The sequence below is a fragment of the Ursus maritimus genome, unplaced genomic scaffold (assembly GCF_017311325.1).
Source record: "Ursus maritimus isolate PB19 unplaced genomic scaffold, ASM1731132v1 scaffold_32, whole genome shotgun sequence".
Lineage (NCBI taxonomy): Eukaryota > Metazoa > Chordata > Mammalia > Carnivora > Ursidae > Ursus > Ursus maritimus.
Window position 1 is genome coordinate 23,767,206 of NW_024425786.1, and position 72,089 is coordinate 23,839,294.

The 72,089-nt window shown below is 43.5% G+C and overlaps 1 protein-coding gene across 2 annotated transcripts; it reads right to left on the bottom strand.

The window, feature by feature from the left end:
• Window positions 1-28,057: 28,057 nt before the first annotated feature.
• PTP4A2 (protein tyrosine phosphatase 4A2) lies at window positions 28,058-55,782 on the bottom strand. 2 transcript variants are annotated; one of them, XM_040619171.1, is made up of 6 exons: window positions 55,683-55,782; window positions 41,133-41,826; window positions 38,914-39,006; window positions 33,851-33,981; window positions 31,433-31,507; window positions 28,058-30,610 (listed from the first exon to the last, which is right to left on the bottom strand). In XM_040619171.1, the coding sequence occupies exons 2-6, from the start codon at window positions 41,226-41,228 to the stop codon at window positions 30,502-30,504; spliced, it is 504 nt and encodes a 167-aa protein (XP_040475105.1). In that variant the 5' UTR covers window positions 41,229-41,826; window positions 55,683-55,782; the 3' UTR covers window positions 28,058-30,501. The 2 variants fall into 2 exon arrangements, with proteins under 2 accessions (XP_040475105.1, XP_008692701.1); XM_008694479.2 differs by lacking the exon at window positions 55,683-55,782 and adding an exon at window positions 54,794-54,909.
• Window positions 55,783-72,089: the final 16,307 nt, after the last annotated feature.

A 72,089-nucleotide genomic window follows, 5' to 3' on the forward strand; every position in this document is an offset into this window, starting at 1 on the left:
CTTCTATCTATTTAGTGTCTACTGTGTGCCAGTCATCATTCTCTATTCCATACACAACCATCTTGTTAAATTCTCATAAGAACTCTGGGTGGGGGTGGGAGCCCAGGGTCACCTAGCTGGTTAGTCTAGCCCTAGAGCCCAAACTCAACCACGATTCTACACTGCCTTCCATTGACAGAGTTTGCTTCCCAGAGACCTTGGTACCGGGCTTAACAAGGGCAGTCCTAGCAGATCTTAGTCTCCTCAGGTATAACGGGGAAAATGCAGCCTACACATTGGGTGGTTACATCCAGCCACAGGGACAACTGTTGGATAAAGAAGGAAATATCTCTGGTTTTCTTTAGGAAGACCCTGTGCCCCAAACTCAAGGATAGTGCAGATAGTGCAGAAAAGGAAAAGAATAGACCAACCTTGCTCATTCATAGTGATACAAAACTCCTGAATAAAATTGTGGCAGAATGAGAAACGTGATATTTCTTGTACAACTGGGTTTATAGACTGAGTTCATACTCTTTAAAAAATATGAACAGAGAGAACCTAATAGTGTATTAGGACAGAAATATGCCATGAACAAGTGGTATTTATTACAGGAATGTTAAAATAGTTCAATACTAATAAACCTATTAATATAATTTATTGTAGAAAATAGACAATAATAATTATTTAAAAGAAAAATATACCATGACCAAGTGGTAGTCTGTACAGAATAAAAAGATAGATCAATATGAGAAAATCTATTAATATAATTTATCTTATTAATAAGTAGAAAAAGAAAGCCATACAATATTATTAAAAGATAATGGGATTGCATTTCATCAATTTAATATCTATAACTACGTTTTACAAATCTTAATAAAATAAAAGTGGTCTTTTCTTATGATTATTGTTTTCAAAGATCTCTAACTTTAAGCATCATGCTTCACATTGAAACTCTAGAAATAGGGGCGCCTGGGTGGTACAGTTGTTAAGCGTCTGCCTTCGGCTCAGGGCATGATCCCAGCGTTCTGGGATCGAGCCCCACATCAGGCTCCTCTGCTAGGAGCCTGCTTCTTCCTCTCCCACTCCCCCTGCTTGTGTTCCCTCTCTCGCTGGATGTCTCTTTCTGTCAAATTAATAAATAAAATCTTTTTTAAAAATTAAAAAAATAAATTAAAAAAAAGAAACTCTACAAGTAGTTCCGTTAGATAAAGAATAATCAAGGATCCTTAGCACCGTGCTTACTTAACAGTTCTGAACGTTCTAGTTGATTTAATTAAGGAAACACATTAAAAGGTGTAAATATTAGAGAGAAGGAGGCAAAATAATCATTATTTAAAACCAGTATGATTATATATCTGGAAATCTCCCCAAAATCCATTAACAATATTAAGTGAGTCCAAGAATGTGGCCCATTACAAAATCAATACACAAAAATCAATAGCGTTCCCATCAAACAGTAAAAAGCAGAGAAGTCTTGTTTGGATGCTGTGCTTGCTTAGAAAAATATGTGGTTTTTGGGGTTTGAGTGTTTTGTTTTTTTTTTTAAGTAGGCTCCACACCCTGCATGGAGCCCTATATGGGACTTGAACTCATGACCCTGAGATCAAGACCTGAGCTGAGATCAAAAGTTGGAACTTCACAGATGGAGCCACCCAGACTCCCTGAAGATACGTTCTTGCTTAACCGGCTTGGAGGAGCTGGCGGATACGACAGCGAAGTGTTTCAGTTAGGAACTGATCCAAGCAGCAGGTAAGACAGCTAACGAGACTTCACGGAGTCAGGATACTTTATTTTGGCTGCGGTGTCCTTATGGTGGCTCCTTGTGTCTCCCACCCCGCCATTCTGCTACTCCCGTGCCACAGTCACAGTAAGGAAGAAGGGGGAATGCACATCGAAAACACAGCGAGCAGCGTCTTCCGCGTGGGGGGTAAAGTCACCAAGCCACACTTTGGCGTCACCACTACGGAGCCTTGATTAGAAAGGGGGAAAACATGCTTACGAGCTTTGAAAGTCAGCTGATTAGAGAAAAAACAGAGGCAAGCTTTGGAGAAACCCTATATCTTCAAGGTTCCCCTCCACGTCTGCGTCTACTAGGGGGGCAGCCCTTAACTTCACCCCTGGCTCCCAGAGAGTATAGGATATGGCACCTTGCAGGGACATTGGCCTTCTCAGGATGGGCGGTGGCAGGGGGCAGCGTTCTCCAAGAGCCCTCCCAGTGGGAGTTAATGCCATCTGGAAACAGTAGTTTACTTATTAGTTTGGGGACCCCTGTACTGGCAAACTGGCTCTAATTTTTTTTTTTTATTTAAAAAGCCATTCTGATGTGCAGCATTCTCTGATTTCCATGGTATAAATACTCCCGGTGTGGCCAATTTCAAGCTACCTCGGTACAGCAACCAGCTCACCGAATTCCTGAATGTTTAACAAGCCGCTCTTAGGAGCCCGCCCACGCTAACTCGGGGCTGCCACTCCGAGGAGCCCTTCTTTGGGGACTCCCAGAAATAACTGGAGGGTCCCTTGGAGGAGAGACTGAGTGAGGACTCGCCAACGTGTGGATGGGGTGTTAAGTCATTACAAGTTGAGAATGGAAAGGCAACCAGGCAATTAAACCCAACTTCGTAGTAACAAGCTGATGAGGTTAGATACTTCGGCTGCATTTGCGTTAAAATCTTTTAATGCGCATCTCATTGTAAAAGTGACCACAGTGCAGATCTAGCCATCCGGCAGGTGTTTATGGAGAACCTCCTCCTTGCCAGGGATGGTTTGAGACACTAGGGATGAATACAGTGAATAAAATAAAGTCCTTGTCCTCATGGAGTTTACACTGCAGTACATAGGAAATGGTGTCAGGTAGTTAACAGCTGGTATGAAGACCGCTGAAACAGAGAAGGGAGTAGAGTGATAGGACTTTATTTGAGAGAAGGCATTGGGGGAAGCCCTTGCTGATTAATTAACGTTTGAGCAGAGGTGGGAGTGAAGTGAGGGAGGGAGCCGGGCTCCGTCTAGGGGGAGCACTGCTGCAGAAGCGAGAGGAAAGTCCCTGAGAGGGAGCCGCAGGATCCCAGAAGAGCTTCCGGAGCTCAGTGAACAGGGGCAGTGTGGCTTGGAATGAAGTTAGAGACGTAGGTAGAAGCCACATCGAGTATACTAGGTTTAGAGTTTGCATGTTATTCTAAATGTGATGAGCAGACATTGGAGCGTTCTGAGCAGGGAAATAACAGTATCTCCTTTGCATTATAAAAGGATATTGTGTCAACGTCATGTGGGTGGTAAGAGAGGAAGCAGAGGGCCCAATTAGGAAGCTATTGCTACACTTGGGTGGGGGGGGGAGATGATGGTGGTTTGAGCTAAATTAGTAGAAGTGGAGGAAGTAAGAAGTGGTTAGATTGAAATAGAGTTTACAAGACTTAACAAAGAACAGGATATGAGATGAAGGAAAAAGACGATGAATCTCAGAAAACTCCAGTATTTCCGTACTTCCTGTCCGAATTTGGGGACTGCTAGGGAACAGCAGGTCTGGGGTAGGAAGAACTAAGAGTTCAGTGAATGATGATAGGTCTTTCTTTTGTCTTCATTCTTGAAGGATATATTTGATGGATGAGTTCTGAACTATTTTTTTCATCATATTAGACATGCAGAAGAAAAACAACCATAAAGGTGACATTTTCAGACAGAGAAAAACTGAAACGGTGTGCCACTAGCAGATCTAAACACTCTAAAGACATTCTGAGTATTTTATCTCAGGCAGATAGAAAATGATCCCGAGAAGAAAATCTAAATGAATATTGAATGTAAATAGTAACAGCAATAATAATGTTAATAATAATAGTAGTACCTTGAAGTTTCAAACCTAAATATCTCAGTCAAAAGGCAAAGACTGCCAGAGTGAACAATAAAAGTCCAATTATATATGTATTGTCTCCAGGAGATACATTTAAACTATAAATATATAAAAAAAGATTGAGAGTAAGAAGGTAGAAAAAGCATGTTATGCAAATACTAAACAAAAGAAAGCCGACATAGCTAGGCTAGTTACAGAATACAATACACTTTAAAGCAGAAAACATTTCACAATGGGGCATGGGAGTCATTTCATAATGGTAAAAATTTCAGTTAAGACGATAAAACAATGCTAAATTCATATGTACCTAATAACATGCTTTTGAAAGGTATAAAGCCACAAAATGGCAGAAGGAAAAACAGACACGTCAACCTATCATTGCAGGAGATTTCAACATATCCTTTTCAGTGATTGTTAGGACAAGCAGACAAAAAACAGTAAGAACGGAGAAGATTTAATGATTAACAAGCCTGACCTAGCAGACATTTGTAGAACACGGTATCCAACGAACTGTAGAATTCACGTTCTTTTTTAGGACACGTGGAGCATTTACAGAAATGACCCGTATCCTGGGCCATTAAGCAAGTCTGAACAAATGTCAAAGTTTTGAAATCATATCGAATATGTTTTCAGAGCACAGTGAATTTATGTTAGAAATTAATAAAGAAACGGTAACCAGATGCCCTATGTATTTGGAAATTAAGAATTATGCTTCTAAATAATTCATGTTATTCGTTGACTTACATAAAACCATAATGAAAATGTCTTCTGAGGGTTAGAAAGAAAAATAAGATTGTGAAATATATATGCAACAATGGCATACAAGTTGGAGGCTAGTTATTGGAGTTAAGGTGTTTTAAGGTTGTTGCAAAGTTCAGGGGAAGAAAAGGCATTGATTAATTTTAGACTTTGATAAGTCAGCAAGGTGAAATCACAAGGGTAACTACGAAAAGAATAGGAACAGAAAGTATTTCTTTTTTTTTTTTAAGATTTTATTTACTTAGAGAGACAGAATGAGAGAGGGGTGAGGGACAGAAGGAGAAGCAGACTCCCCACTGAGCAGGGAGCCCAATGCGAGCTCGATCCCAGGACTCCGAGATCATGACCTGAGTTGAAGGCAGACGCTTAACCGACTGAGCCACCCAGGTGCTTCGGAACAGAAAGTATTTCTTCCAAACTGGTAGAAGGGGGGAAAAAAACAAGACAAAACAATAGACCTCTCCTAATTGGTAGAAGAAGTGAACACAACTATTAATAATGATACATAAGATTTGAATACATGGGGACATCCTCGTGGATGGTGAAAATGCTGTTTATTTCTAGCTGTATCTGGGGACTGGGCGGGAAGGTGAGGTGGTGTGGGAAGACTTAGTTCCCAGCAGAAGCCCGGCCCTGGGAATACTGGTATCAAGATGTAGCAGACACTGTTGACTCCCCCAACCTCACCTCTCAGACTGATCGTCTCAGTCTGCTCCAGTGAGCTTCCACTTTCTGCATCTCATTACCTGAAGGCTTTTCCCAAAGTTGCAAAAGACCTCTCTGCCCTGAGAGTGACTGACAGGGGAGGTATATAAATACCCCAGCTCCCTCACCCCCTGCTGAAATCACCCTGTGACATTCTCCAGAGTTTTCCCACGGACTTGAGCTCTGGTTGCCCAGAGTAGTAGCTGGTGAGAACATACCCTTTCCTGGGTCATTTCCCCACCCCACCCCCTTCTGGTGTTTCCGGCACTTCCTGAAAACCTGTGTTCACTTAAATCCATGTCTCAAGGTCTGCTTCTGGGGGAAGCAGGTCCTGCGTTAGAAAGAGGCTACTGGAAAATGGCTATTGGAAGCAAGAGCCATCCCTTAGTGGCTGCTGTTCCCAAGGAAGCCGTGGACCTGGACCCACGGGAGGACCCTCTCTGTTTGACAGGAAAGCACAAGACTTAGGGCTGGGCTGGACCGCCTGGAGGCCTCCGCTGGTGAGAAGACCCGGAGAGCCCAGTGTGCTCTTTTGGGGCAGCAAGGACAACAGACAGCTCTGCTTCTCAAGGGCACAGGCTTTAGGCTCCACTCACCGACAGAGGCGGCCCAGATCTAAAACTTTCTGGACAGTCCCCAGGGAAGACTGGGTGTCTTGTTGGCAAGTACATAGACTTTCTCAAGGGGAAATGGATCCAGGACTTTTGGGGCTCCATTTATGTTTCAAAAGCGCTGGATGAGGGACCTTCCAGGCTCCTGGCCCACAAACCCTTTCATCCTGCGGCTGCAATAAAGGGAATTTCAGGAACCCTATTTCAGTAGTTAGGACACAGCACGACTGAGAGGAAAGAGGGTGAGCTGTAGAAGGGGCAGAGCTCCATTCAAATCCCGGTGTGAATGAGGCAGACAGATGGCTTAACCTCTGTGAACTGCAGTTTGCTCACCCAAGAGACAGGGATTATAACTGTATTACCTTACAGGACTCTTGTGACAATTAAGTTAAATAATGCTTATAACGGGGGGCGCCTGGGTGGCACAGCGGTTAAGCGTCTGCCTTCGGCTCAGGGCGTGATCCCGGAGTTCTGGGATCGAGCCCCACATCGGGCTCCTCTGCTATGAGCCTGCTTCTTCCTCTCCCACTCCCCCTGCTTGTGTTCCCTCTCTCGCTGGCTGTCTCTATCTCTGTTGAATAAATAAATAAATAAGTCTTTAAAAAAAATAATGCTTGTAACGTGCTTGGCGAGTATCTCTGGGACATAGAAAGTAATCAATAAATTGTACCATAATTATTGTATTTGCCACAGCTTGCTTATTTTTTTTTTTTTAAGATTTTGTGTATTTATTTGACAGACAGAGAGAGGACAAGCAGGGGGAGAGGGAGAAGCAGGCTCCCGCTGAGCAGGACGCTGGGATCAAGACCTGAGCCCAAGGCAGATGCTTAACTGACTGACTGAGCCACCCAGGCGCCCCTCCGAAAGCTTGTTTATAATAACAAAAGAGAATGGAAACAACCAGATGTCTATTGCAGGGGGGCGGGGGGGGGGTGGATATTGGTTAAATAAAGATGTTACATCCAGACATACAGTGGGATTCTGGGCAGCTATTAAACATTATGATGCAAATCTGTACTTGTTAATGTGGAAAACTGTTCCTGTACATGGTCCCCCACTTTACCATTATGGGAAAGAGATACGCATTCAGTAGAAACTATATTTCACAATTTTAGATTCTGATCTTTTCCTGGGCTAGCGATACGCGGTCCTGTACTTCCTTGTGACGCTGGCAGCCACAGCTCCCAGTCAGCCGCCACCATCAGGAGGGTAAACAAGCAGGACCTTTACAACCGTTCTGCACCCTACAACCACCCTGCTTTTCGCTTTCAGCACACCGTTCAATCAATGACAGGAGAGAGTCCACGCTTCATTATAAAATGGGCTTTGGGTCAGATGACTTTGCCCGACCGTAGGCTACACCTGTGTTCTGAGCATGCGTCAGTTAGACTGAGCTCAGCGATGATTCTGTAGGTCAGGTGTGTTCAGTGTTTTCAGCTTAACGATATTTTCAACTTACAGTGGGATTTGGGGGATGTATCCCCATCTTTTTAAAAAAATATTTTATTTTTAAGTCATCTTTACATTCCACATGGGGCTCAAACGCACAACCCCGAGATCAAGAGTCACGTGCTCCACCAACTGAGTCAGCCGGGCGCCCTGGGGTTGTAACCGCATCTTAAATCAAGAAAGATCTGTATTTATCATTTCATAGAGCAAAAAAGCAGGTTACATCTCGGCATATATACATTGATCTGATTTTATGTGTAAGCCCACTTTGGAGAACTGTATATAGACGTCTGTGGAATTCTATGCGTAAGTGCTTAGAAAGATGTTTGGAATGAGATACGGGAAACCATTAACACTGGTTATCGCTGCAGGTGAGGACATGAGTAGAGGGTTTTTTTCTTTCTGCTTATCTGTATTTCATTATTATTATTATATATTATAATGATCAAGGTGAGAGGGGCAGAGGGAGAGGGAGAGAATCTTAAGCAGGCATCACACCCCACACGGAGCCTGACATGGGGCTTGATCCCACGACCCTGAGATCACGACCCGAGCCAAAATCAAGAGTCAGACTCTTAACCCACTGAGCCACCCAGGTGCCCCTGCTTATCTGTATTTTAATCTTTTAAATAATTACTGCATGTGATATATGTAACAAAAATAATAATAAAGGAAAAGATAAAACTGTGTGGTCCAGAAGAAGAAATCCAAGTGAGGTGGGCTCGACACAAAGCAGAGCGAAAAAGGGATGAGGGTTTTGGGTTTTTTCCAAATGAAAGGGAAGCCTGATAAAGCTTTTTTTTACTGTGATAAAATATACATAAAATTTACCATTTTAGCCATTTTAGAAGTACACTTCAGTGACATTAAGCATCTTCACATTGTTGTGCCATCGACACTGTCACCCGTGTCCAGAACTCTGTCATTTTCTCAAACTGAAACTGTCCCCACTAAATACTAACTCCCTGTTCCCTTGTCCCTCCAGCCCCCGCAGCCCCCAGTCCACTTTCTGTCTCCATGAATTTGACCGCTCTGGGTCCTCCTAGAAGTAGACGTGTACATTCTTTGTCCTTTCATGTCTGGCTTATTTCACATAGCATAACGGGTCACAATTCCCTGCTTTTTCAAGGCTGGATAATATTCCATTGCATGTCCATGCACTTTGCTTATCCATCTATCTGTTGGTGGACACAGGGGTTGTTTCCACCTTTTGGCTACTGGGACTACTGCTGCTATGGACAGCCGTGCTTTACAAGATTTCATTTTATTTATATATTGGGTGGGAGACGGAGGGAGAGGGAGAGGATTTTTTTTTTTAAGATTTTTTATTTATTTATTTGACAGAGATAGAGACAGCCAGCGAGAGAGGGAACACAAGCAGGGGAGTGGGAGAGGAAGAAGCAGGCTTACAGCAGAAGAGCCTGATGTGGGGCTCGATCCCAGAAAGCCGGGATCACGCCCTGAGCGGAAGGCAGACGCCTAACCGCTGTGCCACCCAGGCGCCCCAAGGGAGAGGATCTTAAGCAGGCTCCACACCCAGTGCAGAGCCGACGCGGGGCTCGAGCCCACGACCCTGCGATCATGACCTGAGCTGAGATCAAGAGTCGGATGCTTAACCAACTGAGCCACCCAGGCGCCCCTGTCTTACCGGATTCTAAATAAAAGTCACCATCCATCGGTCTCTGTCTGGCTTCTCTCCAATTGCTGATTAGGTTGAGATTCGGCTAACGTTCAGCAGGCAGCTGCTGAGCTCCCAGAACTAGGCTAAGTGCTTGCAATCCACCCCGTTATGTAAATCCTTAAAACAGCTCTGTGAGTGAAGTCAGCCAGTTATTCCCATTTTATAGAAAAGGATACTCAGGCTGAGAGAGGTCAAAGTCGCTTGTCCAAGGCCACTGTATCAGGATGGGCAAGGTTATGCTAGGAGGAATAAATGCCCTCAAAATCTCAGAGACAATTTTTCTTCTTTGACAAATATTTATTTCTCACTCATGGTACACGTCATCATAGGTCAGCTTGTCTTTCCTCCACGTGACCGTCAGGCCAGACTGACAGAACAGCCCGTCTCAGGGCCACTGCTGGATTCATTACAGAAAGAAAAGAAAAAGATGGCAGCCCACAAGCTAACCCTTAGCGTGGCTCAGCTGAGAAGTGGCATGGCCATTTACACCCACATTTCACTCACCAAATCAACTAATAATTATATATATAATATATAAATATGGTATATGTATTGTACATATATATAATTGTATATACATTACTTTATTGAATATACATTATTTATAGATATATAGTGCATGCCTCCATATAAAGAATTTGCCTGACTTTATTTTATATATATATACACAATATATGATACATATGTTATATATTAAGCATAATATATCATACATACATATTATGTAGATATAATATATGTGTGTATATACAGTGTTAGCAGACAAGATCAGAGGAAGGTCAAGAAGGCTGTTTTTCTGAGGATCTAATTGTGGATATTTCAATTTTATGGATATGTAGTTATTTAGAAAAAGCGATTTTCCGATCTGCATTGACAGGGACGTGTCCTCGCAGAGCTTCCGCGGTGGGAAAGAGAGACGAGGAAAGAGTGGTTTCCATAAAGGGTCCTGGACCCCCAAGAACCTGAGAGTGGTTAAGAGCTTTTCCCCAAATTGCCCAGCGACTAAGCAGTTAAGGGCACTTAAACAGTGTTAAGAGCAATAGCTTTCGCTTGGAATTCAAAATCCTGGTTCCATCAGCTTGGCTGTGTGACACTCCCGCCCCCGCCCCCCCCCCTTGCAGGCCTCCAGGCACATTACTAACTCTCCCTCTCAGCCTCGGTTTTGTGCTCTGTAAAATGGGTTCTTGAAGACTCACTGAGATAATGCTTGGAAAATCCTGAGCTCCGTGTCTGGCACACATGGAGTCTCTGATATTTAACAAGACACTTGACCCGGGGCTTCGGAACCCAAGCTTGTGGCTCTTCCCAGGCCCTCGCCCTGCCTCTAACTAGGGACAAGGCCTCCTTCCTCAGCCACCAGGGTGTTCCCTGCGGTGCGGTAGGGACCTCCTGTCCCTTCAAAGGTAATGACTGAGAGGAAGCCCTTGTCTCCGGAGAGAGAGGGAGCTGGGATGCAGGGCGAGGAGTCGACACATGACACACCCTTCTGAACCATTCGAGAAGGCCATTTACTTGTTCAGGAATTCCTTCCAGGTATAAAAATATGGGAATGAAATTATTTTAATGATTTGAATTCATGAACTATTCAGTTGTCCTTCAGTGGAAAGCTCTGTTCCCTGTGCAGAGCCTGGGTAGTCCGAGGACCACTCGTGCGAGAATTCTGGGCTCCCCCCACCGCCGGCTCCAATGAACCAGAATTTCTGGGGCGGTGGAGGAGGAGGGAGCCTGCTTAGCCTCACTTTTAATTAGCTCCCCTGATAATTCTTAAAGACACCATTGCTTCAGAACCACCGTGTGATGAATCCTTCGGCGTATCAAGTGCTTAGAAATGGTACCTTCCCTTCCGTCTGCCTTCGCTGAGATTATAGGACAGTGCGGAGGGCCGAGACACTCCACCTGCAATTCTGTCGTTACTACTGTGCAGACTAGCATTATTCGCCCTGTCATCCCATTGTCCTACCAATACCAGCGGTCCCTGCTGCCACAACCGGTTGAGTAAGTGTAATGGAATATTATGTAAATATTAAAAAAGAATAAGCAGGCTCTTTCCACTGTCCTGTGGCATAAACCCTGAGATATGTAAAGAGGAAAAAATCAAAGTGGACCAGCGTGTGGTTAGCCCACTAGCACTTGTGTAAAAAGTGCTATGCACACACACGAGATATATTCACATATGTGCTGTATATGCAAATCTTTGTATAGGCAGATCTCTGGGAGAACATACAAGGCACCGGGGGTGGAGAATTAGGGTAGCCTCTGGGGACAGGAACTCGGTGGCTGGGGACATAGGTAAGAGAAAGGCTTTTTTAAAAAAGATTTTATTTATTTATTTGACAGAGAGAGAGAAAGAGCACAAGCTGGGAAAGCAGCAGGCAGAGGGAGAAGTAGGCTCCCCACTGAGCAGGGAGCCCGATGCGGGGCTCCATCCCAGGACCCTGGGATCATGACCTGAGCCAAAGACAGACGCTTAACCAACTGAACCACCCAGGCGCCCAGAGAAAGACTTTTCACAGTACTGTATACCCACCATCGCTCTTGAATTTTGAGCCATCTGAATGCATTCCTTTTTCAGAAATAAATTAAATTCAAATGCAAACTCATGCTGCCCAGGTGACACTGTCTTTAAGTTCCGAATGTTTAAGACTCGTCCTCAGCTCATCCTGTGGCTCCTTGTTCCTCCCACGTCTTTTCCTTCGAGGCTCTGCTTCCCTGGGGTCAATCACCGCCGCGGTCTATCCACAGACAGATGTGGATCGCACTGTTAGGTCAGACAACTCTGTCGGCACTTAACATTCCAGGCCAGGGGCTGCAAGAGCGCACTTGGAAAGATTCCCCGATGTCAGATTTTGGCAAGGAGCAAGAGGTCAGCGTTCTTATGTAAGGCAACACTGCTCCCCAAGGCGCCGTGCCCGGGAAGCTAAGGTGTTCATTCGGCCTCCTGCGAGAGAGCAGGGCCTGCACAGGACCAGGGGCAGCTCAGACGGAGGCCAGAGGGAGGGGCCTGAGTTCCAGTCCTGCTGAGGGACGTTGACCGATCCTAAATCTATTGGCTCAAGCAAAAAAAGGAATATATTCTTTTTTTTTAAAGATTTTTTTTTTTTATTATTTGACACAGAGAGAGACAGCAAGAGAGGGAACACAAGCAGGGGGAGTGGGAGAAGCAGGCTTCCCCATGAGCAGGGAGCCCGACGCGGGACCCGATCCCAGGAACCTGGCTGGGATCATGACCTGAGCCGAAGGCAGACGCTTAACGGCTGAGCCACCCAGGCGCCCCAAAAAGAAATGAAATAAATTCTTAAGAATAACATAAGGGTAACCTATGATCCAGCGATTCCACTTCTAAGTACTTACCCAAGAGAGAAGGACATATACATGAAAAGGAAAGATACGAAGACAGTCCAGGAATGCTCACAGCAGCTTTATTTGCAATAATCCTGAACGGGAAACAACCCAAACGCCCATCAAGAGATGGACAGATACACCAATCATGGCACATCCTTCCCACAGAATACGACTCAGCAGTAAAAAAGAATGAACGATTGACACTTGCCGCAACATGGATGAATTTAAAATAATTACACTGAGGGAAAAAAAGCCAGACAGAAAAGCACACACATTGCATAATTTCATTTATATAAACCTCTAGAAAACGCAGGCTAATCTACAGTGACAGAAAGCAGGTGAGTGGTTGCTCGGATTAGGAGCCTGGGGGGCTGGGAAGGATTCCAAAGAGGAAACTTCTGGGGATAAATGGGGATTGTGGTGAGGGTTCACAGGGGCACACATACTCAAAACTTACGAAATCACACGCTTGAATTATGTGCCGTTCACTGCCTATCAAATATTCCTCAACAGAGCTCTTTTTAAAAAAAGAATCTCAGGGGGCACCTGGGTGGCGCAGTCGTTGGGCGTCTGCCTTCGGCTCAGGGCGTGATCCTGGCGTTGTGGGATCGAGCCCCACATCGGGCTCCTCGGCTGGGAGCCTGCTTCTTCCTCTCCCACTCCCCCTGCTTGTGTTCCCTCTCTCGCTGGCTGTCTCTCTCTGTCAAATAAATAAATAAAATCTTAAAAAAAAAAAAGAAAAAGAAAAAAAGAATCTCAGGGTATCATGTGTAACTCCAGAAACAGGTTATGCTTTTTGGGTTGAAGGAAATGTCCTATATCTTGATTGTGGCGGTAGTTACATGACTGTATATTTGGTTTTTTGATTTATTCTGTTTTGAATTTTATTTTTAGGCAATCTCCATGCCCAACGTGGGGACTGAGCGTACAACCCCGAGATAAGGGTCGCACGCTCTGCTGACCGAGCCAGCCAGGCGCCCCTGTTAAAGCTCGTTGACTTGCATACTTAAAAATCAGGGTTTCGTTGCATAGACACTTTATCCCCCATGAAACTGATTTTTAACCAACAGGACGTACACGTGAGCACGTACACACACGCACGCACACAGAACAGGTCAGCAGCTGGACCCCGGGAACATCTGGCGCCCCCCCCCCCGCCCCCGCTGCAAAGCCGCTCATTCTCCATCTTTGTCTTTTGTCTCTGGTTGTCCATGTGCCCGCATTATTCTCCTCTCTCTTTCTCTGATCGTCTCACCCATCTATTCCATTCCAGTTCTCTGGCCTAAAAGGTAGAGCCTTCAGCTGCCAATACTTTCTGAGCTTTCTCTGTTAAGGCCCAGGCATCGGAAAAAGGAAGGAACTTCTCTCTGAGTCAAGCTACAAAATTCATGGGGAAGGATTCAAGGTTGTGTGTGGGCTTTAATTCACTGCTTCAGAAAACATGGAGCAGCTCTTGCAGGCATCGGGCCACGTCCCAGGGTCCCGTGGAGAATGACCCTAATGAAGTCTCCGCTCTGGTGGGGCTTATCGTCTAGTAAGGAGACAAGCAGACAACACTCCCACTTCCAATTACGAGAAGCATTTTAAAGAACACAAATGAGAGGAAGGGCACAGATTGTGATGGCGCATGGCATAACTTCAGAGAAGGTGACCGAGGATGGTCTCTAAGGAGGTGACATTGGAATAGACATGAAGGATAAGAAGTCAAGTCTCCAAAGATCCGGCTGAAGAGAGGTTAGGTCCAGGTAGAAGGCACAGCAGGTGTAAAGCCCGGAGACAGGTGTGTGAGTCACTGTGGCCGGAGCTTAGTTAGGAGAAAGAAAGGGATGAGGGCGGGTCTCGGAGGGTCTGGCAGGGCCGGGAGAGGAATTCACGTCTCATTCCCGGTGTCTTGGAAAGCCTCTGGAGCAGCTAAAGCAGAGGACTGCCTTGATGTGACTTTTTTTCAAAAGCTCTTTTGGCTGCTAGGAGAACAGGCTGTCATGGGGCAAGGGAGGAAGCAGGGGACCAGTGGCCGCCTGTGCTGAGGGTACAGCCCACAGGACTGGTGACAGCTTGGGTGTTGGGGCAGAGGGAGGGAGAGGGGAGAAAGATGGTGTGTAGGCAAAGACAGGAATAAAGTGCCTAAATGTGGCCAGGGCGGAGTCCTGCTCTCTGACAAGGCCCTTCCCACAGTGGTCACGTGGCTGAAGATGGGGACGGGGCGAACGAGCAGTCAAAGGAATATGTGCCTATTTTAAATCCCCTCTCTGCGTCCCAGGAGCGAGGTCTGGAAGAGGAGACGGTTGGAATAGCTTCAGTGGTTCTCAGTGGGGGTGGAAACACCCACTACAGAATACTGACATTTAGAGGAGGGGGCTGGGGTTTCTACACCGCCAGAAATATGTAGGACATCCCACACAGTAACGAACGGTCCCATGTCCCACTTTCAAATGCCCCAGTGCACATTTATGAAGATGAAAAACCTGTAAAGTGATCTGAGCCTGGCATCTAACTCCATCTGACATACAAGTATGGTCTTAAAAAATATTTCCCAGGAATGCAACTTACGGGAAAATCAAAAGATTTAATCTGTTTAATGATTTGCCTAAGGGGCGCCTGGCTGGCTCAGTCAGTAGGGCTTGCGACGCCTGATGTCAGAGTCATGAGTTCGAGCCCATGCTGGGTGTAGAGATGTAACTTAAAAAAAAAAATGGGGCGCCTGGGTGGTGCCCAGTCGTCTCTTGGTTTCGGCCTAGGTCGTGATCTCAGGGTCCTGAGATCGAGTCTCACATCGGGCTCCGTGCTCAGCAAGGAGTCTGCTCAAGATTCTCTCTCCCTCCCCCTCTGCCCCTCCCACTCATGTTCTCCTTCTCTCTCTCAAATAAATAAATAAATCTTAAAAAAAAAAAAAAGGGAGAGATCTGCCCAAGAATTAGTTTTGGAAGCACATGTCACCAATGGCAAGGCCCAGAGTTTTTGAAGTACAACACGTCCCTATCGGGACGTATTTACAGCCGCAGCATTCAGGGTAATTCTACGCATAGGGGCAAACCTCTAACAATCTCAGTCTCTCCTAGGGTAATCATGCCTCAGTATTTACAAATTTAAAATGCATTTTATAAATTACTTTCCTTTTTTTTCCTTTTTTTTAAGATTTTATTTATTTATTCGACAGAGATAGAGACAGCCAGCGAGAGAGAGAACACAAGCAGGAGGAGTGGGAGAGGAAGAAGCAGGCTCATAGCGGAGGAGCCTGATGTGGGGCTCGATCCCATAACGCCGGGATCATGCCCCGAGCCGAAGGCAGACGCTCAACCGCTATGCCACCCAGGCGCCCCTATAAATTACTTTCCTTTTATTTCTCTCCTTTTTTACGGTTGAGATTGCAATCCTGAACACATTCTATATATAAACTCATTTCATTTTCAACACAAGCCTATGAGATCGCTACCGTCGTTGTCCCCATTGTATAGATGAAGAGACTGAGGCAGAGTCAGATCTCAGTTCACACAACCAAGAAGCAGCAGAGCCGGGATTCAAACCGAGGCGGTTTATTCCAAATTTTATATCATCTAAAGCACAAGCACTACATCGTACAGACTTAGGGCAGGTTTTCTGTGAATTTTAGTTCAGGGCAGCGAGGTCATTACTAAGTACTGGTCGGCGAAGAATGCAGCCCAGGGGCCTAGGGGCCTTCTGGGCGCCTCCCAGCTCGAAAATCTGTTGGCTCTGGCTGCGGAAGTTCTCACTCAACCGCACCTTATGCTTCGAAGCACGAGGAACTTTCTGAAGAGGAACACTGTTACCTCAGATTCGTGAAGCTGGCCGGTGGCAGGGCAGGGAGTGACCCCTTCTCAAGAGGAGTTGGGTGGTACACCCCATCCTTTGACTCCGGCTTCGCTTCAGGGAATCTTTCCTTGGGACATATTTTCTAACGTGGGAAACGACACATCACCTAAAATTTGCCATTTTAACCATTCTGAAGTGTGCGATACAGCAGCATTGAGCACATTCTCGGTGTTGTGCAACGAGGACCACTCTCTTGTTCCAGAACATTTCATCACCCCAAAGGGAAGCCTGTATCCATTCCACAGCCACTTCCCCAGTCCCCTCTGCCCCGGCCTCGGGCAGCCCGGATCTGCTTTCCGTCTCTCTGAATGCGTCTATTCTGGGTATTTCGTGTAAGTGGAATCATACGAGACGTGACCTTCTGGGTCTGGATTTTTCACTCCGAATAATGTTCCCAGGGTTCATCTGTATTGACGCAGGCATCAGGACCGCATTCCTTTTACAAAAATTTTTTTATGGAGGTAAAATTCACGTAACATAAAATTAAACATCTGAACGTGTACGGTCCCGTGTCATTTAGTACATTCACGATGTTGGGCGACGACTACACTGCCTCGTTCCAAAACATTGCATCACCCCAAATAACACCCGTACCCACTGAGCAGCTAATGCCCATTCTCCCCCCCCCCAGTCCCTGCACCCGTCAACGTGCCTTCTGATCTAAGGAGTTATTTATTCTGGGTATTTCACGTGAATGGAATCATATACACTGTGACCTTTTGAGTCTGGCTCCTTCCACTTCACACGACGTGTTCGAGGTGTGTCCACACCGCAGCTTAGATCAGTACTTCATACCTTCCTGCGGTCGAGCAATATCTCATTGTGTGCGTAGACCACGTTGCGTTCGTCCATTCATCCACCGATGCACCTTGGGGTCACTTCCACCTTGCGGTTCTTGTGAATAGTGCCGCTACGGGCGTTCATGGACACGTTTCTGTTTGAACACCTGCTTTCAACTCCTGGGGGCATAGACCTCAGAGCGGGATTTCTGCGTCATGCGGTAACTCTTATGTGTAAGTTGCTGAGGAACCCCCACCCTGCTCCACCGTTTTACGTTCCCAACAGCCGTGTTCCAATGTCTCCATCTCCGCGTCCCTCCAACAATTTTTTAAAAAATTATTGTGGCTATCCTGGTGGCTATGAGGTGGTGTCTCACTGTGGTTTTGATCTGCGTTTTCCTGATGCCTGGCGACATGGAGCATCTTTTCATGGGCTTATGGGCCATTTGTTTATTTTTGTCAGAGAAATGTCTATTCAAGTCTTTGGTCCATTTTTAAAATTGGGTTGTTTGTCTTTTTGTTGTTGAGCTGTGCCCAAGGAAATCATTTTAAATTTGAAAAAGATATCTAAACATAAAAATATTCAGCACAGTATTATTTGCAATAGGGAGAAGATTGAAAGTGACGTTAATGTCTAATAATCGGGGATACAAAGACAATCCCCGTTCCCAAGGGGCACTCTGTCCTGTCAGCAAGACACACGAAAAACAATAAATTCAGTGATTCCTATATTCAGGGTGTGCGCAGGGCGTCAAAGGAACTCGGGAGCGGGGTGGGGAGGGTGTCAGGGAAGGTCTCCCCAGACAGGCGAAGAAATGCGAGGGTAGGTGTGTGCGAGGCGGAGAGCTGGCACCCACCCAGAGCCATGAAAGAGAATGCGACAACTGGAGAGCCACAAACGGTTTCTTGGGTTGTGGTACAAGTTTCAGGGCAGCGGGGCAGGTTAGAAGCTAGAGCAGGAAGAATCGTTTGTGCTAAACCTTCGCCTGAAAACTCAAGGCGCTTCCAAAGGAGGTGAATTGCAAACATCAACTTTACGTTTTGGAAAGGTCACTCTGACAGCCTCCTGGAGGATGGGCGACGGTGGGGCCAGGCTAGGGGCTGGTCAGGAAGTGTCACAAGACAGAATGAACTAAGACAGTGGGTACAGGGAGAGAGGAGGTAAGAAGGTTGGGGATCAGATATAATTCCTAGATCATAGTTCCTGCCTGATGTGGGTTGGATTGTCCCCCCCAACACAGATATGTTGAAATCCTAGCTCCCACTACCCCAGAATGTGACCTGATTTGGAAACAGGGTCATTGCAGATGTAATCGTTAAGATGAGGTCATCCTGTAGTAGGGTGGACCCCTAACCCAATAGGACCCGTGTCCTGATAAGAAGACAGATTGTGAAGACAGAGACATGTAGGGAGAAGGCCATGTGATGACGAAGGCCCAGACTGGGGAAGTGCAGCTGTAAGCCAAGGAATACCAGATTGCCAGCAAACCACCAGAAGTTAGGAAGGGGCGAAGAGAGATTCTCCTATAGGTTTCAGAGGGAATGTGGCCCTCCTGACACCGGGCAGGAGGGACAGTGGGAGAGGGAGAGAGAGAATCTTAAGCAGACTTCCCACTGAGTGTGAGCCCGACGCGGGGCTCAATCTCACAACTGAGATCATGACCTGAGCTGAAACCAAGAGTCAGACTCTTAACCAACTGCGCCACCCAGGCTCCCCTCTGTCAGGCTGAGTTCTAAGTGCTCTACTCAGAGCAACCCATTCCATCCTCTCAGCAGCCTGTGAGGAAGATTCTATCATTATTCTCACTTCATATTTAAGGAAACAGAAACACAGAATGGTCAAGCACATCTTCCAAGGTGACAAAGCTAGGTAAATGGCAGACCAAGATTTGACGTCTGGCAGGCTGACTGCAAGCTCTCGTGCTCTTGCCCAATATGCTACGCAGCCATTCTGGATAAATATTTGCTGTAAGTTTCAATGGATGGATGGATGGATGAATGAATGAATGAATCGGGATATGGTACCAGCGTGAAGAGTGGGAGCAGCGAAGAAGAGAGGGATGGAGGATGAACCCTGGCATCTGGCTCAGACGACTTAGTAAAGAAAGGCATCTGCATCCGTAGAGGCAGGTAGAAAAGGGGCAAAGTCAAATTTGAGGGGTGGAGGTGGAAAGCTGAAGAAGGAATGCATATAATCTTGAAATGCTGAGTTTGAGTTGCTGTGAGACAAGCAAGTGAGACGTCCAGTAGACTGCTGGACAAATGGATCCAGAGCACCAGAGAGACATGTGGTTAGGAATCACAGACTGGGGGGCCCTCTGGGTGCTTAATGTCGGGGAATCGAATGAGATCACTGAAGCAAGAGGTGTGGGAAAAGACAAGCAGACCACCCACAGCAGAGCCCAGGGGCCAGCACGGGAAAAGGAGACTTCACCTCTTAGCACAGCGTCTGTCATAGAAAGGGCAGAAGTCAGCTTGTGGTGGGCTGACAGTTGAATGGAAAGTGAACCAGAGGGTAAGCAGATGAGCTGCAGGTGAGGGAGTAGGAGACATGGCTTTGGGGGCTGGCGTCCGAGAGCAGGTGCAGAGATGACCACAGTGCCGTGCTGGGGTAGATCATACCAACTGACTGGTAAATTTTAGGAATTTGGAGCTGGTTGTTAAATAGAGCCATTATTTAAAATTAAGTTGTAAAAGCTTACAATCAAATAAACTATATTTAAAGACAAAGTTCATAAGCTTTTCAAACTCATCTCTTCCTAATTATTTACTACATCTCACTATTATCTGTGCTATTCTTTGTTGTTTCTGTATGGCGGAAGTCCTACGACGGTGTGCCACTGGACCTCTCCTCCCAGCTCTAAGTTTAGTGACGGCTACTGATAGCTTGAAATCGGCCATGGTGGGGGGTGTATTTATACCATGGAAACTGGCGAGGGCTGCAGATCAGAATTCGATTTTTTGTTGATTGTCTACACTTAAAGTAATAGAGAAATGTTAGTAATGCCTATTAAACTTAAAAGTGTATAGTGTCTATAGCCATTACATTGTAAATGGTGCCAAACATTGAGGAAATAGTCTTCCAATATTCAAAAACTATTACCCAATTCTGCAAAGAAGTCACTCACATCATTAATGGATAAGTGACGTTTTAACGTAAGTCTTCGTTTTTTTACTTTTGAATCTTAAACATAGAGGAAAATTTCAAGCCAACATTTATGTTGGGTTCGTCAAGTGCAACCATAGACCGGCTAGGATATAAGAGTTTGGCAAACAGCAACAAAAGCTTTCCGTGAGAACCAATTGGGGGGCGCCTGCGTGCCTCAGTGGGTTAAAAGTCTGACTCTTGGTTTCAGCTCAGGTCATGATCTCAGGGTCGTGAGATCCAGCCCCGCACCAGGCTCTGCACTTAGGGCAGTTTACTTCTCTCCCTCTCCCTCTGTTCCTCCCTGAGTGCTGTCTCTCTCTCTCTCTCTCAAACAAAATTTAAAAAAAAATCTAGAGAGAGAGAGAGGAGCACCCGGGTGGCTCAGTCGGTTAAATGTCTGCCTTCAGCTCGGGTCATGATCCTGGTGTCCTGGGATCGAGCCCCATGTTGGGCGAAGAGTCTGCTTCTCACGCTCCCTCTGCCCCTCCCCCACCCACCTCATGCGCTCTCTCTCTCTCCCAAATAAATAAAATCTTTAAAGAAGAGAGAATCAGTTGGCTACATGGAATTTACAATAAGGAGTAATACATATTTTATTATTTTTAAATTGAGTGTTATGCATTCTATCAGTAAAATTTATAGTGAATTATTATGTGTGTGGGTACATGTGGTTACACATACACACACACACACACACACCATTCAACCTCCTGACTCCTGAGGCAGAACAGTCTCACTCCTGGGAATGGATCACTGGAGTTAAGTTAGCAAAGGCCTTCAATGCTGAGGAGCTGGAAGATGCAATGACTAGGGGTGGCCTTCAAGGCCCAAAGAACTCCATGCACTGAGTGATGGGGACGGCTAACAGAAGACAGCAGCAATGAGGGGGAGTGGCTGTAACAGCCTGATGGTAACTGTCTCAAGCTGGTGTTTCCCAAGGGTGGGAGAGCAATGGTCTGGACGCGGCCATGGATTGCTGAGCCCTCGTCCCCCACTGGCCTTTGTAGTACACGGGTCATGGGAGAATGAGTAGCCTCTGTTTTGGGGGTCCCAGAGAAAGCAGTGTCCTCCGGGGACAACTTGGTTTCAGTTGATAACAACAGCTTCCTCTTACTGAGTGCAAGGGGGGCATAGTGCGGTGACATGACCAGGGTTTCTGAGTTCGATGTTTCAGGTTAGAATTCTGGCTCTGCCACTTCCTGGACACATGATACTGGGCAAGCTACGTACCCTCTGAGCTTTCATTTCCTAATCCATAAAATGGAGATAATACGACCTAACACTCAAAACATAATACACCCAAAACACTAAGCACAGTGCCTGGCATGTGGTGAAGTTTCGATAAATTGTAAATATTACCACGGCTATGTGACGGAGAAAAACAGAATACATAATTATAATTATACATGGGGGGAGCAGAGGAGGTGAAAGGAATACATCATAATGTTAACAACACTTTTCCCTGGATGGCAGGACCAAAACTTCTACAAAAACCCTATTTTTATGTTCATTCTGAAAAAATATTTTTTAAACCAAGGAAGGGGAATAGGAAGGAAAATCTTCATTTATTTTTTTAAATAGATTTTATTTATTTATTTGACAGAGAGAGAGCACAAGCAGGGCGAGCAGCAGGCAGAGGGAGAAGCAGGCTCCCCACTGAGCAGGGAGCCCGATGTGGGGCTCAATCCCAGGACCCTGGAATCATGACCTGAGCTGAAGGCAGATGCTTAACCAATGTGAACCACCCGGGCGCCCCAGAAAATCTTCACTTTAAAAAAAAAAACAAAAAACAGTGTTGTCTCAGGGCATGAGAAAAAATTTTTAAGTCTTCTGTGGTTAAGTACACAGGCCTATCACCCAAGCAAATGACTGCAAAGGGCAGAAAAGGCATTTGCAGAGTTTAGCATTTCCAAGTCATCCTTCTTCACCAGTAAAAAAATGGATTAAGTTCAAAGGCAGTCTCCTCTTCTCTATTTTCTGTCTCATCCTGTGATTTTTACATTTCAGGAGGACTTATAATGAATAAAAGTACTATAAATTAATCTAAACAGGATTCAAATCTTTAATTTATGTCTTCATTAAAATTTTACCTGTTATCAATCTTAAGGTTCCAGGTGTTAATGGCAATTCTAAATGAAAGTCAATATAATCATTTGCATAAAAGCATTAGAAGATGATTAACTGGTATTTTCATACAGCTGTGATCCATTCTGCACTTCTAGAGCTGAAAAACAATGTTTCCCCTAAAAACATTTACCTACGCTAATCCTCCAGAAGCAGGAGAACACCTTCCAGCTTTTCACGTGCTCAGCTCCATTTACAGCGTGTTCATTACTGGAGTCCCATCTCGTATCTCCTGATTTTAAAAGACATTACAATTGTGCACCCGTGAAAATTAGGCTGATTTCCACACCATTCCTTAAATATTTATGTGCTCCATTCCAACAGGAAGCTAGAGATTAAATCTACCCATGTTAACAAATTCCCATTTGTGTGTTTTAGCATGATTTGGGGAATTTATTCCAATTTCGAGGGGATATATTCCAATTTCAAGGGGCCTAAACTTGAGGTACCTTAAAAAAATAAGTCACAGGGCTTAGGCAGAAAAGTGTTTCCGGAAAAGTGCTTTATCTATGCTGAATAAAAGCTGTGGCACTGGCAGCTCAGATCCAGTTACGATCGCTAAAGCATGTCCAGGCTGGTTACCCAATGCCTCTGCAGGAATTTAGGCCACGCATTAATGCACTGAAGATAAAATCAATTTGAAATTTTCTTAAATCAAATACCAATCCTGGAGTAAACTCTATGTGCAGGAGAACCAGCCAACGGTAATAGGAAGCCAATTATAAACCATAAAGCACTCTGCTCAAATGTCCTGGTCTGTTCCTGGTAGGGCCCATTACACACAGTTTGTACAAGTTAAACCCACTGACTAGACAGAACCGCTTGCTAGACACACACATACATAGCCCCCCCCACCCCGCCACACACATACCCATAAAAATGCAGCCCAATTAACAGGGATTCATCGAGTGCAAAAACCCACAGCAACATCCTGAATATAAACATCTTCCCATTCTGCTTGGCTGTAGAGCCAGACATTTTAGGAATCAGGCCCGAATTCATACACTAGCCTGGCCAACTCCTTGCTATTACTTCCTTTCTCAGTTTCCTCGTCTACAAAATGAGGTTAGCAATGAGCGAAGGCTATAGAGATTACATGAGACAACTTGTGTGAGATTCTGAGCACAGCTGCACTTGGCAGATGTTGGCTAACCCCTTGTTCCTCCATCTTCCTCACCGCCCTGACCCCAAAACAGCAAAGGCACGGATGGCACTGAACTCTTCCAGCATGGCTGGCAAGGCTGCGAGCAGTGAGCTCTTCTATTTGCTTTCATCTGCAAGTGTGATCTGCAGAGAAACTCGGAGGTGGGGGCGATGATACAAATCTTTCCCAAGGCCAGATAGCCCAGCTGATGCAAATTAATCCCTTGAAACGTGAATGCAGATATACGGTCAAATTTTCATGTAATCCAGGCTCTCGTGGCTGGAAAAAAAAAGGATAGTTTTCAACCCTACACCTCTGCCGTTCCCTTAAACGAGGCTCCAACCTCTGTCCCGGCCTAGGACAGGCCGTCATCAACCCACCATCCATAAATGGTCTTTCAACGTCTATTCTCTGCAATTCGTTTTCACTCATTTAGCTGGGATTTATTGCATGCATAATACAAACCAGGCACTGGGTTTACAGGGATGGTTTCTAAAGAGCTTCTTGAATAACCTCTCGGAGCACAGATCTGACAATGTAACTGCTATGTTTACCAATCTCAGAGGCTCCCCACTGCCCTAAGCAGAGACTCCCAACTTGAGCCCTGATTTGGAATGACCTCGGTGGTGCCTGGACGTGGACGTTTTGAATAAATCACATGATTGAGTCTGATGTCTTCTCCTGATTGAGAAACAGTAGAAAAACTTTGAAATTCCTTGCTCTGACTACATATGCAACACGACCCCAACCTTCCCGGGTTCTCTAAACGCATTTGGCCTCTGCCTAAACTTTGCCTTTCCTCCTTACTACTCCAGCCATAAAACCTCCACTGCTGTTTTGGGAGCACCCCAAGCTCGCTCTTTCAGGTCTGCACGGACTGCTACAGGCACTACTTGGGAAGTGTTTCCAGCACCTTCACAGAGCATTTCCACATAGTAGGCCCCTCACCCTCCTCACAGACCTTCGCTGACCCTTCCATCTTACTCGCTACATAACTGCAGTCACTAAGCCCTTACCTGCTTTACTTTCTTCCAACCTTCATAGCACCCATTGTTATCTGAACATAGATTACTTACTGGTATCCCTGTTTATTCTTTCATCTCAACCAGGATTTGAGCCTTGTGAGGGCGAAGAGTTTGTGTAGTATTGTGGGGGCTCAAACACTCAGCCACCAAATCATCACCCTTCTATAGGTGCTTGGGTCACAGCACTCGGCATGCGATTTGTATAATCAAAGTCTAGGTTCTATTCGTTATTAAGACACTGACTCAAACTCTTTGCAGAACGGACAAGGGAAGGGGCAGAAACTACTGAGAAGGCCTCATGGCAAAGTGGAACTTGGTTGGGCCAAGCCAATTCTCCCCAACTCCCAGGCCACAGTCTTTCGGGTTTGCTCCCTAAGCTGCTACTCCATCCTCCTCCTTGTCCTTTGTTGACTTAGCTCACGTATGACCCCACATATGTACTAGCCCTAACTGGTTTCTCAACATCTAAGAGTCTCCCTCAGTAAAAAGTAAGAACCTGCTGGCCACTGGTTAGCTTTGGGCCAACTGTCTATCTCTGACCCATTTAGTTGTAGCCTTGGGGATGGAGAGGGAGGCACAAGGGAGGAGTGTCTAGTAGGCTTCCTAGAGTTTGAGGAGGACCGAAGCGGCCTGGCACAAATCCATACCCTCCAGAGATACCAAATCATGCCACTTCTCCCACACAGACCTTGCTCTTTCATACCTCCACTCCCTCGTATTGGTTTTTCTGCCTGAAATGTACTTTCTCCGTAACAACTTTTGTTAAGTGCACAATTCAGCAGCATTTAGCACATTCACAGTGTTGTGCAACCATCACCACAAATTCCAGAATATTTCATCACTACAAAAAGAAACCCCATACCCACGAGCAGTCACTCCATATCCTCACCCCCAAGCCAACCCCAGGCAACTACTCATGCTTTCAATTCTCTTGGGTATATATTTAGAATTGGTTATTGGATATATTGGAATTACTGGGTTATATGGCATTTCTACGTTTAACTCTTTGAGAAACCGCCAAACTGTTTTCAAAAGAGGTTGCACCACTCTGCATCCCCATCAGCAACATATGATGGTTCCAATTTCTCCACTCACTTCCCAGGACTTGTCACCGTCCGTCTTTTTTATTTTAGCCATCCTAGTGGATGTGAAGTGGTACCTGGCACATCGGTTTTTTCCTACGACACGCTTCAAAGCCCAGCTCAAATATGGCCACTGTGGAACTTCCTAACATGCTCCAGGATGGTTTTAGTTAGTCGCTTCTCCATAGTATCATCATTTACCTATCAGCACCAATTCATTCAATAATTACTGAGCACCTACATGCCAAGAACCGTTCTAGGTGAATATAATAGTGAACAAAACGGACACACAAAAATCCCTGTGCCCTGTGGGCCTTACAGTCTGGTGAACAGAGGCAAACAACAGTTTGTGAAATGGTGGTAAGCAGTATGGGGAATAAAGCACAGCAGAACAACAGAACATGCCAATGGTACGGGGGTGGCAATTCTAAAGTGAAGGTCATGGAAGGTCTCACTCAACTACAGCTGAGCAGGAATTGAAATTGTTTGAACTATGGGACACCTACGACAGATGTCAAGTAGGCTTTGGATAATGGGTCTGGAGTCCAGAGAATAGAGTCCACACAAATAGAGCAGTAGTGGAGATAATGAAGAACCAGAACCGCAGATTGAGGTGTGGCTGCTAAACGAGGTGAAAACCCGAGTCTGAGGTCCATCCTAGAAGCAAAATCTGTTCGTGTTCTATTGTAGCCGTAACAAGTTAACACAAACTTAGTAGCTTCAAACACGAATGTATCATCCGACAGTTCTATCGAAGTCCCCCATGGGACTAGAATCAAGGTGTTGGTAAGCTGAGTTCCTTTTTGGGAGACACTAGGAGAGAATGTTTCCTCAATTTGTCCAGGTTCTAGAGGCCCCCTTCCTGATCTTCCAAGCCAGCAACATTGCGTCTCTCAGACCATTCTTCCTTAGTCCCATCTCCTTCTGATCTCAGCCAAGGAAGATCCTCTGCTTTTAAGGACTCACACAATTAAACTAGACTCATCCAGATAATCTGAGATAATCTCCCCAATTCAAGATCCCTGATCACAGCCATGAAGTCCCTTTTGCCATGTAGCATATTTATAGGTTCCAGGAATTTCAAGTATGGACATGGGGTAGGGGTTGGGGGTACTAGTCCTCCTACACAGTAAATGAGGAAAGCATTTCAAAAAGGAGTGATCAACCATGTCATATGTTAACACGTCAAAAAAAAAATTAAGGATAAAGAATCGACCACTGGATTAAGTATCATAGAAGTTCTAGTGATCTTAACATGGGCAGTTTCAGTGGAATCAAAATCCTCCTTGGAGTAGGTTCAAAAGACAAAAGTACAGCGTGCAGTTGGAGAACTGAATTTTGAGTTTTGCTATGAAGAGCAAAGGGGATGAGTGTGGGCCAGAATTTTTTTCTAACATGGAAGAAATAATGGGATGTGGTAGGTTGATGGGAATGATCTAGCAGAGGGAAGTCAAGGAACAGAACGCCTAAATCTGCACCCTCGGAATGGGGATGGAATCTAGCACAGAACTGGAAGAGCTTGCCTTACAAAGGGCATGGACCATCTGTGGGACTGGAGGACAGACAGACCAAACAAGCAGAGATGCAGGTAGGTAAGTAGATGTGATGGCGGGAGCCTGTGGAAATTTCCTTGTTTCTATTTTCTAATTTAGAGGGAAAAATAGGCCGTAAATTGAGAGAATGGGAAAAGTATTAAAATCTAAGTGTTTTCAGGGAGAATCGAAGAGCAAATGAAATAAATGCAGCTGGACTGTCAGATGGTACTAAGGCCTATTTGAGGTCACGACTTTAAACAGAGACACAGTCAGCATGTTCAGTTGCACAAGTGCACAAGTGCAGATAAGGTCGCAGACTTGAACTTCGCCAAACATGGAGTTTAGCCAGGCAAGTATAATGAAGCAAGAGCTGGGGCAGGGCGATTCGCTGTGTAGCCAAGAGTGAATTTAACAACGGACCACTGAATCTAAGGTGGGTCATGAACAGGAGGTGGGAAATTTAAAATAGGGAAGAGGATCAAAGAACTGTAAATCACACGTGCTGTATCCGCTTCCTCTGTTCTTAAGATCTACAGCCCTACTTCTCTTCTAGACTAAGAGCCTCCAAAGCGGGAAGTGTCTGCTCTTCTCATTCTTAGTACCTTAGCAGAACAGCTTGTTTTCTGAATGGGTAGTTGGATGGATGCTTACCCACGGTCCAAGGGAAATTCCCCACCCCCAGTCCTATGATATATGAAGTTCCTTCTTTCTCACTGTTCTGTGAGAGCCTGAGTAAAAAGTTGCAATGCTTCGTCAAAATCTATGCTGTAAACAAATCCCTTGGAATAAGATGCGTAATTCCTACAGTGTTGTGTCCAAGAACTAAACCACAAAATGTACCAGATGTATCCCGACTCCAGTTAAGTTTACCCTTACTGAACACCTGGGTGGCATGAAATCTTTGAACTTCCCAACCTCTAATTATTTCACCTCCCTGCAGAACAGGCCTTGAGAATACCAAGTTTTCTAAGGAGACATAAATGAAATTCAACCTGGGGTGGAGAACGATACACAGACAAAGAGCATGTAAAATAAGTTTTATTGTTCTTTAAAAGGGTTCAGGGTTTGGTTTTAAATCAGGCTGCACACCTTCCATCAGTCTGACATCTCTCTCACCATGTCAAACTGGCTTCAGCTAGCAATACTTCATTAAATCCAAAAGAAAAAAAACTTTAAATTTTGAGGAAGAAAATCCAGTTCTGAGAACAATTAACATTAGTATGTAATTTAAAACAAAATGAGGGATAATGTTTCTTGTCGCTTTATACACCCTTCTCCTCATACAGAACCAGGAATGTAATTTTCCTATCTCAGGCAGGCACTGATACTGCTGGACACTGCACACACATATACACACACGTACGTACACACACACACACACTCCCCACAAACAAAAACCAGAGCATGTCAAAGGGAAAAAGTTTGTTACTGTATTGATCAGTCAATAGTCTGGGTTTAGAGGGTATGCGGTTTTGATCTTGAACCTATGTTAAAGGAATTTATTGTCATGTTCTGAAATAAAGAATTTTGGAGAGTACCATCATTTTCACTTTAAAATTCTAGAAACAGTTTCAAAAAGCATTATTTTGTTTTTTTCTGGGATGGGAGAGGAGAGAATCTAGATATTCATTTAGTTAAAAATCAAAACAACTCCGGCATAGGATATAGGCAGTTCACATAGCCAGCCAACGTCTGAGGTATCATCAGTGTGAGACTAGGTCCCAGTCCATTCCTACTGGCCTAGCTGATCCTAAAAAAAAGGGGGCGGGGCATTTATGGCTCTGCACAGCAAATTCCAGCAAGACAAGATGACCTTACTAAGCCTTTATTCAAATCCTTAGAAGCAGAGCACTATTAAGTAATATTTAGATGCAGAGTGCAAGAGCCCGGGATGGTGTCCTTCAACTTGCTTTGTCAATGCAGCCCGGTCACAACTGCCTTCTGCGAAGGAGTGGAAGAACAGCTTCTCTAGATCAGCACAATGAACCTGGCAAAGAATCCTCGAAAATGACAGTACACTAGTTCATCACCAACAGTCTCTTTGCTACCATTGGGTTGCTTTATGTCTCTCTTCTACCCTGTATGGCCTGTGGACACATATACTCACTAGGCATTGTTGGTTTTGAACCAGCAATTTTTTTTTTTAAATCTCATAAAGAACCTAGTAAGAAAATAACAAGGCAATCAGTGGTTAAACGGAACTGTACATATAGGGGGCAGTTTGGAAAATACACATCACAGGCATTTCTCAAGTCCAAAATATCCTATCTTTGCTGTTATTCCTTTCACCGTTCCTGAAAATTCATAGTACGAGTAAGTCCTAAATAAAAATTTAAACTACCAGCATTTTCTGACATCATTAGACAGAAAATCAGAGTCATGCTACAAACCCACGATTCTAGGAAGTGTAGAAAGTGTGCTAACTCTCTGCCTGGACACATCTTCAGTGACGGCCTGGAGTGCTCCCCTTCAGAAAACAAAAGTTTCTGGGATACCCACTTAGCTTCATTGTTTGGAAAAGAGAAAAATTCGACTCTCAGCTAAGTTCTTTGAGAAGAAAGACTACTCTTAAAATGCCATTTCCCCACTAATTTACCAAAATAAAAACCAAAACAAAAGGGTCTTGGCTACTTTGCCTAATGTTGAATAGGGTTTTCAAGAAAAGAAACTAACATGAACACCCCATCATCAGTAAAGACTAAAAACCACCTGGATCATATAATATATATGCCACTGCTTTTTTTTTTTTTTTTTTTTTTTTTGGTGTTTTTTGTTTCTTTTTTTGTTTTTTCTAAAAGTGCCCAGGTGGGCTTAAGGCTGCCAGACTGCACACACATCTACAGCAACAAGGGCATCTCCTATTCCACCTACAACATGTATTAGGGGAAAAAAGAGGGATAGGGGAAAGAAGAGAAGAGGGGGAAAATATATACCCACCGTTGGAAGGAAGGAAGGAAGGAAGGAAGGAAGGAAGGAAGGAAGGAAGGAAGGAAGGAAGGATTAGGAAAGAAATTAAGAAAGAAAAGAAAGAAACCCCACAACAGGGAGATCTATGTGCCAAGCATCCAAGCATAATGGAAGAGTGTGCTCCCCAAACAGATGGTTCTGCACAGGCTAATGTTCTGCTGGTTTTCCTTAGAGACCTATTTTGAAAAGTTAAAAAAGACAGAAGATTTTGATATAATTCAATCCTGGCAAAAATTCAAACTCCAACAATTAGGAGCAAAATCATCCTTCACTGAATTAATCCCTTTTTTCTTTCTCTTTTTCTTTTCTTAAACATTTTATTCATGTTATAGAGGGATTTCTTTTTTGTTTGCCTTTTTCCAATCATTAGGAAAGTGGTTGAGGAGTACTGAATCCATCACTACTTTGGTGACACAGTTAAGATTCCAGATTCACATTTCCAGGTACCAAGAGTTCCCTCTAAATGTACAATCAAGTCAGCCTTCGTTTACACTTCTTTCTACTGAACACAGCAGTGCCCATTGGTGTCTCTGACGCGCAATCGCATCTTAGGGCGGTATTTCTCCAGGTAAAGCAGCTGTTTGGAATTGAATGCTCCCCTTCTTTTTCTGAAAATACAAGAATGACAAACTTGATCATGTAAAAAAAAAAAAGTGCTGTCTGACTCACTGAAATGTATTTATGGCCTAAGGCCTTTCTAACTCCACACAGCTGAAAAAGAGCATTATTTCCTATACAATATCACTTCTTAAGAGGAAGGGCTGATGAGTGAGCAAGTAGCGTATAAAGCAGCAGGCACAGATGGCATTCCTTGAAATACATCACCTTCCTGAAGCTGCTACCATACATTTCATGCCCTCTTACCAGTCTTTTTCTTCTTCTTTTTTTTTTTTTTAAAGAAAAGGTTGAAAGGGAAAGGACAAGATAGTGACTGCCGGAGGATTCTGGACAACAAAATAACATGGCCCATTATTCCAGACCAATGCCAAGATTCTGTCTGGGCAATGCCATCCTGATTTTGTGCCTGAACAGGTCACGTAAGAGTCCTAAGTGATTAACTGCCTCTCTGTAGAGTCTTCCTTGCCTCTTGGTCATAGTTCATTTGGAAGTTTTTTTAGACATCCATTAAAAGAATCACTAGATCACTCAGACTACTACCTAGCTATTCATTTTAAAGGTTCCTACCTAGTCAAGTCATACCCTGGACATATTCTACAGTGTCCAAATTTGCCACCTAAATTACAAAAATCTTTAAATTTGGGAGCCAAGTACTATTATGAGTCCCTCTCTACTTGCTCCTTTTGATTTCTTTAATCAAACAATCTTTTCAGCCAACACATTATTCCATACTACAAAGGGTACTTTCCATAATTCCTTCTTCTTGTATGGTCTTGCTTTATGTGTTTCTGAACATAAAACTTCATACTCACTGTCTTATAAACTGAACTGCGTCTTCATACTTCATTCCACATTCAATCAAAGCAAGTGCAACCAGCACAGGTGCCCTACAGAGAGAAATTCATTTGTAAATACCCACCGGTCTTTGGAATTACAGAAGTTTTTTTTAAAGATTTTATTTATTTATTTGAGAGAGAGAGAGAGAGAGAGGTGAAGGAGAAGCAGACTCCCCACTGAGCAGGAAGCCCAATTCAGGGCTCAATCCCAGGACTCTTGGGATCATGACCTAAGCCAAAAGGAGATGCCTAACCAACTGAGCCACACAGGCGCACTGAAGAACTTTCTTTAGAACCCAGAATTACGTATTACCAAAACAATGAAAAGCTTTAGCTTTCCTTTTTTCCCTTATACTAAAATATCTGTTNTCCCTACACAGTAAAAATGTCTGTATCATGATATTGTCTATGGTGTCATCCACTTTTAGTAAAGCACTAAATTCTACATTTTCATTAAGAGATCTTTATTCTTGGGGCGTCTGGGTGGCTCAGACAGTTAAGTCCATCTCTTGATTTCGGCTCACATCATTATCTCAGCATTGTGAGGTCAAGCCCTGTGTGGGGTTATACTGGGCAGGCGTGAAGCCTGCTTAAGATTTTCTCTCCCAATTCCTCTGCACCTCCCTGCTCCCCTGCAGGCATGCACTCTCTCTAAAAAAAAAAAAAAAGATCTTTATTCTTTAAAACATCACATTATTATCTCAAATTTTCACATTATATGTCATCTAACATTCTTCATTGGTCTTTAACCAACATCGCAGTAAAAAAAAAAAAAAAAAAAAAAGACCAAATGTGTCATCTATATTGAGTATCTCAGAAATTTCATTACAAATCCACTTTAGTATCTTTTCCTCATCAAACACTACAAAGGTGCTAGATTTCAACAAAATCCTTTCTGTGAGCTAGGAGAGTGTCAGAGAATTGGTAATTAGGAACAGTTCTCTATGTAAGTCATATGGGTTTTTCGTTTTGTTTTTTACATCTAACAAGGGACACTGAGGCCTGAGCAGGTCTCAACCTGTCTGTGGTTTGGGGATGCTATCTGCTTCATAAAGCAAAGTAGAGGATTTGTCTTCTGGGAAGACAAAGCTGTCTTCTCTTCTGAAAAGTCTCCAACATTGTTGGATTTGGCATCTTCCAGGAAGAGGAAGGCAGGGATTGAGGCCTTATGAATTTGGGTTTACAGCTGAGGTAGAGAGAGAAGACAGTGATTATAACCAGAAAGTCCAGGTGAGGCGTAGTTACCTCCAGGACTCGTCACTCTAACACCCAGTCTGGGTTTCAGGACAGTCACAGAAGTAGATTCCTTAACAATAAAATAATAATAATACACACATAAACAAAAATCTAGCAAGGGAAATGACTTTTTAAAATGTCCACTACATGGCACCAACTTTGGATTACCTGCTAGGAGAGCTACTAGTTACAAAACTGCCCAAGTCAAGTTAGAACACTACCTTCACCCTTCAGAATAAGGACTGGAACTTCTGACCCTGAAGAAGAAACTGTACCACACTAAACAGCAAAAAAAGGAAAAGAGCAAACAAAAGGGCTAAGCAGGGGTAATAACCTGAGTCACCACCACCTTGAGGCAAGAGCAGCCTGCACTACTGTTCTGAGTCAAAGTGCACATCGTAAATTGGCATTTAATCTGCTGCTGATGAGAGTGTTGCAACACCATTCCATGCACTGCTCAAGGAAAAAGGTTTTAAAATCAAAGTTAATTTTTGTTCTCCGTACATCTCCTTTCAGAAGTTTAAAGTTCAGCCATCTGCTCTGTACCTATTAACTTCTCATTCATCTCAATCCAAAATTAACCACATATAGATTCTTCAGAATCTATAATTATTTTAATTTTGTTGCCCAATTCAAAGACCTAAGCCTTTGAATATGTGAAATAATGAGGAAAAAATTCATATTGAATTAAGACCAATTTTTAGCTCAAATATAAGATAATTACATTAAGTCAGTTTCAAAACAATTTTTTAAAAAGATTTTATTTATTTATTTGACACAGAGACAGCCAGCGAGAGAGGGAACACAAGCAGGAGGAGTGGGAGAGGAAGAAGCAGGCTCCCAGCGGAGGAGCCTGATGTGGGGCTCGATCCCAGACCGCCGGGATCACGCCCTGAGCCGAAGGCAGACGCTTAACGACTGAGCCACCCAGGCGCCCCTCAAAACAATTTCTGAGCCATCATCCACTAAATCTATTATGGGCATCAGAATCAGACAACCCACAAAACACAGTAAGCTGTCTTCAGAAACCATTACACCAGCTTCTGCTCTCATTTCCTTTTCCTTCAGGCAATTTAATATTTGGTGTAATAAGTGCAAACTTCTACCAAAGTGAAATTTTTGATAATGAATTCTCAGACAAAAAGGTTAAGAGCTTACCTCCCCAATCCTGCAACACAATGCACTGCAACACAGCAACCTGGCTCTTCACGAAATTTGGTTTTTAACAGGTTTAGCCAATCGTCTACTATCTGATTAGGGGGTGGTGCTCCGTCATCAAACGGCCAATCCTGGAAAGAAAAGATCTTTTACATTAAATTTACATTAGATTATTATTTTCTGCAGGACAGTAGCTAATGCAGAAGCTGCCTAGAACACAGGGTGGATCTGCCTTAACTACTTGTACTTTATAGACGTCTTCTTTCTTTCTTTTTTGGGGGGGAGGGGTGGGTGCAGAGAGAGAGGGAGAGAGAGAGAATCTTAAGCAGGTTCCTCGCCTAGCATGGAGCCCAATGCAGGACTTGATCTCACAACGCTGAGATCATGACCTGAGCCAAAATCAAGAGCTGGGACACTTAACCAACTGAGCCATCCAGGTGCCCCTAAATACCTATTCTTTTTTTTTTTAAAGATTTTATTTATTTATTTGAGAGAGAGAGAGAGCACACAAGCAGGGGGAGGGGCAGAGGGAAAGTGAGAAGCATACTCCCTGCTGAGCAGGGTGCCCAACAGGGGCTCAATCCTAGGACCCTGAGAGATCATGACCTGAGCCGAAGGCAGACGCTTCACCAACTGAGCCACCCAGGCGCCCCAATATATACCTATTCTTAATAACACAATTCTGATCACTGCTGAAAAGCTTTTTCTAAGATCAAAATTCATGTGTGCCAAGTGACTTAGCCTTCTATGTTGTCAGCACTATATCTAATTTTATCTTATAGAAATCTCTTTATCAGAGTGATAAGAAATAAGTGTTCTTCCAATATTTTATCTGAATAAAGTAATAATTAGACATAATAGAGAAAACTATAATTAAGGCCTGGGCAAAGTAAGAGAGAATACACCTGTCAATATAATTTAAGTCCACTCTGCAAAGAAATATACCAACTAGTATCTTATTGATCTCTACAAATATTTTGAGGATTATCCCCCAAACAGTTCTAAGTTATGATGCCTTTTCTTTAGAGAAAGCCTCGCTCGTAAGAAATCTCCAGTAGTTAGCATATCCTAACAGAAATATACTACCATCTTTGTGGTTATATATTTTAAAAGCGGGGGGGGGGGACCTGGGTGGCTCAGTCAGTTAAGCATCTGCCTTTGGCTTGGATCATGATTCCAGAGTCCTGGGATCAAGCCCCGTGTGTCTGGCCTCCTGCTTGGCGAGGAGTCTACTTTCCCCTCTCCCTCTGTCCCTTCCCCCACTTGTGCACATATTCTCTAATAAATAAACAAAATCTTTAAAAATATATAGCCAAGGGGCGCCTGGGTGGCACAGTCGTTAAGCATCTGCCTTCGGCTCAGGGCATGATCCCGGTGTTGTGGGATCGAGCCCCACATCAGGCTCCTCCTCTGGGAGACTGCTTCTTTCTCTCCCACTCCCCCTGCTTGTGTTCCCTCTCTTGCTGGCTATCTCTCTGTCAAATAAATAAATAAAATCTCAAAAAATAAAATAAAAGGGAAAAGTTCTTTAAAAAAATAAACAAAATAAATAGCCAAGTAGTAAATATTTTTAAAGCTCTGCCTAACTTATACACATCCCATTTAAAAAGCACAGTGCCACATGATATAGGGTCCTGAGCAAATGGAGACCTTTTTCTCAAGTATCCCTTTCCCTTTTTATATACATCAATTTATGTATGTGTGTGTTTTTAAGTAATCTCTACCCCCAAGGTAGGGCTGAAATTCAAGACTCCAAGATGAAGAGTTGCATGCTCTACTGACTGAGCCAGCCAGGCGCCCCTTGGGTTGTTTTTTAATTAAGACCAACCCCATGTGCGTATAGGCAGGGTTTATCTTCCTTTCTACCTAGCAAAAGGCCTAAGAAACCAATATAAATCAGCTTTAAAGAAAGAAGGGAAGGAAATTCACATTTTACATTCCCTCTCTCCCATCTAGCTTCGAGGACAGAAATGTAAAAACGCTGGAAATTTTTTTAAAACAGAAGATTACTCTAAAGAGACTGGATAAGGACACTTTAAGATGTTAGAGAAAGAAAAAAGTGACAAAGCACTAAATTGATTCTGCACTCATTATGGACACCACTAGAACACTTCATGTAGCCCATTAGCTGTGACAACACATGATGTTTGATTTGTCAGCTACACCCCATAATTAAAGGGCTGTCAGTGTTATCATTATAAATGTCACTAAGTTTAACTGTAAACAGCAGTAAAACCAGTAAGCAAGTACCTTAGTTGAGAGCTACTTCCTCTAATATTCCCTAAAATGCACCCAGTTAAGTAACAATAACATGAAACATGCTTCACTTCCTCATATAAAGCAGTTTCTATCAAAAAAATCATTAAAATAATTACTCAGAACTGTCTGAACTTCAAACTGTCTCACATAACCGAAACCACCATTATTAGTCTTTTCCAATAAGCCTCTGATTTGCAAGAACATTAGTCAAAAGATTTGAAAGGCCTGATTTTGGGGATATCCTCTTATTAAGTATTCCAGGAGCGCCTGGGTGGCTCAGTCAGTTGAGCGTCTGACTCTTGGTTTCGGCTCAGGTCATGATCCCAGGGTCATGCGATCAAGCCCCTCATCAGGTTCCCCACTCAGCACGGAGTCTGCCTGAGATTCTCTCTCTCCCTTCTCCCTTTGCCCCTCCCCCCACTCGCACTCTCTTTCTCTCTCTAAAATAAATAAATAAATAAAATCTATAAAGTATTCCAAATCCTCACCTAGCAAAATTAAATTAACAATCCACTTAAAATCTCTGGAGAAAAGGAAATTCCAAGCTTAATTCTAAATGTCCTTCTTGTTTAAAAGTTTGTTAGGCCTTTAATTTTATCTAATCACAGCTATTTAAAACAAAAGTGTAGATTTAAAGGCATAGAATAAATTCCAGACCTACCATTATCTTCAACAAACTAGTTCAAGTTCTTTAGTTCATGTCTATTTCATAAAGGTGTTTACCAACATTACTAATTCAAACTACAGTCAATCCACAGTTCATTTTCTCACCCATACCATCTGTCAAAACAAACTGATTTTTCATCTGCCCACTATATTCACAATACAGGAAAAAGAACTCAAAGTCAGCATAGTTTCAGAAGTTAAAATTTTGTTTTTGTATTTTTAAACACAGGGTTATATTTTATACATGTTTATATGATCCCCAGTGATTTCCAGCCAGGGCGTCTTAAAGTCCTTTAGAAATGGGAATGCAAGCAAATTATTACCATGCCATTCTATTAAAATACATTTTCAAAAAACTTAATGCTTGGCTATTTATTTAGTTTTTGTGTTTTCACCAAAATGGAGGTGAGGAAACTTTATGGATGAGATATGAGACAACTGCTTTACCAACAGGACATTTATCTTCTTTCCATGAACTGCCTTCCCAACTACTGACCAATGCATAAAGACTACAGAACTACCTCTCAATTAAAAATAGGCACATAACCTCATACCAGTATCTTCTTTATTACTTTCTTTTAACCAACTACTTAAAAACTCTCCAGTTCTCCTCCTACAACACTGTCCTCCCACGATTAAATCAAAGAACTCTAAGACACCTAAAACTACAAGGTCATTTCATTACGTGTTCCTTCAGTTTTGACAACTATTTAGGCAAGAAGGTACAAAATTTTACCTAATCTGAGGCTCCTGTTTCCAATAAATGAAATAGTGTATTTAGGGGCCAAGGAGGAACTTAAAATAATCCAATCATTTTATGTTTAAACTGAAAATAGAAGAAACCTAATCACAGAAAACCTTCTTAGAAACCTACCACAAAGTGTCAGAAACTATGCTGATTACTCTGAACCAAGATGCCTTCTCCCTCTCTCTTCTTAACCTCTTCTCCAGCATTTCTGTCCCCTATAGGTTATCCACGAAACAGTAAGTAACTAATTAGTACTTGCGAAGTGAGACAAAATACAGCTGACCCTCAAAAAACACAGGTTTGAACTGTGTGGGTCCACTTACATACACACAGATTTTTTCCAATAAACACAGTACAGTACTATAAATGTATTTTCTCTTATTTTCTTGTAAAAAAATTTTCTTTTCTCTAGCTAACTATATTGTAAGAATATAGACATAATACATGTAACATACAAAATATGTGTTAATGGCCTGTTTATGCTATTGGTAAGGCTTCTGGTCAACAGCAGGCTATTAGTAGTTAAGTTTTTGGGAAGTCAAAACTTATATGTGGATTTCCGACTATGTGAGGGTTGGTGTCCCCAACCCCACATTCAAGGGTCAACTCTATTTCCGTGTGACTTAAGAATTTCTGATGGAAATTACTTTCAGTTAGATTCAAACCAGTAGCCTAGATACAAAAGCTAAATACTGCAATAATTTCCTAGAGAAAACAAAATGCAAATTTCAATTTTCTTGAAATAAGTGTATACTCAGGGGCGCCTGGGTGGCTCAGTCAGTTAAGAAGCTGCCTTTGGCTCAGGTCATGATCCCAGCATCCTGGATCGAGCCCCACGTTGGGCTAGCTGCTGAGCGTCGGGCTCCCTGCTCAGCAGAGAGCCTGCTTCTCCCTCTCCCTCTGCCTATGGCTCTCTCTACTTGAGCTCTCTCTCTGTCAAATAAATTTAAAAAAAAAAATAAGTGTACACTCAATTTTGCTTTTCATTTGTTGAAAATACTCTGCATATATAGACTTTAAGGGCACAAATGAACAAAACTGCCAATCCAAAAGTTTTTAAAGACTGTTATCAACACTTCATCTCTTATAAGCTTAAAAAGCATACTACTGAGTACCCAGTTTTAAAAATAGTTAAGTTTAGGGGCGCCTGGGTGGCTCAGTCGTTAAGCATCGGCTCAGGGCATGATCCCGGTGTTGTGGGATCGAGCCCCACATCAGGCTCCTCCGCTATGAGCCTGCTTCTTCCTCTTCCATTCCCCCTGCTTGTGTTCCCTCTCTCACTGGCTGTCTCTATCTGTCAAATAAATAAATAAAATCTTTAAAAAAAAAATAGTTAAGTTTAAAAAGTACTAGTTGTTCGTAGTGAAAAATTAAAACACTACACACTCACTAGGACGTGGATTCCTTCTTTTTCAACTGGAGCTTTATCATATGTAGCATCACAAACTCGAACCAAAGTTGTCACTCCATACTTCTTAAGTTCCTTTAAAGAAGAACAAATATAAGGGAACATACTTTAAGAATCTGCAACCAAAACTTTTAAAATGTACTATTATAAACTGAAGCAATGAGACATCGTTCTTAGACAAAGATAAAAATCATTCTCATTGTGGAAACATATAGGATGGACACTCAGGCTCTTAGTGGAAGCATCAAAACAATCACCTTTATAAAGGACAATTTGGTAACACATCACAAAACTATAAAAGCACATATATACTTTGACCTAGAAATTCTACTTCTGAGAATTTATACTAACAAAGTAATTAAAGACACACCCAAAGATTTAGGTACCAGTGTGTTCAGCATAGGCTGTTTAGAATGGTAAAAAGATGGAAACATGAATGGTCCAAAAACAGGGGAACAGTTAGAATATGGCACATTCATACAGAATACTATGACAGCTATAAAATTAATACTAAACAGGTTGGGGAAGATTTTTTAAAATATAGTGTGATCCTATCTATATGTATATAAATAAATATACGTATATATGCAGAGAAAAACATCGAGAAGCCAAGCATTAAGAGTTAAGTATTTTCAAACTGTCTTTTGTTTATGTGTATCTTCTGATTTTTACACAGTAAGTACTTATTGCTTTTTTAATTTAAAGAAACAAAAGTAGGGCCTGGCTGTCTCAGGCAGTAGAGCATGTGACTCTTGATCTTGAGGTTGTAAGTTCAAGCCCCACAATGGGTGTAGAGGTTACTTAAAAATAAAATCTTTAAAAAATAAAATAAAATGAAAGAAAGAGAAGTAATTTTGAAATTAGGATTAAAAAGTGGTATCATATTACAAAGCCAACAAACACCACTATAGCCAGAAGCCTTGCTCCTTAAAAATTTTCCTATAGTAATGCCTTATCCAGTGACCACCTATCTTCAGTGGGCCACCAACATCTTTTTATAGTTGCAGGACAGTGGCCTCTGCCACTTTTGGAGTCTATGGCCAAGGAATCCACAGGCTAAAAATAGTATCACATAATTCAACCAGGCTTAAAGGTGACTGAACAACCTAAGGGCACAGGCCCGGAATCAACTTGTACACTGTGTGCACAAAGTTAAGAAGCTCTGGGAATTAGAAGTATAAATGGGCAGGAACAGTGATATCCTACAAGAAGTGTCCATTCATCATTTGGTTATCTAAAGAGTAAAGTTATTTTAATTGCTAAAGGACTTTATTTTTCACAGAAAGACCTTCTTCTAAAACACACTCAGGAAAGTTATTAGTACTACATGGAGTCAGTAATTTTAAAACATTTCAAAATACAGATAAAATCCTATTAAAATGAACTCCTAGTAGCCATTCACTGAAAGGTTATAGTAGAAATTTTTATAATAAACATTTGTATCCTTAAGCAAGTCAAAACCTCTTCTGAACTCAAGTTTTATCATCTGAAAATGAGAGAGGTGGATTTAGAATCCCTAGGAGTTCATTCGGCTAAGTCTATTCTATAAATACAGCAGAGAAAATGAAGGATCGGACATAAAAACGTTACCCATAATACCCTTCCTCCCTGTAAGGTTCTGACCCTCGTATATGATGGTTATTACTATTGCTAAGTAGTTCTGGGGTAGGTTTTTATCAAAAGTGGCTAGAATATTTGAGGCAGACATGGATTTTTTTAATCAGAGACTGTTCTACCATATGCTGTGTACCTTTAGGCAAATTAATAAATTACCAAAATGCCCTGAAACTGCAGTTTCCTCATCTGTAGGTGGGAGATAATAACAGTACCTATACCTCATAGGGCTATTTTGAGTAGTAAATGATATAACGCATAAAACTGCTTTTTGTAATGTTAGATACATACTAAGTATTCAATAAAAGTTAATTATTTTTATTATTAAAATATAATGAACTGCTAACTATGCAGAAAGAAAAAAACTATTAGATAGTCTCTAAAGTCTCCCCAAATTCCAAAAATGCTCTCTTAAAAATCTGTTGTAACTAATTCAACCCAATTCAAACAAAGATTGGTAGGATGACCAACCATATTCCAAACAGAAATAAATGGCCTTGTTAAGTTAAGAGATTTCTTCATAATGATGTTCATTTATAACTTTACCTATAAATCAATCCAAAAAGTAGACCATAGTACAATCTTACCTCTGTGAACTTGTTGAGGGTAGCATTGGTAGGGTTGTGAGTTATCAGAAAACGCATGTTCTCATAGGAGATCTCCACAGGGGCTGGACGGTTCATTATGGCAAATAAAAAGTGTGAGCGTGCGTGTGTGGGTGTGATGGGGAAAATGAAAAAAAAAAATCAATAAATCTTGAAATGTTTCACAGCAGAAAACATTAAAAAGACCACTAAAATGCCTAATATCGATCAGTGTTTTCTCTATTCAACTTGTTTATTCTTTAAGAAGCTTCTCTCTTCAAGGTAAGCAGAAGTATTTAGAATCCACTTGAATCCAAATTCAACTTGGGCCTCAATGTCTGCAGATGGATACCTTCGGACTCCAAAAAAATCCAACTAAATCCAAAACTTAAGTAGCCTTTACTACATTTAGGCACTAGTGAGACAAGTTAAAAGTGTAGGTTGCTTTCCACTTTTGTTTACTTGATGCTTAATTTTACTGGAGTCATTAAAAGAAATATGCTTGCAATAAAAAAAAAAAAAAGCCAACTATTTCTGAGGCCAGTCTCGGTGTCCAGAGTCTTCAAGGCAATGTTAATTATGGCACATAGAACCCCCAAGCTCACTTGTCAGCGAAAACGCTGTGCTGAGCCTGGCAGAAGTCTGCCCTCACGCTCAGAATCGCCATAAATGTGCAACGTATATTCCAACGAAAAACCTAGAGGAGAAAAGCATAAGTCAAATGAACTGGAGATTGACAGCACAGTCAAGATGATGCTCAAAGTCAAGAATACGTTCTTTGTGCGTCCAAAGATACCCGAAACTCCACCAATTCTGAATTACTGTCATCTGTAAAGACTAGGATAAAAATGATACCAGGAGTTTTTAAAAGTCAGAAATTCAAAAGTAGGTCTTTCCTTTTTCAAAAGGGGGTTCAACAAAATTTCTGTGTTAATAAGATTATTTGTAACTCAAGTCATTTTTAAGTGACCTTATTTTTAAATTCATTTTAAAGTGTCATTAAAAGATCCTTAAAGAAACCTTCCCTCCATAAAGCTCACAGCGATTTTATTCTTCTGCTTTGATGATTAAGTCCTCCACATACACACTTTGCTTAAAATAAAATACATCTGTAGGGGCGCCTGGGTGGCTCAGTCAGTTAAGTGTCTGCCTTCAGCTCAGGTCATGATCCCAGGATCCAGGGATCGAGCCCCGAGCCCTGAGCCCCGCGCCGGGCTCCCTGCTCGGTGGGGAACCTGCTTTTCCCTCTCCCTCTGCTGCTCCCCCTGCTTGTGCACACTCTCTCTCGGTGTAGTAAATAAAATCTTTTTAAAAAATTAAAATAAAACAAGATACATCTATAAATGGATGAAGGATAGTTACCAAAATTCCATTTTGAGGATGTAATTCTTTCTTTTTTTTTTTTAAGATTTTATTTATTTATTCGACAGAGATAGAGACAGCCAGCGAGAGAGGGAACACAAGCAGGGGGAGTGGGAGAGGAAGAAGCAGGCTCATAGCGGAAGAGCCTGATGTGGGGCTCGATCCCAGAACGCCGGGATCACGCCCTGAGCCGAAGGCAGACGCTTAACCGCTGTGCCACCCAGGCACCCCGAGGATGTAATTCTTTCTATCCAAAGGATACGCATTGGCCCCCAATTATAACATTACTCCATAAAGTTCTTTTCAAAAAATTAATTTATTTTCTAAGTAGTTGTTACTACCTACAAGGAACGAGGAAAGAGGATTAGAAAGTGAAGTGACTTGTCTAAGGTGAGCGTCTTGTTAGTCCAATGTTTTTTCCAATGTACCGTAATGCCTGCTGCCTCAACTAATGTGTAAATCCCATCATCTCATTTCTAGTCAAGTTTACCTTTTCTTTATTTTTTGAGAGAGAGACAAAGTGACAGAACCTCAAGAAGGCTCCATGCCCAGCACACAGCCCAACACAGGACTCAGTCTCATGACCCTGCAATCACAACCTGAGCCGAAATCAAGAGTCAGACACTCAACCGACTGAGTCACCCAGGCGCCCCTAGTCCAGTTTACCTTTTTACTATTTCTCACATTACATCACTATCTCAAGAGTACAAAAGCATCTAAAGGTCACTGATTCACATAGCATTCTCCTACCCATACCAAAAACAAGGTGAGAAAGAAAAGTGGAAGAATTTTTAATATCATTTTGGGCCTGCTGTACTGAAACACAGTTATCTTTATAGTTAGTTCAGAGTATCAACATAATCATAAACTTCTCTGGGGGCACCTGGCTGGCTCAGTTGGTAGTGCAAGAGACTCTTGATCTTGCGGTCCTGAGTTTGAGCCCCATGTTGGGTGCAGAGATTACATAAATAAATAAATCTTCATAAATAAATATATAGCTCTGGAAATAGGGACAGGGTCTAAGTTCTTTCACTCGCCTCTTCTCTAATCCACCAATAAATGCTTATTTAGTAGCCTCTGAAAAGATGACTGTGATCAGGTAGAAAAAGACAAGAAAGGTAAGTATCATACAACCATTTCAGGAGGAAACTAAAATACATTTAAGAAAGAACCAAAGCCTACAAATTTTCAAGCCTGCTCTATCCACAAGTCTTTTTATGATATTGTTATGGCACTGTGTTTTGTAAGTTACATACTTGTGGCAATATTACCATGGACACAAGCACAAAACTCAAACGTTCCTAAAATATGAAAGATATATAAGAAATTCAAAATGGCATTCTAAAAACTTCAATATCTCAGCAGAAGTTATACACTACAGTAAAATCATGAAACTTCTAATACTCAAACCAAGAAAAATAAAAATATATATATCACACTTTCCTAACTGTAACCCCAAAACAGCCACCTTAGATTACACATTTCATAAAGTACTCCTTGTACAGTCAAGGAATTTTAAACCTAGGAGAAACTTAGAGAGCAATGACTCTGACCTTTAAAAAGGAGAAAAGAAAAAGAAAAAAGAAAAACAAGATGATGTTTGGGAGAAAGGGAGGTTAAAATGACTTAACTAAGACCACATCACTAATTAGAAGCAGATCAAAGACAAGAACCCAGGTTTCCTAACTCTATTCATTTTTCCTTCAATTTTGACTATGGAGGTATCCACATATTTTTCAAGTCATAATCTTTTTCATGTAACTATAACTTTTCTTCAAATATTTGGTGATATTGATCTGCAACTCTGTGACCTTAAATAAGGGGAGAAAAGATTATTAAAGTAACCACTCAAAGAACAATGGTTTGCATGCAGTGAAAGGCAAAACACAAGGAAATTCTAACCTGTTTGAATCCCTCTGGTTTAATGATGTTATCACAGCTAATATGTGTGTCAGCTGAGTAAAGGCACTGAAAGACCTGCTTTGTAGTGATGGCCAGGTTTGAAAGGTTACAGCTCTAGTATTAAGTTTTCTACCTAGTCACCAGTGTTTGTCCATTCAGTAAACAGAGCAAGTTTTACCCCATCTTATTCCTCCAACCTCATTTTGGAAGGACCACTTCCAACGATAAGGATAATTCATTATTAGATTTTCAATTCTTAACACCATACTGAGATCCCTAGCAAAGGAATTTCCGCCAAAATGAAACAGTATGTTCTATCAACGTTAACAGATACATGATAAAAACAAGCTTCTGTTCCTTCTCCCACCCCCAAGAGTTCAACTACACATCAACAGTTAAATGCTCTTGCACCTGCCAATTCAGATAAACTAATGATAATTCCTGTAACAGACATAAAGAATATAAAGCAAACCGCCTGAAAAAAAAAACCATAAACAACCTACCACAGCTGGAAGGTACTCAAAAGTTACAAAGCCCTGTATTTTAGTATAAACTCAGTAACTATACATCTTACAGGAAAACTTTCTTCTAAACCCGTCTCTTTGACATTAAGTAATTTTATCTTCTATAGAACCTAACTTTTTAAAATGTTGAATTTGGGACATTCCCATTTCCTATGCAACATTTGCGTTTTTTAACCAAAGAAGATAACCTCACTGCAGGATTAGAAGGAATGGTCTGTGACAGAGAAATCCTTTTAAATTAAGAAGAAGGAAGGGAAAGAGGAAAAAGAATGAAGAAAGAGGAGGCTGGAAGAACAAGAGCAAGAGGCCAACCAAGCTAAGATAGTGTACTACCAGTAAGACTAAGTCCGTAACACAACAGAGACTACTTAAAACTTTGAAGAGAGGTATGTTAGAGTTTAAATGTCCTGTGTCAATACTCTAGTGCTAACAATTAACCTAGATGAGAATCAAAAACCAAATGCATGGAATAATTAAAACGGAACATTATGCCAAGGTTAAAAAGAATAAAACAGATCTGTATGAAATATGGAAAGATGGCTAAAAGACACTAGTAACTGCAAAGAGCACATGATAGTATGAACAGTATATATATAGAAATATTTGTGAGTGCTGTATAGCTTTCATACCCATCAACTATCTGGAAAGTTACAAAGAGGTAACTGGTTGTCAGGGTCAAGGGGACGGGAGCTGGAGGCCAGAAGCATGATTTACTTTATCACAATACATCCCTTCTGAAATGTTTTGCTTTTCCCATGTACATGTATTACCTTTTTTTTTTAAATTCTAGGGTGATAAAGAACCCTACCATGATTTATTTAACCACGTTCTCAAAAGTGCTACAACCACAGGATCATAAAGAGCTTTAAGAGAGCTAGTCACTCTTAGTCCCAGGCAGGCCTGCACCTACACAATTCCAGTTTTCTTCTTTGTTAACGATATTAAATTATTGAGTAAAATTCAGGTTCTTCCTTGGCAACTGTAATTCTTTTTTTCTTTTTTTTAAGATTTTATTTATTTATTTTGGCAATTGTAATTCTAAGTTCAAATATAAATACAGAGAATTTGAGGGCAACCCAAACTTATTAGGCATCCTTTTAAAAATCCTATCAATCCCCTCACATCAAGTTTTCCACTAAGACATTCTGTTTCCAAGTTAAAGTAAATGATACAATAAACTCTCTAATTTGATGGGTTATGCCAGGATTCACCAAATTAAAACAGTACATTATAATATAAATAAAGAAGTCTAGATCTAAGAAAAAATCTAAAAGCAAAGTTCTGGAAAAACAAGTAAGCATACATTTACTGTTACTTTTCTTACCAGAAATTCTACAGGAAGTCATGCAAATTTGAGTCAGCTTGGTTTGTACAAACAGGCAACATGAAAGCACTATACTGCATAGAAGGCTAAAACCTTGCAACAATTTGTTCCTAAAACAAATTCATCTCACTTTAACAAAGACACCTTCACCTCTCTTAAAATAAGTACGATAGAAGAGTTAAGACATCTTCCTTACAATTTGGATAATTAATAATTTATTAATAATTCAAGTATTTATTAGACACATACTATGCATTATAAAGTGCAGCAAGAGCAGTAAGCAAACAAAAATTCTCGTCAGAGCGGATCTTGTATTTTAGTAGGCAGAAAAAGCTAAAATATGCCACTGTTACGGAGAAAAATGCAAAGCAGGGGAATCTACAGTGCCAGAAAGGAGAGGGCTTCTAATTTTAAATAAAGCTATCAGGAAAGGCCTCACTGAAAAAAGTGACATTTTATCCAAGACCTGGGGGTTTGAGCCAACAGATATTTGAAGGAGTATTCTAGGCAAAGGGATTAGCTGTTGCAAAGGTTATGAGGTGGGGCCATGCTTGGAGTGTTCTAGGAACAGCCCTCTCTCTTCTTTCTCTGACAAATAAATAAATAAAATCTTAAAAAAAAAGATACACTTTAAGGTAGATTTGTCCACAGAATGGATGTGCAATCTGTGAAGAGTAACTGTAAGAACCATAAGAAGCCTAATTTAATATTCAGAGATTATTCAAACAACTGACCCATAAAATCCTCACAACTATCCAGGAAAAGTAGGGAAATTCGTCTGTAAAGTAGTACTGTATCTACTGCATTCTGACCATTTCAGGAAAAATGCATTTTAAAGACTTATTAAAGCGAACTTAACTTTGCTGATTAATCTTCTAGTTAACTGGTCTCAAACTGAAATGGTACTCATCTTGCGTAACCTACTCCCAACTCATCAGAGCCTTGAGGAAATAAGAGTTCTAGTCTCTCTGCTACTTATCTTTGTTCATCCCTCTAGTTGCATTTATCAAACTAAAACTGTATACATCTGGCTCCTTGAATTTAGACAATTCAAATTAATGTCAGTGCCCCTCACCTACTATACAGTCCCAGGGAACTGATAAGGAAAGAGGTATCATTAAATTCTACACAAATTAGGATCCAAAATATCTGTAAACAAGCTAAAAATAGCTTTTTTACTGCTAAAAAAAAGTTTCATACTAACTCTCTTGGTTATTCCCACTTTTCCACTTCCTCATTTAAGGAGGGAACTTGAGAACAAGTTCCAGTACAGAAATCAATAATCACTTACATAAAAAGAAATTATGACCTTGATGGTGGGAAAATATCTTAAGATTTCAGAACCAGCATGAGATACATGGCCTGCCACTCAAAAAGGAAAGGAGAGCAACTAACCAACAACGCACCTGCTTCTGAGAACAGTGACCGTTATTTACTGAAGTCCTGTGGGCCCTGTTCCCACTCAAATGAAAAGGGAGTGGTTTTCAAATTTGTGTGTACCGTAGTGATTAGAAGTACTTGTCATTTTCTAGTAATTCCTACCTCTACAAATAACTATAAGACAAAAATTGCATTAAATATTTTCACGCCACACTTGAAAATATTTACTTTTCAATTCTGTACTGTTCCTCCAAAGATGAGCAATTCTCCAGTTGAATTTCTTGTCCAAAACTGCTATTTTTTCCTTCCATAAGTAAAATTTAAATAAAGGTAACAGGACTATGGCCAATTTTCACTTTCCCTAAAAAATTATTTGAATACCAGTAATAATATTAAAAATCCTACCAGCACAATTCTAATATTGGGCATAGATCTTACTGAGTTCAGTGAATTTTTTAAAAATTAAGCTAAATGTTTAGCTCTATTAAATTGATTCTATTCATTCACACTTTTCATTTCCAGGCAAAAATTTCGTGGCTATCCCTCTTCATGGGCTTTATGCTTGAAGATTTTACTTTATGTGCACTTTAAGATTCCCAAGCCTCTTTATTATAAAGTTTAAGCACATTCTTTTCCTAAATAACTGTGGTAACCTCCTTCATACAATAAAAACTACCTCAAATTCAGCAGTATTCCCATATAATTAAATTCTAAATTTGTTTTCTTCTTTTCTTACATCCTTCTTTTAACCTCAAAAGGCTAAGTAATTTTCCTGGAGTGCAATTTAAGTCTTAATTATTTTAAATTTAGTTTCCAACATCACTATACATACACTAACCCAGAACCACTAAATCAATTATTTCATTAATAAATAAATTCAGTAGTGAAAAATCAGAAAGAAAGAAAGAAAGAAAGAAAGAAAGAAAGAAAGAAAGAAAGAAAGAGGAAATCCAAAAGGACACCTGGATTCATCTTGTCAACACCACTTTGAAATATTTTCTGAGCTATATCAGGACAGTTAGAATGACTATAACAGCTGTGAGTTCCCTGAGGTTGCAAAACAGATACTTGGGAAAAGGTTATTTGAATCACCTTTCAAAATAACCTACAGCACAGGAGCAGCATGCAAAGTAAGAACTTCCAGGCTATTGTTAGCATTATTTAAAATACATGTTTTAGAGCTGAGCAGTTCATGGGTCAGCTTAACTCTTTCATATCCTCATTTTGTCAAATGTACTGAGCATTATTTAAAGGTCCTGTTCAAATATTCACCACCAACAAGGAGGGAAGGAAGCTCTCTCTGTACAGGATACAGAATAAAAACATTCCAAATTACATCTTGTCAGCATAAATTCTTTTGTTTGAGCCCCAGAAATTTTTCTGCTGTTAGGGCATTTTGGTCCAAGTTTCCCCTAAAACCAGTTAAGTTACACTTCACTTCCTCTCCTAAACTTACTTTTTATAAATCACATTGTACTTCACAGCCATCTCTCTATGTACTGAGTATAACACAAGATAAACAGTCAAGAACACAAATCATTCTATTTGGAACTGCTGGTGGCCTTTTAAAATATACTGTCTACCCACTAATAGTGCAATAATGGCTAGATGTTTATTTTCATAAAACACAACATTGACAATCTTTAAAAAACATACAGCGAAAGCAGTTGTTTCACATTAAAACACGAAAGTGAAGTAAAAATGGTGAAACACCTCTTAATGCCATGTCAAGGGATAATTATTCTTTGCTCACCAGCTCAGTTCCACATGGATTTGCCTACCTTCTCTTCCCACCTAAAGAATGCAAAAATTAATCTTTCTTGTCCTCTTCCTCCAAATGCTCACTGAGATAGAGGACAATACGCCACTTCTGAATGATACTAAAATGCCACATATTCAATCTTACAACAAGCATTTGTGGAGCTCTTTGCACATACCACACAAACTCTATCCAGGATCAAGATACTAGAAGAATCCATGTGGGTGAAAAATATTTGATGAAGGCCATTAAAATTTCATACTAATGCTATATACTTTGAAGACACAAAGTATGAGTCGAATGGAGTAGGATTAATTAAGACTTCCAAGGAAAGGTAAAACTTTTGTAACAAGACTGTAGAAAGGGCCATGGTAGCATGACTGAGAAAGGAAAGGAGTCTTTGGTTAGATAACTCTAGGAGGCCTTGACCATGCTGAGAATTTCAAACCAATTCAAATGCAATAAAAGCTCTTAGGAATTTAAAAGTATGAGTAGTAGTCAGGGAGCGAGTCTGCTCAATGAGAGAAAATAAATGTGCCACATTGGTGGGAATCTTCTGATCTACTGAGCGGTTCCATAATTTAACAACAAGCTTTACAAAAATAGACTCTCAACTTACTAACTCCTACCTCGTAAGTGAATTATTTTTCCTAGTAAACAGATGTGAGTTTAACTAAATTCTACTTGCTGATAACCTCCAAATGAAGATCTCATTTCACTAGAAAAACAATTCAGGGGATAGTCTAAGACTTAAATTTTAAGTGCTTCTCATCTAGAAAGATCTAAGTTATTTGAATAATTTAAACCAATCACCAAAAGGAAACTTGTTTGTAACCACACGTGTGGAATGAAGAATAATGTCACTAGAATCTATTGTTTCTCCATCATATCCTTCTCAATTTGCTGACAAATCCTGCCGATGACTCATATCCTTCTGCACTAACCAGTCACTCTGTTCCCTCATGATAGGCTTTTCACCAATAATGGAAAGTAGAAAAACACATCAATTTGTTTTGCTACTAAAAACAATAAATATCAACATATATATATAGATCCAATTTATGGATACTGTGGTGACAGAATTTAGTGAATGTCTCCCGTAAAAGACTGCAAAAAAAAAAAAAAAAAAAAGAGAGTTATGTTCAAATCTCAACTAAAACTAAAAGACTACAAGAAAGCAGACTGATTGTGAATTTGAATTCCTGTCAAACGATACATTAGTTAAGAGCCAACATTTTTGACCGCTGCAGAAATAAAAACATAAAGCAATTTATCTGATCTGCTAAAGCAAATATATCATGTGTGCATTTTATGCCAAAAGAATTAACATTTTCTGAGAAGAATGAAATTTCAACCCAAAAATACTATGAAAGGAATTAAATATCTCTAAAGGTAAAGACCATTCTAGTCATCAAAATATTTTTTCAAACAGGCTCAACTAGCAAAGAAAGGGTCACAGAAAAGCTTAAAATTCTCTAGAGTTTAAAAAGGCAATGTTGTGCAATGTAAATATATATTCAAATGATGAGATTTAGTTTCGAGGCCACTTACAATGTAGTGGGTGCTGTGTTATAGAACCTATAGGTAAGAAATCAGCGCAGGCAAACAAAACACATTTGTATTCAAATCATATAAAAACTGTCGGTTTACTCTGTCAACTCCTCACAGTCATTTTTCCAGGAAAGATTTTGTGCCATCAATCTATGCTGATTGAAGAGATAGTTCAGGGGAAACCACGTTAACACGTGCAGAAGGGTCATCTTCTCACCTGGGTCCCGGTAACTCCACAGGGTAACTGTGAAAGTGGACAGAGCCTGCAGTGCTGTGCGGCTTCGTTCTAGGTGCTAGCGCAGTGACAGTTTCTGGTTTAGCCTAGACCTCTACAACTCCAAGCAGCAAAACAAAACAAAACATATAATATCTACTGGAGCTCTTCACCAAGCAATCCTATCGGGCTGCAAGTCCCAAGAAAGTGGCCAAAGGAGCTAGAAGATGTGGTTCAGTCAATAAAACAAAAGATAACTAGAGAAAGCTACCAGATGCCTCTATACATATACTACCCCTAAAGATGAAAATGGATAAAAGACTTCTAACATTCCAGATTAACAGACTCAAATCACCATTTCCCAAAAAAATTATAATTGCTGGATCCACTGTTCACTAACAAACCCAAGGTACCAAATTATGTGAACTGCAACATCAGACTCTCGCTTTGTAAATTTAGAGAATAATCATCAGTTTCTATATAACCCAACTAGTATAAGAAAAATCTCAAAGCAGCAACACCCCCAAACAAAAAAGTATGCAAGTAACTGAAGTATCCTTAAAAAAAAGCCTAAAAAACTAAAAACTAAGTATCAGACGAAAAGGCCAACTTCTTTAATGTCCACTTAACTCCTATATAATGACCAGAGTTAACTCAAAAATAAAGTTTAGCAAGAGATTTAAGTACCTTATGCTCCAAGGGGAAACTTTAAATCTACTGCCATCTATTTACTGATATCTTTAACTTGAATTTCAAAACCTGAAGTTCAACAATTGATTCTATAAATCAATCTCCTTATCTGTACAACTGGAAGTGCCACTTACTCAAAGGATTATTATGAATTTTAAATAAGATGCTTTATGATTCAGCATTATAGGATTCTCAAGAAGGGAATGCTGAAACCTAAAGCACAATGTTGGACTTCACAAGTGTCCTAAGACTTCAAGATCTCTACCAATGCCCTACTCAATAATCATAACTAAGACTACCATGTTAAAATTTTAGATCTTGATTGCCAGTTGCTCAAAAGTTTTAAAGATCCCCAACTTCTGTAAGTAGCATAGCTGATTATATAGCAATTGAAGAAATCGAGCTAACTTGCGTTTCACTCTAACTTAAATTTTGCTCTTCCAAGAGCAACAGTTAAAAATTTATGTACTGCTCTTCTGCATCTTCTTTGTAAATGCTTTTTCTAGAGACTTCACTGGTTACCAATCCCACATTCCAACAAAAAGGAACAGTACAAACCCTGTCAAGTAAACCTCTACTAAATTTAAACTTAATGCGTCAAAATTCTATAACTACTACATACAGAAATGCCACCTTTAAAAGACAAAATATTAAATAGAATAAAGAGTTAAATCTTCAGAAAAATAAATATTTTGCCTTGCTTCGCACAAATGTCTTTTCAAGGAAATATAAATATGGGGCTTTCAAACTTTTTAAGAAAGTTATATGCAAAAGCATTCAAACATTTATTCTTCCCTAGTGCCACCAAAGTTCAATGATGTTGTAAATGGTTTCTGCTTATAAATTTGGTGAGTTCAAATTAAATATTACTTGACTGACTCATGGAGGGAGTGGTTTGACTTCTGCTGTTCTGAGTCAGAACAGACCCAGTTCAGCAGTTCTAAACAATTTTTCATTTGTATAGGTGTCCTAAACGCTAGCTTTCTCCAGTTACTAAATATAACAAACTTTGCCTTAGTAGAAAGGTCTTACTGGTAATAATACTTTGAATCTGTAGTTCAGTTTATAATTAACAAGGTGCTTCCACGTATATTTTCTCAGTTGATCTTCACAATCTCCTGAGTATCTCATACAGCTGAATAGAAAGACTCTTCCATAGGAGTGACAACTTCTAGTTGACTCTTACCCCAGTAAATACACTCTTCCTCTTTCCCCCGAAATAAAAAACATAAAAGGCTGCTGAGTTTCTTTAATCAGACTTTCCTCTCCCAGACATATCCCAGGTGCCTCATAAAAACTATGTCTCAAAGCACACACCCTGGGGCCCCAAGAGTTTCAAGGCAGAATCTCCACCCACATAAAAGCCTAGCTTAGGCCCCAAAGAGCCTCAAGTCAGCATCTCCTAAATGATCCCCTTGCCTCCAGCCATCTAGTCTTCTGCATTAAATTCAACATTTCTCATCTGCGTGAGCTGCTAGGTCACTGTGCGGTTGAGAAACCTGAAAGCGAGACAACCTACTGCGAGGGTGGTAATGGTGTAGTGGAAAAATCAAGGACTTTGGAGTCAGACAGACCTGGGTTTTTAATCCATCTCCAATTCTTATTACTTTGTGACCTAGGACAAGTTCCTTAACCTCCTTGAGTCTCTATATCTCCTCATCTCACCACTGTAAATCATTGAGGGCTCATCACTGTATCCCAAGTGCCTAGCAAATAGAAGCCACTCAGTCTGTGCCAAATAAATGCAAATGAGGGCCTCTACCATCTTTACAGTAACTGTGAGAATTATAAAGAGTATATAAAAATACCTGGTGCATAGTAAGCCCTTAATACTAATTAATCCAGTCTCCCACTAAATATTGTTAACAATACTATTCACTATACTGAAAGCACAAAGCATGCTCATGATTGAAGAAAAGGACACTCTACGAAAAACATAATTTGTGACTTCTAATTACACATCAATGTTTTGGCCTATAATTCTATTATGTCTACCAAAAGGACCACCATCTTTGCTTATCCTATTGAAAGACTCCCAACTTCTAAGAAACTTCTCATCATTAAAGTGTAAAATCCATATCAAGGTACTCTTTATAAGAACCCCTAATTACACAAAACAAGAATCTGGCAAAAGTCCATAACAATGTCCATTCACTATCCAATATGAAACAATTTTTAAAATGTCAAGATTAGAATACAGGCAAACAACTTCTCACCATCTTCACCAACATAATGGCATGCTGGCAAGTGATTCTGAAGCCTTAAAAATGTGTCATTCTGTAGCCTTAATTTCCTTTTGCACACTGAACAAGGCATAACTTCATTCACTTCCTGTCTGTAACTACTCTGTAATACAGAGCATGGCAGCAAATAACTACCATATTCTAAGCCAGCAGCAGTTGTAGTCTGGTGATTCCAAACAGACACGCATGTCTACAGTGATGCTAGAACTGCTAGGCAGTTTTTATGTTTCTTGACAAACTCCAGGGAATAATTAACTAGCCTCTGGTTCTTCATCATCAACGTTACATTATTTTTTTTCTTAAGAGTTCTTCTCCAGAAGGGTAGAAAAGAGCTAATACCTAGTAAAAATTCTTTCCGTTCACCTAGCGATAAAATACCTTTCACCTGAAAAACTAGCAGTACTTTACATAAGAGTCTACGCTTCTGAACACTCTAAAGGCAAGACAAGATTATTTTAGTTAGCCCACAGAGCGCCAGACTAGGATGGGATGGTGACCACGTCCTTGACAAATTTAGAAATTTATATCGATGTCATAAAACATGGGGGAAAACATTTACCGCCTCCCCCCCACCCCCCACGAAAAAGCATGACCTTTCTTTAAAAATCCCAGAGCCAGAAGACTATAGTGCCACTGGAACAGACTCCTATACCGTTTCCTCATACTGGAACCCAAGAACCCAGGGACAAGACGCTCTTGGAAAGAACTCCCTCACCGAGGACACCAGGGTTCACTATCGCCAGCGATCACGATCACGGAGAGCCTCCGGGATGCCCGCTCACACACTGGACAATCGCCGGCACACCCTTCCACGTTCCCTCGTCTGCCATTCACCCTCTCCCCAGCCTCCCTCTCTCGCACTGCACTCATATTCCCCGCACACACTCCCCCACTCTACCCCATACACTCAACGCTCTCTCCCACCTCTCACTCTCCTCCATTTACCCCTCTCGCCCACGCGCACGCCGGGATGCCCGCTCACACACTGGACAATCGCCGGCACACCCTTCCACGTTCCCTCGTCTGCCATTCACCCTCTCCCCAGCCTCCCTCTCTCGCACTGCACTCATATTCCCCGCACACACTCCCCCACTCTACCCCATACACTCAACGCTCTCTCCCACCTCTCACTCTCCTCCATTTACCCCTCTCGCCCACGCGCACGCCCCCCCCCACACTCCCACTGTCCTCTACACTCTGCCGGCTCTCTCTCTCTCTCTCTCTCTCTCTCTCACACACACACACACACACTGCCCCCGGACACGGCCCCCAACTCTCTCATCCATACTGCCCCCCCAACTCCGTCTTCCCTCACCCCACATGCATACCCAGCCCTCTCCCCAACTCACTGTCCCCCTCAGGCACGCAGATTCCCCCCACACACACTCCCCGCATTCTTCCACACGCACCGTCCCCCCTTCCTCACCCACCCTCGTTCTCCACGCTTCCCGGCCGCGCTCCCCCCGCCCCCGACCCGGCCGGGCCCAGCCCTCCTTCCGGGGACGTGTCTCGGGCCTGCACTAATGGCTGCGGCGCCTCCCGCCCTCCCCTTCCCCGAGGCCCCGGGAGCCGGCGCGGGGGCCGCCCGGGAGGAGCGCACTCACGCTGGCGAGCTGGGGACTGGGCATTGAAGTCCGGCGGCGGCGGGAGCGAGGAGGCGCCTCTCTCCTCAGTCACCTCGGCGGCGGCGGCGGCGGCGGTAGCGGTGGCGGCGGCGGCGACGACTCCCCCCCAGCCTCGGCGCGCGACACCCGGCCCGGCCCGGCGGCGGCGGCGGCGCGTGTCCACGAGTCCGTCTTGCTGCTGCTGCTGCGGCCGCCGCTGCGTCTCCTGCTGCCGCCGCTGGCCCCGCTGCCGCCGCTGCCCTGTGGCGTCGCCTCGCGCAGTGCCCGGCCGCCGCTGCCGCTCCAGCCGCTACCGGACGGACGACGGTTACAGCCCGGCCGATCGCGCCGCCGCCACCACCGCTGCGCGCGCAGCCGGAACCAGCTCCCGCCGCCGCCCCTCAGGGGGCGCTACGGGGCGCGGCGCGCGAGCCCAGTGGCCCGCCCCCCGCGCCCGCTGACTGGCTAGCGTGCCGGCTCGCGGGGCGGTTGGGCCCGCCCACCTGCCCCGCGGGGCGCTGACCCACTGCCCTCGGCGCCTCCCCCGCTCCTCCTCGTGGTTCGTTCCTCTCCGCACTCCCGGCTGCGGAAGGCGCGTCCATGTGACCGGGGAGAGGGGCGGAACGTGGCCAGGGGAGTCGCTCGCCCACGCCGCGGCCCCCCTATCCCATCCGCACCTGGGCAGAGGCGAGGGCCAGCAGCCGCGGTGTGACCTGCAAGGTCGATGGGCTTTTTCCCGCATCCCGAGCCGTAAGGCCTGGGGCCAGATCCTGATGGGACGGGGCGGCAACCGAGCCCTTGGCTCGGGGATTTCCAACTCAGAAGTGACAACCAGAGCAGCTCAGTTTTTGGCTGCCCTTCCTCGAGGCCCCAAAGAAATAGCGTGCGTGCGTCTGCAATTCTGCAATTGCGAAGGATGTTTCTGCGCCTCTCCCCGTCCCATCCCTGCGCAACACACGTACACACACACACACACACACACACACACACACACACACACACACACACCCCTATGAGCTCTTCCTGACAGACCAAAATTCAAACTTCCAGGACGTAGCATCTAGGGCAAGTTATTTCCTCCGAGCACTCTAAACTATTAAATGGAAATAGTTATCAGCTACCTCATGGGGCTTTTTTTCACGTATCAATGATATAATGTATGAGAAATGCCTGCTAAAGAGAAAATCCTGAATTTAAAGGTTTCTAACCTAATGTCCCCTTTCACGACAGAGATTATCCTAGAGATTCCCGTATTCTCTCTTGCATTTGGAAGGTGACCAGAAATTCTTTAATTATTTGTCAGACCACGAGTTCTGAGTTTTGGGTTGGAAAATGTGGTCACCGGTGAGTTGGGAGACTGGTCTGGACCACTGCTGGACGGCAGCCAGAAAGAGGCACTGGAGACTTAGCTTGGGAGGAAGAGGGGAGGATCATACAGAGAGTTGGGGCAGGGGGGCTCTGTCTTCCCTATCCACCCTAGGAAGTTTTACCTGCCCAGAACAGGCACCTATCTAGAAGGCACTCCCGCCCCTTGGGCTGCTTCCCCTCCACCACGACCACACATACGTTCATCTGGCCCTGTGGGGAGAAGCAATGGTCAGTAGGCATCATTAGGCTGTCCCCACAAGGTAGACCTGGGGCATTGCTCCTGACCAGAAGGCTTCTATTAGAGCTTAGCAGTAAAAAGAAAGGTCTTATGACTCAGCCCACATCCAGCCACAGAACAGAACCCGAGATGTTCGCCACCAGCAGGTGGCCCAGGAGAGGGTATTCCAGGGCAAGGCCGGCTGGCAGGACTGTGTGGGAGTTGAGAGGCCCTGAAAGGAGGGGCTGCAGATCAGAATCTAGGCCCTTGGATGAGGAGCACAGGCTCAGTGGCTGCTTGCATTCTGCCTGTCTCCAGCAGGCAGCATTTTCCACTTCCTGGAAGCACGGACTTGAAACAGAGAACTACCTCCTCCGCAAAACTTTTGTTGAGTCTCCTGGTCACTGATTCTTCCACTAAAGTCTCAAAATACCTTACGCAATCCCCTATCTAGCACGCATCACAGTATATTGTAAATCCCTATTTTCATGATTCTCCCCTCCTTAGACTGACCTACTTGGGGGCAATCTAGTACACGGTTGAACAAATGAATGAATCTTCCCTCATCGAGCTCACAGCCAGGCCTTAAAATGTCAGTAAATAATACAATAACAACGTAAGGAAAACAACAATGGCTATGATAGTGGCTACAAATTATTAAGCATCTACTCTATACTAAGCCCTGGGCAAGCTGTTTTTTTAACATATCATCAAGTCTCCTCTTCAAAATAACCCTATAAGGAAGGTATTATTACCGTCATTTTCAAGGGGATTGGAAGTTCAGAGAGATTAAGTGGCAGACCCAGGATTAAGCACAAATGTCTGCCTCGGAAGACCAAATAAGCATAATGTTATCTCTGCCTCCAGTGAATAACTGGTGTCTCTCAAGAGTCGGCTGGAACCCCTTCTGAGATGTTGGAAACACCCCGCTCTGAGAGCGAGAGCCCTGAGACCAGGAAAATGCTCTAACCCCGGACATAGATGACCTCACCCAGATGGCTTCCCAGGGAAGGCTGCACACCTCAATACGGATCAGGAACTGGGCTGCAGGCACCTTAGTACCGTGCGAACCCCCCCTTGGCAGTGAGTTTCACCCATCATGAGTGCCCCGAGTTTATCCAGTGCCTTTGCTGAAACCTTCCAATTGCCATTAGCTTATTAAGCTTCCCAGTGCCCCTGTGAGGCAAAGCTGGCAGTATTCTGGGCCAACTTTAGAGAGCATTAGCTTCTTGAGAGCAGGAGCTGTGTGGGCATTGGAGTTAGAAGAAGAAGAAATGGTGGTGTGGCAAAGAAACGGAGACCCTTGAAGAAGTGGTTTTAGACAGAGATGGGGACACAAACCAGGTGCCTGGTTCCCATCCTGGGACTCTAGACTGTTTCATCTGGCATCCTTGCGTTGCCATTAAGTTCCTGGTTAGCCCTGGGACGTTACTTCATCGAGTCTCAATTTCCCCATCTGTAAAATGGCGAAGGTAACGGTACTTACCTCCAAAGGTCATTCTGAGCATCACAGGAATTAGCATATAACTCAGGTAGAACCATACTGGACACATAATAAGTGTTCAATAAATGTTAGCTATTATTACAATTATTAGAATTGTACTTGGCACTGTGGAATGCATAAATGAAATAAGCTTTGCGACTACTGGTTCTACAGAATTTATTTGAAAGTTGCGGGCTCTGCTACTTACTACTAGCATTGTGACCTTAACTTCATCTGTGACATGGGATAGCCCTGAAATGAAGACAGTGAAGATCTTGTAAGTGCTTTGTAAACTGTCGAGCAGTATGTAAACATTAACCGTTGTTTTGTACTATGACTGTACAGGAATCCTAGCTCTGCCCCTTAAATTCCTGACCTTTAAAGTTTCTTCATGTGCATTACGGCCATGGTGATCACATCTATCTCAGGGGGCTGTTGTGGAAAAAAAAAATTAAATGATTAATGACGGTATATTTGTAGTGTCTAGCAGGGTGGAGAGGGATCATGCGTGTTACTTCCCTACCCCCTGACAAGTGTTGAGGCAGGACGTGGTGGGAAATGTATGAAACCAATAGAGCCGGGATTATTCCTGGCTCTGCCACTGTGAGCTTGGGCAAGTTACCTAACCTCTCTGAGCTTTCAGATCCCTTGCCTCCAACAAGAGATAAGGTATGGCTACTTAGCAGTTTCAGGAAGAGGAAACTGACTGACCCGGTCCAGACCTTGCCTCAGAGTAGGGGCTTGCTCAGTAAATGAGAGTTAGTAACGACTGTACGGACAGATCTTACGAGCTACTCTTAGGAAAGGACCCAGTTGGAAGCAAAGACCAAAATTCCCCAACCCGATACCGGATGGGGTCATGAGCTGCAAAATAATCGATGCAGGCTCTACAAAGTTCAGCCGAGCTTGGGAGGTTCCCGCCCAGCACTGCCTGGCTCGTCCCGACCCTGTGGACCGGTCAGGAGAAGGCCAAGAGAGGACCCACCCCCTCCCAAAGTGATAACCCGGGAGGAGGAGGCAGGGGGAGGAAGGAATGTACTGATTCACCGCCCCACCCATCCCCTGCCTCTAATCTCTCTTCCGGAATTTTACAGCCCTCTCGTACTGGGGCGGAGGCGGAGGGGGTAGGGCGCCGGTTACTGCCGGCTGCTGGACCCCCACCCCCCTGCCAATCAGCTGCTGCGGGAAGCCTCGGGGAGTGGTGCACAGACCCCCGCAGCTTGCTCCCTGCCGTGCGTGCTGTTGGGGGGAGCCCTGCGCGGAGGTTGAGGAGCTGTGAATTCCAACAGGCGGCCAGGCTCGCTCCCGGGTGGGTCCCTCTCCTCTAGCCGGGTAGGAGCTGGAGAGCTGGGGCTGAATCCCGGCTCGGGCCTGAGTGCCCTGGAAGGCCGCGGCCTCCTTCGGGAACCTTCCCGCGGCCAATCAGCTCTCAGGATCCCCATCTCCACCGCAGTCAGGTGTAACTGGACTTCAGCCAGAAATCCAGAGAGAAAACGACTTCAGGAACCGGCCGCGAGGGAGAGGGGAAAGTTTAGAAACAGCTCAGCCACCTTATTTTATCTTCCTAAAGAGGCGGCAACTGCGCCTCTGACAAGGTGGGTCCGCTCCAGGCGGTAGGTACTGAGAGCGGGCGGTGGACTCCCCAGTACTTTAACCTGCCCTGCCCGCTGGGTTCAGTTCACGGCATTCTCTCATAACCTCGAGACTTAGTTTCCCCGTCTGGCAGTCGGAAAATGTAAGAGAATTTGTTCATAATTGGAACAAGCTTTTGAAACTGTAACTCCCAGCAAAGGAATTAGGAGTTAATGATGTTCACAGTCAACATTTATTGAGCACTTACTATGTACCAAGGACTGTTGTTCTAAGTATTTTGTACGTATTAACTAATTTAATTTTCACAATAATGCTAGGACAGGGAAATTTTTATTATCGCCGTATGGAATCTGTGATAACAGCGAAGCCACTTGACCAAAGTCACCCAGCTAGCATATGACAGAGGCAGGATCTGAACCCAGGGAGTATTTTTCCAGGGCCGCACACCCTCAACCACTATGCCATCTGCCTCTCGTAACCCACCTGGACATTGGTTTAACAGTGTCAGCTCTTTTCATTATGGCAACCTCTTTCAGAGTGACTTAGATTATCTGTGTGTGTATAAATGTTTAATATGTGCTCTCTGACTGTGATAATGTTTCTACACACTGAGACATCAAAGCACCAGATTAAATGGGGCAATCAAGGTCACATCGTGAGAAGATTCCTTCCCAATGGTGCCGAGTGGTCTTAATTCTGTCACGTGCTATGGCCAGAATCTTGACTTTCCCTCCACAGTGGGTCCCATTTTACCTACTGGTAACCTGGACTACCATCTGCGCACCAGTGATCCTAATTTGACTACTGCTGTGTTTTTCAAAAATGTTGATCAGCCCCCCCAAACATATCCCCTTCCCTGTCCTCAGCTGTGTGCATATAAACTGCACAATTGGAGGTTTCTTACTTGGTTTCAAGCCAAAATGATAGTTCATCTTTTGTTAAAATGCAAACATGACGAGAGAAAAATAAACTGGATTTCACCAGCCATTTTCACGTAATGAGAACAAGATTACGAGAGCCTCCCTGAAAAGGAGTTTTGGTGGAAGAGAGAGAGGATTATGAACCTCCCTGAGTTAGTGTCTGAAAGAACAGCAGAAATCATCTAGTGCAATGCCTCCTTTTATAAAGCCCAGCTAAAGAAAAGGAATGTCCGAAGCCACTCAGAGATCCTGAGATCCTGAGAAGGGGTAGAGGGAACCATTGTGGGGAAGGGAACAGAAATATAGGCAAAGGGACAAAAGACTAGATATCAGCCTCAATGTCAGAAGCCTTTCCTTCCAGTGGTCGGTTTGGGTTTTTTCCCAGGCAAGCTCTACGCCCAGTGTGAGGCTTGAACTCACAACCAAGAGATCAAGAGTGGCATGCTCCATCAACTGAGCCAGCCAGGTGCCCCTCTGGTGGTGTTTTAAAAAATCTGTTCTCGGGACACTTGGGTGGCTCAGTCGGTGAAGCGGCTGACTTGGCTCAGGTCATGATCTCAGAATTCTGGGATCGAACCCTGTATCAGTCTCCCTGCTCAGTAGGGAGTCTGCTCCTTCCTCTCCCTCTGCCCCCGCCCTGCTCCTGCTCTCTCTCAAATAAATAAATAAATAAATAAATAAATAAATAAATAAAATCTTTCACAATTTTAAAAATAAATAAATAAAAAATCTGTTCTCCCCGCAGCCTTAAAAATAATATACACAGTTTATGGTATGTGAGTTATACTTTAACAAAGCTGTTAAAAAATAAGACATACTTCTTACAAAAAAATTTTTAATTACAGAGATGAATATTAAAAACGTAAAAGTCCCCCACAATCATACCCAGAGAGGGAACCACTTTTTTTTTAAAAGATTTTATTTATTTATTTGAGAGAGAGACAGCCAGCGAGAGAGGGAACACAAGCAGGGGGAGTGGGAGAGGAAGCAGGCTCCCAGCAGAAGAGCCCGACGTGGGGCTCGATCCTAGAACGCTGGGATCACGCCCGAGCCCAAGGCAGACGCTTAACACCTGCGCCACCCAGGCACCCCAGAGAGAGGGAACCACTTTAAACAATTTGTATTATATTGTTCCTCTAGATTGTTCTCTGCACGTTCATATTTTTTTCTGTGTATCCATTTATACATGCACGCACGCACCCGTGCGCATGGGTATGTTTAACAAAAACGGGATAGTTTCTCTTAACAATATGTCTTGGACAGTTTTCCATGTCAGTGCATTTAGATCTACTGTATTCTTTGAACGGCTGCCTACATAGTATGGATGAACTATAATTTACTTAACAGGTTCCCTAGCGATAGATATTTGGGTTGTTTCCAGTATTTTGCTATTAAAAGCAGTACTGCCGTGGACATTTCTGCACGTGCATCTCAGAGCCCTTTTCGGGGAATTCTATATGATAAATTCCCAGAGAAACCGTACCTCTTTTAAAAGACTATGCTTCCTAAATTATCATTTTCATCTTATTCCAAGTGCCTCGACATAACAGCCCGCTCCTGATCAAAATCACATAAAGTGCTTCGGATATAGTGTCCATGAAATAACCGTTAGTTATTTTCATGATTATTATCGCCTTTGTTTTACAAAATCATTGGGCTGATGGGGAGAAATTCATTCCTTCAGTCAACAATTACGGACGCGCTGCTGCCGGGGGATGGGCCTGAGGAAGCCGCAGTGAACAGATGCAGATCCTGCCCTCAAGAGGTTGACAATCTCATTGTGGGCGGATGCGTCAGCTGGTGATTTTGAGAAGTACTCGGGCCGCGGTAACCACAGGAGTGATAAGGGAGCATGTAGGAGGGACATTAACCAGTCTGAAGAAGGGCAGGGATGATGAGAAAGAAGTTAACAGCTTCCGTTATCCAAAGAAATAAGGTAGGGGCGCCTGGGTGGCTCAGTTGGTTAAGCATCTGCCTTCCGCTTGGGTTATGATCCCAGAGTCCTGGGATCGAGTCCTGGGATCGAGTCCTGGGATCGAGTTCCTCATGGGGTTCCCTGCTCAGCAGGGAGCCTGCTTCTCCCTCTTTCTCTTTCTCTCAAATAAATAAATAAAAATGAAATCTAAAAAACAAAAAACAAACAAACAAACAAAAAAACCCAGCAACAAAGAAGTAAGGTAGTTAGCTCATGCCCTGGCCACCAAAGGTATCCAAGCAAAGGCCAAGGCACCATCCCCAAGAAATACTGGTAGGAACCGTAAAACCAAATCAGTGGTTCTCAAACGTCCATCCTCAGACTGGTGCTAGAGCATGGGAAAAGGAGGAAAATAAAGATCAAGTGGTGAATTTTTATATGCTAAATTTGTTGGATTTTTTGGGGGGGAATTTATTTTTAAGTCATCTCTACACCCAACGTGGAGCTCAAACTCACAACCCTGAGATCAAGAGTCCCATGCTCTCCTGACTGAGCCCGCCAGGTGCCCCTAAATTTGTTCAGTTTAAAAGACAGTCTTTCATTCTAAGAGTATGCCCTTCCTATTTCGGGGGGTGGGGGCGCGTATTAAAATGTCCTTTCTTTTTTTTTTTTTAAGATTTTATTTATTCATTTGTCAGAGAGAGAGAGAGAGAGAGCACAAGCAGGGGGAGCAGGGGCCAGAGGGAGAGGGAGAAGCAGGCTCCCCACTGAGCAAGGAACCCGAAGTGGGACTTGATCCCAGGACACTGGGACCATGACCCAGGACCCTGAGACAGCAGCTTAACCGACTGAGCCACCCAGGCATCCCTGTCCTTTCTTTGACAAAGCAATGGTTGTAGAACACGGTAGTTGTTTTTCTTGAATGTTCTTGTCTGGCCAAACTAAAAGCTGGCAACCACAGCTGGGACACCCTCCTCATTTTTCAAACTTTTGACTATTGATGACATCTACAAGTCTGGGGACCTCCGAGCCAAGGGACTTCTGTTATCATTATTATTGAAGTATAATTAACATACAGTGTTATATCTTCAAAGGTTCTTTCCATCCCTGTGGTTATAAGATTCTCTGCTCGACAGTGATTAAGTCCCAAAGTTAAATTAAGTTTGGAATCTGTGAACCAAATCTTCTTCAACAGACCCAAGGTAAAAATAAATACAGAAATACCTGAATAAATAAAAGAAAGAAAAACGATTTGGTACCCTCTCGAACACTTTCATTTTTTTGGTTCCCAAACCACGTAAGAGTGCGTCAAGTTTCCATATAGGCTTGCTCTCCTGTTCCCAGGAAATGCAGCAGTGAAGAAGAGAAGCCACAGAAATAACAGATAGAAGTGATATGGGAAAAATCAATTTGATGCCTTTTCCACAAACCTTTAAAATAGAGCAATTTAGGTGATGATGGGGTTTCATGACCAGTGGCGACAGAGCCTCTGATGGGAATGCGGGTGTTTTCCCGGCATTTCTCCGAGTGGGTTGAAAGGGGAGGGAAATGGGTTTTATTTTTTTCCTCCCCTTCCCCTTATAAGAAAATGGAAGCAATGAAAAGCAAAAGTCTCCTGTAACGTCCACATTAAGAGGAACAAAGGAAATGCAGCTCCCCTGCAGCCAGAAAATGCAAACCCTCAGACTGGCACTGGGCAGGCCCTCCCCACGGATCCTGCTGCTGCGGGCACTGGCTAAGTATTCACCACCACACCTGGCCCTGCTGTTGCCATGGCGACTCCTCACCTTTTGCATTCCTTGACTTGGGGGTTGAGAGTGGTTCAGGGCGCACTTGAGCTTTCATGTTTCTCCTTGGCTTCTGGAAAAGGAAAGGGGAGGCAAAGGAAAGATTCTAAGTTAGCTTGGCCTGCCTTGGCTACGTGCTTTTGAGGTTGGGTAACTAAGGCCTCCCTAGGTGAGAGAGGCCTGCGGCAAGGCGAAGGAGTGGAAATGGCTCTGGCAGAGCTCAAAAGACCTAGGTTCAAATCCCAGCTCCTCGATGAGTCCATTCGTTCATTCAAACAAGCCCTCGTCGGGGCCAGCAGTAGCAGGCACAGAGAGATGGCTGAACAGAGTTGGCCCCGAGAGAGGGAACAGTCCAGAGAGACCGCTGGGTCAGCAGAGCCAGTGTAAGTGACTGCCCAGAGGCAGGTGCCCGCTCTCTCACTGCCCGGAGAGATGACCTTATAGGGAGGGGAGAAACCATATGAAACCCACGCGGCATTGAGAAACACTCTTAGGAACACTCCAGCAAGGATTCCTTCCCCTTGAGCGTCAGATTAAGGGTGACAAGAACTGAGACTCCCACTATGACCCCTGGCAAATTAGTTCACTCTCCTGAGCCTCACTTTCCCCATCTGTAAACTGAAGCTAACGGTAACTACCTGACTCTCATGGAGAAAAGTTGCATTTGTTAATCTATAACGATGAAGCAAAGAGCAGACAGACCCGGATTCAAACCTCAACTGTCCAGTGCTCAACCGAGTGACCTTGGCTAATTCTGAACTTCCTCACTTCTGAGCCAGTTTCCTTACCTATAAAAGCATAACCATAATCATTCTAACTCATAAGAGTTTTGCTAGAATGACATGAGCTAACTCAGGGAAACCACACAGCATCCGCACGTAGCCAAATGCTGCTTACTTCGCATTACAGCAGCAGAGCTCCTGATCCAGTGCCTGACGTGTCCTAAGTCAGATGTTATTGCTATTGTTCCGTGGCACCTGGTCTGCCTTCTGTAAACATTACTTTTCCAGCCTTTCTGGGGCCTTTCCTCCAGCTACTCCACCTCTGTGCCTTCCCTAGCTTTCAAAGTGTTGGCTCTTTCTCTCCCAGGCCAAGGAGGGTACGGCTTGAGGTCTGCATCCCTCCCTCCCCAGCATCTCCTTTATCACCTTGGCTTTAGCCTCTCTCTGGGGCTGAATGAAGGGGAGAGGGCCTGGGCCTGCTCCCGCGGGGCTCCCCCAAGAGTGAGCGGGGGAGAGGCAGGGAGTGCGTCAGCCCTGATGCAATCACAGCCTCATTGCCTGGCCCACTTCCTTCTCTTTGGGTGTTTACGGGAGCCTGGATTCCACAGGAACCCAGGACATGTGTACTGGCGGCAGGGGCAAGCAGCACACGAAATTGAAATTGCGTGACAAAGCCGTACTGTGCCCACCCGGGCCTCATGCACCCCGACTAGGGACACAGGAAAGAGATACCAGGTGTGAGTCCTGAGGGAGGGGCAGGGAAGGTAGGCTCCAGGAGGGAGGGACTAATCCCCGGCTGATGCCAGGGCCAGCTTCCAGACCCAGCTCCCTGAGTCCTGATGAATAGGCCCTTTATCCTTGAACTTAGAAGCTGAGGGGGAGGGAGCCACGGAAGGGGGGTCTCAGGTGACACGGAGTCTCTGAACAAGCTCAAAACGATCCTGTCGCTTCCTTCCCAATAGAAATCCTAGCTGGAAAGAAGCTTGTTTTCCAATCATTTGCGTAGGATGTTGGGGGGGGGGGGCGGGTAGGCCTCACCAATCCCTCAGCCTTGCTGGGTCACCTAGAGACATCCTAAGAAGTGCAGGGTTGCATAGTGGTATAGAACAGGGCTTTTGGCAGTCAATTCTCAGCTCTTCCAGCTACTGGCTGGATGCCCCAGGCAAGCCACTTCACATCTACCTCCCAACTTCCTCTTGTCAAATGGGACAGTAAGAGTAGGCGACTTCAGAGATCAAACCCATAGGCCCACAGAACAGTGCAGGGCAGTGGTAAAGGGGCTCAATGACTACGAGGTATTGTTATTTTTATTCAGACCTTGGGGGGAGGCAGAGACAAAAAGCCTCCCAGCATCAGCTTTTTGCTTCCAGATCCAAGCCCTAGAATTCTCTAGTGCTTAGAGAGCTTTCTTTTCTGAAGCTGGGGCCTAATTGTCCTTTCAATATCTAATGAGTGTTTCCCAGTTATCAGGAAAGAATCTGACCTCCCCTCCCCCAGAGCTCTGAAACTGAGTAGCAAAACTTGCTCAAGCTCCTGAGTCATTCAGCAAAACCAGCCCAAGGTAATCGGTGAATCAAGGAAACCCAGATGCAGAGTGGGGAAAACCCAGCCACAAAGTCGGGGCCTCCTCTTAGGGCAATTCCCTCTGTTGGCCCCTAGGATGAGCTTTCTCGCAGGTTCCACAAACAAGACGGCACCTGACACCCGAGAGCTTCCCAGGCCCTTCGGTGCCGGAACAAGACATGGGTCTCCAGCCCATGGCCAGGCCTTCCCACGGAATCTTGTTTGACACAAGATCTTGGACAAACTCTCTCCTCCGTCCCTTCACACCCCAGTCCTAGGGAGAATCGACACCCTGTCCTCCCATCCTCCCCACCCACTCATTTCTCAGCCCCTGTAACTTAACCCAGCCACTCCACTCCCATCACACTCAGCGATGATCTCTTAATTGACAGAGACTATCTCCAGGCCTTTCCTTCCTTCCCTCTCTAAACACCCCTCACTGTTGACCACTCTATTCTGTAAAGTCCCCTTTCTGGGTTTCTCTGAGACCGCAGCTGCCTGGTTCTCCTCTCCCCTCTGCAACCAGCACTTTTTGCTCTGGGTTGTTGGCTGTTCTCCATTCTTCAAACATTGCTCCCTGGTTCTGCTCTTAGCCCTCTTCCCTCCTAGACCGCATTCCCCTTCCAGAGTTAACCTGTGCCCAAGTCTGTAACTTCCATCTCTTTGCCGGTGACTTCCCAGTATCTCCAACTCAGATCTTCCCCCAAAAGTCACCTGCCTACTAGGCAGCTCTATTTGCATGACCCCAGGCACAGCAAACCCCACAGGCCCCAAAGTGAACTCTTTATCTCCCTCCCCCAAACCTGTTCCTCCTCCTGTGTTCCCCTGGTGAATGTGTTCCCTTGATGAATGACACCACCTTTTCACCCTGTTACCCAAGCCAGAGGCTCAGACGTCACCCTGCCCACAAATCACCATGCTATTAACAGCTTCTCATTCTTCCTTATTCCCTCCCATCCCCAGGGTTAATGCTTCAGTTCAGGCCTTCATCATGACCTGAAGCCTAAATTACTGCAGGTCTTATAAGTGGGCTTTAGGCCTTAATTTCTCCCGCTCTTCGTACTAGACTCGTCTTGGAGTGTCTGCCCAGCTAGAGTCCTTTTCCTGAGGACCCACTGCAGACCTTGCCGGAGAGGTCCCCCTACACCCACATGTTGACCTCACTGAAGCCTGCCCTGCTATCACCAGAGTGTTTTGAACCAGAGGTGTGCATCTGACCCAAGTGGCGTTGAATTCTGTCTCCTGGGACTGTGACCTGGGATATAGTGACTCTAGTCTAAATACCCCCAAGGGTTACATCGGTAATAAAATGCATGCAACAACCCAAGGCGAGACAATGGGGAATGGGCAATTGTGGCAAATGGAGAGTGTGTGCCTCGTCTGAAAGCAGCAGCTGCTGCTCTGAGCTAGCAGATGGTTGCCATGGGAATATAAGCCCGGACTTGTCAGATATTCTGATTTTCCAGGGTTTTTTTTTTTATATGAAATTTACCCATTTTTGAATTTTGGGCACTAAGTCATTCTTTTAAATGCCACTGGCTAAGCATATCTTGTGCACGATATTTGGCCTGCGGGGCTGCCGGTTTGTAATCAGCACCGGGGAGTCGGGTTTAGGCCCTGGACTCCATACACTTTCTGCCGTGTGTATGGAGAAGCAGAGAAAGCCCTCTGCATAGAGAGAACAAAGCCTGTTCCTACTGGCTCCTTGCCCCAGGTATGCTACATGCCCGCATCTCCGGCCCTTCTTTCCAGGCCAGGCACGATATATAAAGTTATGCCTCTCAAGTCAGACAGACCTGGGTTCAAGTGCCAACTCTGGGACTCCTCCGCTGTGTGCCCTTGAGCAAGTCACCTCACCTCTCTGAGTCTCAGTTCCTTCCTCTGCAACATGGGGGACATGTTTAATAGGGTTGTTACTGGGATTGAAGGAGATATTACTTAGGAAGCCCTCAGCACAATGTCTGGCACCCAGTAAGCACTGAATGGACATTACCCAATATTATCATTATTGCCATCAGCAGTGGGAGCATCCGGCCTCAGCCCAGCCCTTGCTCGCAGAACGCTTTCTTGTTCGTGTAACCCTCTGGCCTTTTACCATTTGCTCTTCTGACACATCACTATTTTATCTGCCATGGTATACTGTAAATTCCTAGAAGGAAGAGACACATTTTCTCTCTCTTTGTATTGAGGAGAGAAAGGAAGCGTATGTTTTGTACATGGTAGGTGCTCAAGAAACATTGTCGGTACACTAGTGGAATTTAGGCTCCGTGAAAGTAAGGACCTCGTCTAGGTGATACACTCGTGTATCCCCTGAGCCTAGCACAATGCTGAGCATGTGTAAAACCCTCAATGAGGGGCGCCTGGGTGGCTCAGTGGGTGAAGCCTCCGACTCTTGATTTCGGCTCAGCTCACGATCTCAGGGGTGTGGGATTGAGCTCCCTGTCGGGCTCAACGCAGAGTCTGCTTGACATTCTCTCCCTCTGCTCCTCACCCCCTCCTTGTGCTTTCCTGCTTTCTCTCTAAAGTAAATAAATAAAATCTTTAAAAAAGAAGTCTCAGTTTGTGTATATTGAATAAAAGAATGAAAGACATCTGTTCTCCCTCCACCAGGATTCTTTAACATGTCCCTAGATGTTACTGGTACAAATCTCAATCCTCTGTTTTAAAACAGTAGGTTCTGGAATCTCTGTTGATAACACCCCATTTTCCCTTTGGGGAACTGTCCTTCTTCTCTGTCCTTCTCCTCTCCCCCCTCTCCCCCCCTTGTGGCTGTCCCCCCTCAGCGCTAAGGATGGTCATATGACTCAGGGCTGGCCAATCAGAGACCGCTATCCCCTGACTATTGTGATTGGTTCAGGATGGATAACTCAATCAAAGCCAATCAGAGCTGAGACTATTGGAAAGGAGAAATTTGCTTTCCACTCGGGAAGCTAGGTCATCAGATTATAAGGCAAGAGGGGCTAGTGGGCAAGTTACCACCGTGAGGAGAAAGCCCACCTAGCAATAACACAGGAAAAGGTCTGAGAAAGGAAAAGAGATAGGTTCCTAACAGTATTTTTTGAGCAAGTGAATCTAGCTGAGCCTAAAGCCAAGCCCTTGACTATTCTGTTAGAGACAGTAAATTCCTCTGTTCTTACTGCAGTCATAGTGGACATAGACATTCACCTTTACAGGAATTTGCCAAGCCCACAACGATCCCCTTTCTCTAAGAACTGCCCCCTACCCACACACCAGACCAACCACCATGTTTGGACCACGAACTCTGACCCCAGGCCACAACTGCTTGGACCCAGAAGTGGACGCGTATGGCAGTGTAGGCAGATCACGTTCTTTGTCCGGGGGTTTTGGTTTAGGACTGAGAGAGCTGCACGCTTAAACTGAGGGATGTAAAATTGGGAGCTGGGAGAAGGTCACATTCACAGAGCAGCAGAAAAGCTGATCTGCCAAAGGAGAGTGAGGCTGCCACACATGGAAACCGAGGCTGGAGGCCATGTTTTCCCAGAGAGACAGAACAGGGAACAAGAGAGAGAGAGAGAGAGAGAGAGAGCACTCGAGAGCGGGCTGCTTCCTCATCCCTCCTGAGACTAATTACTTCTCCTCTTGGGTTCCACGGGATTTCTCAGCGTTCACAATTCTCTCCCTTGCCATCACCTACCTCCCCACCTTTTTAACTTAAAATAGCTCTAGTGGTGTTTTGTTTTGCCTTTTTTTTTTTTTAAGATTTTATTTATTTGAGAGAGAGAGAGAGAGAGAGAGAGAGAGAGAACATGAGCAGAGGGGAGGGGCAGAGGGAGAGGAAGAAGCAGACTCCCTGCTAAGCCGGAAGCCTGACACAGGGCTTGATCCCAGGATCCTGGGATCATGACCTGAGCCAAAGGCAGACGGTTAACCAACTAAGCCACCCAGGCGTCCCTGTTTTGCTTTGTTTTTACTTGTAACTAAATGGTTTTCAGACAACCATCCAAGGAACAAGTCTGCTACTAAGGGTCCTGTTCACTAGACTGACAAAGACCCTGGCTCCCTGAAATCAAGACACCCTCACATCCAATTACTACCTGTAACTGTGGCCAAAACACCTGGATTCACTGAACTGGCTTCCTCCTCTGTAAAATGGGAATAATGCCTACCCTACTGGGTTGTTGTGAAGACTGAATGAGAGATAAGGTGGAAAGAACTGCTTAGCACATTTGGGGGCACCAAGAAGCCATGTAATTGATGTGAGCTGAATGCAAGGGAGAGACCGGGTAGGAGCCTAGAGCCAGTCCACTGGTGGGTCCCACACAGGACTAACAAAGGAAGCTTAGAGGTGCAATCTTTTTCCCCATCAGCACCTTTTTCATTTCATTTGTTCCAATTTTTCAAAAGCATTGAGGAAGAAAGGATTATCTTTGTTTTTCAACGTGCCCTTTCTGGAACTCTATTCTAATCATATAGTCAAAAGAGAAAATATATATGCATAAGGATGCTCACTGCAGTGGTGTTTATGTTAGAGAAAAACTGGAAATGACTTAAACGTCCACTGTTTTGCTTAATAGATGATGGTACATACATAAATAGAATATTATGAAGATTTGGAAGAGAAAAAACAATATTTTTAAATAAAAAGTAACCATGGAGTGGAATGAAAAATGTTATGGAATCTAATGCAAAATTTGTCTGAATTTTCAGGTAAAAGCCCAATATGTCAAAGAAGTTTCTCCTGCTCTCTTACAATATCCCAGCATCCCCCGCACGGTCTCACACACCAACCACCCAGCAATGCATTCATTCATCTTCTCTGCCTTTGGGGTAACTTGGGTGGAAAAATTTAAGAAGCATTTATGTAAGCACAAGTCCTGA

Excerpts from the sequence above, each read along its gene's own strand:
- PTP4A2 (XM_040619171.1), bottom strand. The coding sequence starts at position 41,228 with ATGAACCGTCCAGCCCCTGTGGAGATCTCCTATGAGAACATGCGTTTT. Across the intron at positions 39,007-41,132 it reads CCCTCAACAAGTTCACAGAG|GAACTTAAGAAGTATGGAGT; the intron begins GTAAGATTGTAC and ends TCTTCTTTAAAG. Across the intron at positions 31,508-33,850 it reads TGTGTTGCAGGATTGGGGAG|GGCACCTGTGCTGGTTGCAC; the intron begins GTAAGCTCTTAA and ends TTCTCTCTGTAG.